Source organism: Pinus tabuliformis, chromosome Q (genome assembly GCF_031772625.1).
Source record: "Pinus tabuliformis cultivar Carrire ecotype Pingquan chromosome Q, CPIR1, whole genome shotgun sequence".
Classification (NCBI taxonomy): domain Eukaryota; kingdom Viridiplantae; phylum Streptophyta; class Pinopsida; order Pinales; family Pinaceae; genus Pinus; species Pinus tabuliformis.
Window position 1 is genome coordinate 15,069,117 of NC_142296.1, and position 72,089 is coordinate 15,141,205.

The window sequence follows — 72,089 nt, forward strand, 5'->3', positions numbered from 1 at the left end:
ATCGTTCCCTTCCTCACTAGGATTCGGGAAGTCCGTGATCAACTTGCAGCTGTTGGGGAGGCACCTCAACCGATAGATCTTGTGTGTTTGGCACTGAAGAATGTCTTAGAGGAGTGGCAAGTCTTTGTCCAAAGTATCTTGGGCCGAGACGCATTACCTAGATGGGACAGGATGTGGTCGAACCTGTAGCAGGAGGAGACGAGGTGAGCTTTGGTAAAGAGCACCATCAATGGAAGTAGCAACAAGGGTGAGAAGGGTGAGAAGGAAGAGGAGAATGTGGCCCTTGCATCACAGGGTCCTAGTTAGGGATAGGGGAAGAAGAAAAAGGACCTATCTAAGGTCAAGTACTTCAGGTGTGACAAGTTTGGCCACTACAGTACCTAGTGTCCTCTCAAGAATAAGGACAAGTAGGAGAAGCAGGACCAGGGAACAATGTCGGCAGAGATAGACAAATTGTCCTCCGGGCTGGAGGAAGATTTTTCCATGTTTGCAGCTATACCTCCAGGAGTGAGGTGGGGCGCATTGACCACTCCGCGTCTAGCAGTATACATTTTCGCAAGAATATTGCATCATGATCGAACAGTGAAATCATCCAGATTTCATCCTTATCTTCAACCATCATTGTTTAAAGTTGTAAACCCATTCTGCATGTCAGTAATGTAAATGATCCTAGTAACCCCATCTATGTATGTAACAACCTAAGTAATCCTATTTTTTTGGTGACAATTTCTATCCTATGAGGTTTTTCGTCTCACCGATTCATGTGTGTTTCTAAATACAGATGATTGGTAGAGTTTTTCCCTCCAACCTCACCCCAAAGCTAGGGTGGATTTTGTCATCAAGATCTTAGGTAAGTCCTAGGTTTTAGTCGAGTCTTCTGTAAAGTGATTTGGGAATAATTTTAGCTAATTGGCTAAATTATTTTAGTACAAATCACTGGGTCTACTAGATCATATTTGAGTCACAGAATTGTGTAAATAATTGAGGGTCTATAACGAATGGGTTTTACCCATTAATGTATTAAAATGTAAAATCTTGATGTAAAAAATATCTTAGTGCATGGTCCCTCATATTTAGACACCAAGACTAAGTTATTTGAGGGTCGGAAAAAATTATTAATCTCCTCATGAGTCAATTAATTAATTTCTGACAAAAAATAAATTAAAATCGTAAGTAAGAAATTTAATTAGTATTAAGTCAGGAAAAATTAATTCTCCAAAAGTAAACTTCGTGCGTTTCAAACAAATTAATTTTTGGAGGTCCCCGACCAAGGGAATTTTGAAAATTTCAAGAGATTTTGGACGCTTGGGCCTTGGTAGTTAAGTCAAAGTCAATTTTTTGAGGAAATCATATAAAAATAATTAATTTTTAGTTGATTAAAATTCAATTAAATGAAAAATTCGAATTTCCTCAAAATAAAATAATTGCGACGGAGGGGATTAAAATATAATTAATATTTTTTCAACAGTTGAGATTACTTTGACGGGGATCAAGCCAACTAGCCATTGGAGAATTAATTTATAAATTAAAGGTCACTTGTCATTTAAATCATCTGATCTTTTAGATCGTTCACTTGCTCTCAAAGCTCTCTTGTAATATTTATGGAATAATATAACGCAAAAGTCTTTTAGGTTTTCATTGATGGTGGTGTTCCTCTCCGGTATTTTATGGTAATATTGTTTTTAATGTTTTGCTAAGTATTATTTATAAATTGTCGATTAATAGCTCTCATTGAATAATCTATTGCACATGCATCTTTCTTAGTTTATTGGATTTAAGGTAGCAATTTTAATTTGATTGAATTAGTACGTATCTCTAATTCTTGAAAATTATATTGTTATTTTATATCTCTATCGATCTGACAATTTGATCTAGTGTTTGCAAAAATCATTCATACATAAAAATTTGGGCGTTTGGGGAAGCTTCAGTTGGACCAACCGACTCCTAAAACATAAGATCTAAAGAGCCCGCTTGAGGATTTATTTAACAAAGCTTCTCTTGCAGGGTTTTCTCGGCTAGTATCTCATTTAAAATTTTATTTATCTTTTATAAGTTGTGCTAAACAGCTAGATCTGCCTAGGAAGAGCCTTAGATCTACAAATTTGGGAGCGAAGTCAGACTCATACTCAGATTTGATAGATTTGTAAATTATTTGTATAGATCAGTAGCTTTGTAATATATTTTTGTTTTCTAACTTGGGGTATGGGTTTCAATTTAATTTTTGTATATATGTGGGATCCTGGGTTTTATTTTTGTTTTGTGCAGGTTCAGATTCGAAGCTTTTCATGGAAAATTTGGGGTTTTGAGGTAGATCTAGCCCGTGGAGGGCAAGACCTAGCCTCAAACTTTTGTGTGCAGGGATTAAAATGACGAAATAATTCATTTGAATTTTCATATATGTGGTTTTCATAGTGCGTTCCAAGAGCACATTTAAAGCATAATTATATCATTTTCGGAAATTCATTTTGGGCAATCCTTTTTTTTTGGATAGCCCTTGGCTTTCTTAGGTTTTTTACTTTTTTCTTTTTCCTCCGTTTTCCTCAGTCAATGCTCCTGTTTGCTCCTTTCTTAGCCCGTGTCCCTTATTCCTTCGTTACCCTACTGTGTTATCTTCCTCTCTGGCAACCTTCTCCCTCACACAGTCATCCATTCCCTATCAACACCTCTGCGTTTTTGCTCTCCCTTACCTGCCTAGCCCACGCCCCTTTCCTTCACGCGTCCCCAACTCCTATCTTTTCTTTGTGTTTTCCTTCGAAACCTTCTCCCTCGCTGCCAGACTCCCGTAGTTCCTCTAGCTTCCCGCTCAGCCCGCGTCCCTTCTTTCTCTGCTCTTGTTTCCTACACCTCTCGCATCCTCTTCTTTCTCTGTCTGCAGACCTCATCTTTTGCATGAGCTCATTTGTGTCTATTCTCTTCTTTTCCCTCAGCTCCACATCCTTCCTTTCCGTTGCTGCTAGCTTGACCTTCGTCTCTCCTCGTTGTTCGCTGCATTTTCGACTTGCATATTCCTCATTCGCTCATGCTATCTTTAAAAAATATTTCGATCTAATTTTTTTTAAAGTGGTCTTCGGCCCTTTAAAAAAAATTAAACTCTTATAGTTCCACATTAAAAAATCGTTCATCACATTGACCCCTTTAAAAATTAAATTACAATTTTCTTTTCCTAACATTTACCACATTAAAATCTTTTTTTGATTTATTGCCCCTTTGGGAAAATTAAATTTTTACTATCACATTAATCTTTTTTTTTTTTTAATGTGTGACACAAATTCTAATCTAAAGTTCCTTTTTGAGTTTTTGTGATAAAGGTTTTGGGGCCTTAAATCTTTAAAATCTTTCTGGGGTAAAATTTTTAATTTTTCTATATTCAAGGCAACATATAAATTTTTAAAAATTTCTCTAAGTTTGACTATAGAAGAAAAAATAATTTTCTGGATTTAAGACATTAGAAAAATTAATAATTTATAGAATTATTTGAAGAGGTGTTTGTTTTGTAAATTGGCATTAATTAGCATCTAAATTTCATTGTTATCTTGAATATTAAATCCATGAATTTTAAGTGCTTAAGCTTTCATTACTTGCATGCTTCAACTAAGTTTTGTGATCATTGGGTTTAATGCTTGATATCTATTAAGATCACTCATTGTCTAAGAAGGAAATTAACTCTAAGCTTGGATTTATTTATTTGAATTGTTGATATCTCTTAAATTAGTTTTGAGAATTTTTCAAGTAATTGTGATCAACATTTCTATTGAATACTCCATCGTGGACTTAGGGAAAATTCTATATCTCTCGGCCCTTAAAATTGAATATTTTGCGCATCTGCATAATTGTTATTGAGAAATCATTAGCATTATCTTAGAAAACTCCTAAGGAGATTGTTGATCTTGAAGAATTTTCATTGAACATAGATTGGGTAAATGATTTAATTCTCTAATTCTCTTGACATTAATATCATTGGTTTATGGTCATCTTGGCATATCAGTAATCTTCTTTAAGAGGTGTTATTTACTTGAACGATTATGTCTTTGGCATCTTGGTATCCTATTTGCATTAGTCTTGTGTAAGATTGTCTTCATTAAGTGCTCTTGTCCTAAGACTAATCAATACTAAGTATTTGAGCCATAAACGATCTTATGTCAGAGACTATTCACTCTTCCCTTTGCTAATCGCATCTTGCGTCTCATCTCATAATAACATTTTCCTTAGCAGCAACTATCCATCTTGTACTTGGTCCTAAATTTCTTAGCAAGGAAGTTGACTCCACAAGGTACTGGTATCAATCGTCTAGATCTAATCTAATCTCTTAAAATCTTGCTTAATCTAAAACGAGTATTTGGTCGCTTAATTGTGTCTCTCAGATTGGTTGGTTCCCAACTAGTCCTTCTTCCATCTATTTCCATAGTGTCTACCCTCCTTAGTCTGCTGTTAGGAGACAACTTAAACGAAGAGATTGGGGATCGGGGTGACAACCCCAATCTGAGCTGTTGTCGTGGTGCCTAAACATTTTGTGCAACAACATTTTTTGGCGTCATTGCCAGGGACCGAATTTATTGGACCTTGGCTTTACAACATTCATCTTTCCTTTTCATCTTTCATCTTTCTATCTTTCATTTTAGCTGGTACCACCAACATTTTTTGGCGCCATTGCTGGGGATGGAGTTTTTCTGTCCTTGGTCCTCACGACATTTTTCTAATCATTTAATCTTTTCTGCGATTCGTTAGCTCGTCAGCGACACAATATTTTATGCTGCCATTTCATCTCTTCATCTTTTCATTGCCTTATATTTTTCATCTCCCTAATCCTTTCATTTTCTTTATCCGCACCATCAGCACTTGGACATTCCAAGTAGTTTCTTGTTTGGGTGGCGACTTCACTTATTCATCCATTATTTCTCAAACAAGAAACCCTCCCTGATATCCATCTGCTTCTCCCCAACTAACATTTTGGTTCTTTATTCATGTTCAAGTGGCGACTCCACTTCTTTCATTTCTTACAATAATTTATGCTAGAAGCTCACTTGTGGATTTCTTGATTTTTCTTAAGCAGAGATCTCTCTCTCTAGTATCTGTTTGGCACCTCCTTTTCCCTTTAAGCAAGTCATCATGAAAGACTTGTTCACCCCTGGTGATTTCACTAACATTGATGGTTCTCTGCATGATATTTTGGATGAAACCATTGAAGCCATCGATGAGTTGCCTCTTTTTCAAGGTAACAATGCCCTTAGAGCCGAGACTCACCTCGGTGATTTTAACATTAGTGTGAGCAACTTGGACCCATCTACTAACCATGAAGATGTAAAAATGAGGCTCTTTGTTTTCATCTTAGGCAGGGATGCTCTGGAATGGTTCACAAAAGATTTACTTGCTAACAACTTCAAGTCTTTACAATCAATCGTTGATGCCTTTGAAAATAAATATGGAGATAAGAAAAAGGTAAAAGCGAAGGCTAAAGTAAAGGGAACTAAAGAAGCTGAAAATGATCTTATCAAGGAATTAACTCAAATGGTTAAGGATATGCGACTGAATCAAGTGCAGTTAATCAAGAATATGGAAGTCAACTAGGCTCAACTCATTAAGAACATGGAACTTAACCAAGCTAGATTAACCGAAGAACACGCCAGGGAAATGGTTTCTATGCAAAGCAAGTTGTTGGCTATAGAAGTAAAACACATTAAGGAAATGGAGATCATGGAAGTTAATCACTCTAATCAGATAGCCACCATGCAAAATCATTTGACTACCATGGAAGAAAATCAAGAGAAAGAATTGAGTGCTTGTTAAAAATTGGCAACTATATTCAAATTCCACTTTGGACAGCTCCTTTGGGAAATATAATTATGGCATTAAATTCCTCTTTTCGAGAGGACCAAAATCGACCTAAAGATCATCGAATTTGGTTAAGGAGAAGTGTGATTTTGAATTTATGCTTCTCTCATGTAAAATTAGCGAGGGCAACCTTATCTATATGTCAGTTCAATAAGCCCAAAAGTCACGTCTCCTCAACCCCATCACTTAGAATATATGGAGGTGCTTCCAACCTCATTAGAGACATCATAAAGGTGGAATTTATTCTGAAATAGGGTGCAAAGTTGAGACTAGGACATCCAAAAGCAGGAGCTAGATTTGTAAAGAGATTGTCTCTGTTTGGGTATCATTTCCTTTTGGGAGGAAGGCCGAAGTTGTTTGTGGTTGCAGTAGCTAGAAAGAAGGTTCAAAAAACTATTTTAATGTGGTTTTAGCGCTGTACATTTCTTACCATCACAGACTGCAATTCAGAAGTGTGATAATAAGGGTTTCTATGCTTGGTTTGTGCATTCCGTATCTCTATTATAGTCGTTAGAAAGTATCAGCGACAACTGCATATTAAGACACCTGTTTGAGGGATTGTAAGGCCTTGGAAGGCTCTTCCCTTCAGGCTACAGTCACATGAAGATTCAATTTTGTTGTTTAAGGGCTTCTCCCTTAGTATTGGTCAACTGTTGGTACAAGTTGTTGTAGGGTGCATTGAACCCTAGATCTGCGTATAGATGTCTTGAAGTGAACTTCAAGGGGGCCGCTCAGTGAAAGGAGGATACACCATGTTTAGCATGTTTGATTAGGGTTGTTGGTATGCCCTAACCAGTTTTGTTGATGAAGAAATTTCAACCCCTACTCCAGTTATCAGTTTTTCTTATCACTCCATGCATTTAGTTTTAAATCCAAGCATGATAAAAATTCTAAAATTTGGAAATGATAATATTTTTCTGAAAACACAAATTTAGAGATTTCACAACTGCTGAAATTGTAGAAATAAAACACAACAAAATTATGACAGCCACACAGAAAATAACACAGTGATTTTTGGTCAATGTGACCCTGGAAAAACCCCCTACAACTCTTGGGGAAATCCAGTTTGAGACCTCTTATTTATTTCTGAAAATGATTTTACAGAGAAACTGAAATACACAGTAAAAATTCCAGCAACCACAAATTACAACTTATCTCGATTTCCGTGCTTGAACTCCACCTCGAAAATCATGCCAATCAGTAAACAGCCAAAACATAAATTTTTACAGCAATAAAACAACATTAAATGCTATACAACCAGCCTCGAAAAATGTGCCCAGAACTTGTTGTCCCTCTTCCTCGATTTCTGTGCCTTTCTCCTGCTGTACGGTTTTTCCTTGGGATGCATGCCAATAAATGTTGCTGCCCAGATTTGCTGAAATGTCTTCTTGCTACTCTCCTTCACTTCCTCACTGCTCAAAAATTTTCTCCTTGCTCTCTCTTCTCTTTCTCTCAAATGCTCATGAAAGAATGAATTGATCTTTTCCTCTTCTCTTCTCCTTTTATTCTCTAAATGACCTTTTGGGTTACTCTAAGATCTAATGGCTGAGATTCATTTAGATGGAGGGATGAGAATAAATGTGCATTTAATTTTCACTTTCTATTTTTTAACTCACCCACTTAAATAAAGATCCACTTAGCCTTTTATTTCCATAGTCACTTTTTCACTTTCTAATTCTTCATTCACTTGAATAAAGTCACCTTTAAATTAGAATGCAACTTTACCACTTATAAAGTCACTTTTAAATTAGAATGTAACTTTACCACTTATAAAGTCATTTTTAAATTAAATTGACTTTACCACTTATAAAGTCACTTTAGGAGAAAAGTAAAAAATAAATTTGGACACTTTTCCCTAGGCCAAAGATCAAAGCCTTAGGGAACCACTTGTCCTTTGGTACCCAAATTTTAACACTCCCTCTTAGCGAGGAAAGTGTTCCTCACCACTCCCATCTTGTCTCTGAAGTATACTTGCTTGCCCCGTGGTAAGGCTTCGGTGAAAATGTCCGCTACCTGCTCATTTGTGGAAATGTACTCAAGCTTGACAACTCCCTTTTGGACATAGTCTCTAATGAAGTGATACTTGATCTCAATATGCTTTGACCTGTCATGAAAAACGGGATTCTCCGTGAGTTTTATGCAACTTTGATTATCACAGTAAATTACTGAAGGTCTCAATGCCTGACCAAATAGATCAAACAACATCTTGTGAAGCCATATGGCCTCACAACTAGCCAAACTAGCAGGCATATACTCTACCTTAGCTGAACTCAATGCAACTGACTGTTGTTTTCGGCTGATCCACGACACAACTACCAAACCCAACCCAAAACAACATCCGAAAGTACTCTTCCTATCTGAAGCACAACCTGCCCAATTTGAATCCGTGTACCTTGCCAGTCTCACTCCATCACCCTGTCTATAATCTAGACCAAAATCCACTGTCCCTTGCAAGTAACGAAGAATGTGTTTTGCAGCCACCCAGTGCACTCTCCTGGGCTCACACATGAATTGACTCATAGTGTTAACTGCAAAACATATATATGGTCGAGTGTTGACCAAATACATCAAACAACCAATCAACTGTCTGTATAGAGTAGGATCCACCAACTCAAAATCAGAAGTGTGAAGCTTCTTCCAGTTAGTGATCATAGGTGTAGACATGGGTTTGCAGTCCTCCATGTGAAATCTGCTAAGAATATCCACAATGTACTTCCCTTGTCCTAGGAAGAAATGCCCCTCCTCCTGTCGCACCTCCAATCCCAGAAAATAATGCATCAAGCTAATATCCTTCATCTCAAACTCTGAAGCAAGATCTCTCTTGCAGCCCTCAATGAATCTCTCTGCATCAGTGATGATCAATTCATCAACATACAACACCAGAATGAGAGGCTCCTCACCCACCACAATGAAGTATAGGTTCGGATCAGCCTCACTCTTTGTGAAACCCAACTGCTGCAAATATGTATCAATCCTCAAGTACCAAGCTCTAGGAGCTTGCTTCAGGTCATAGAGTGCCTTTTTCAATCTGCATACATGGGACTCCTTCCCATGCACGTCAAAGCTCTGCGACTGCTCAATATAAACCTCCTCCTGAATGAAGCCATTGAGGAATGTGGTCTTCACATCCATCTGGTGGATCTTCCAACCCATCTCTGCTGCAATCGATATAATGGAGCGAATAGATGTATACTGAGCTACAGGAGCGAAGGTCTTGTCATAGTCAACTCCCTCTACCTGTGAAAACACTCTCGCCACAAATCGAGCCTTGAAATTCTTGATGCCGCCATATGCAGCATGCTTTATCTTGTAGAGCCATCTGGAAGTAACAACTGATTTACCTTCAGGCCTCGGCACTACCTCCCAAACATTGTTCTTCATAATAGAAGAATACTCCTTCGTCATGGCCTCTCTCCAAACCTGCTGGCTGGCTGCCTCCTCATAACTAGAAGGCTCAGAGTCAACAATGCTTGTTGCCAATGCCATGTAACTACAGAACTGCTCAGGTGGTTTACTCTCTCTAACCTGTCTCTTTGGCCCAACAATTGATGTGGCCTCGCACAAGGTATCTTGAAACCACCTGGGCTTCCTCTTCCCTGAACATACTTCTCCCACTGGAGTGAAAGAATCCTCATCATCATGAGAAGCCTGAACTTGTGCCTGTAGATGCTGAAGTACCGTGCGAACTGTCCATTAGTGGACTACCCTGTGAATTGCTCTGCGGACTGCCCTGCATGCTGCTCGAAGAACCACCCACCTGACTCTGAGAGCCACTGCTCACTGATGGACCTAACACTGTAATCGACGTACCTCCTGATCCCTGACCACTGGATCCCTGTGACTGACTCAGCTGCTCCTAAGGGTCTGGTGACTCTGGATACTCTAACTCCTGTGACCTCCTGAAAGCTCTCTCCTCCTTGAACTTCACATCATGCTTGAAAACCACTTTCCTCTGCGCAGGAATATAAATCCGATAAGCTTTCGAGGTCTCGCTATAACCCACAAAGATGCCCTTGTCTGCAATGGGCTCTAGCTTGGTCCTATTCTCCTTGGGGACATAGGAATATGTAAGGCACCCAAAGATACGAAAGTGCCCAACATCAGGCTTCTTCCCAGAAAAAGCCTCCTTCGGAGTCACATTCCCCAAGGCACGATGTGGACTCCTGTTCTGCAAGTACACAACAGTGTTGCAGGCTCTGCCCACAATAAAGGTAACCCCTGATCATGAAACATGACTTTGGTAACCCTTGCAATGGATCTGTTCATCCTCTCTGCAACCCCATTCTGCTGGGGGTAGTAAGGCACTGTGAACTCCCTCCTAATGCCTGATGTTGACCCTACAGCCTACACCTACCTACAAGTCAGTGAGAAAAGCCTTCAACCCACAAGGTGTGGTTGGTGGCAGGGAACTCAGAGAAGGGGCTGTCACACTAATCCCGATTCTCTCCGTTTGAGCTATCTCCAAGGTTAGCTAAGGGGGGTGGTCTCTAATGAAAAGTTAAGTTAAAAGATGTGAGTTTTTAGGAGAGTGTTATAGTGAAAACGGATTACTTTTAAGTATTTATGAGCAAATATGAAGTGAGCAACTTGAAATAACAATGTCAATCATTAATATGATTAAAAACCATAAAACCAATGCTTTATAAGGAATTTGCTCAACAATTTAAATATATATTTGCTCAAAGTAAAATGCAATGTTTTCAAAAGAGAAAACAAAGTAACCCTGAAATGTAAAGAAAAATTATTAGCACAAGATATGTAAGATACAAAATGCTTTTGAGATAATCAACTTTATAAATCAAAACATGTGAAACATATCTTGCCAAAACCCAAAAATTAGTAATTAACTTGCAAATGTAAAAGAAAGGAAGTGCTAAACCAAGACATCAATATGCAATTGGACTTGAAACATGGAAAGAAAACACTTGTTTGAAATGATTACATTACTTGCTTTTGGAATAGACTTTGCATATGAAAACTCAAACCATCAAGAGACAAGTAAAGTAAATGTAATGGAAAGTGTTTTTGGTTAATTTTATTAATTAGCTTTACAATAAGATTACAATTTAACTCTTCAATCCTAAGATCTCACCCTCGCCCAATGATATGGATCTCACAGTGAAGAGTCAATAGAGGAGTAGAAGACCCCTAAGATGTTTACTTCAACCAACTTATGTTGGAGGTAAAATTTTAATGAGGTTTGAGGCCTTCCTACATTAAAATGCGTAGATGAGATGCAAATTGCGTTAATTCCCCAAATTAAAATAATGATACATGCAAATGCTTCAAAGAGATTAATTTTTAATGCTTGAAAATGAAATTGTGTTCAACATAAGTTGTAATTAGAACTTCAATTGGAGGAATAAAATTAGCTTACAAGTGTTGCATGTGTTTCATCAATGAATTAAAATGATACAAGTAATTTGCTTGAAAGTAAAATTTGTTTCAAATAGATAATGACAATAAATTGCTCCAATATTCAAGATAACGATGTAGCATAAAATTGAAGCATGTATTCAAGTGCTCATGAAACAATTTACCAGGGTAAATGGAAACGAATCAAAGTTTGTTAAGAATATAAAATGTTTGCATGTAAAGGATGAATTGCCCAAAGTAAAGTGTAAGCTTGTAGCTCCAAGCAACAATGAGAAAGAAAATGTAAAGCTCAAATGAAATTGTAACTGTTGACCACTACGTGTCAACTTCCCATAGCAATCCAGCCCCTTTTTTTTCGCAAAAGGGATAGCGCTTAATCGACATGTCCGTGCCGTTCGATTGTCATCGTCGACTTGATCATATTATGTTGTAAACCCAGTCTGCATGTGTGAATTGTAAATAATCTTAGCAGATCTGAGTCATGTATGTAAATTGCATAGGTGTACCTAATTTTCTAATGATAATCTACATTCCGGAAGGTTTTTTGTCTCACCGATCCATGATCGACAGAGTTTTCCTTCAGCCTAACCCCAAAGCCGGAATGGATTTTGTCATTAAAATCTTAGGAGTATCCTAGTGCGTTGATTTGCTAAGTTATATTTGGTTGCAGAACTGGGTGGTCTATGAGGGTCTATGGCAAATGGGTTTTCCCCCTTGAGATGTAAAATTGTAAAAGTCATGATGTAAAGTGTCTCGAGGGTTAGGAAATGTTTTAATCCCCTCATAAGTCCTAAGTCCTAGGTCCTAGGGAATTTTTTCCAAAGGCTAAGTTCGAGGATCCATTTAAAAAATAAATTAAAAATAAAAAATAAAAAAATTGAAAAGATAAAAAACAATAAAAAAAGAATATATATATATATATATATCAAAGATATAAGAAAAAAAAATAATAAAATAAAAACTCAAAATAATAAAATAATAATATTTTTGAGTAAATAAATGCAGAATTTCAATTTTTTAATGCATTAAAAATTCGACGGATGAGATTAAGAGATATCTTGATCCTCATCAACGGTCGAGATCACTTTAACATGGATCACTCGAACTAGCCGTTGGGAATTTTTCCTTTAAATAGGGTGCTAGGGGTCATTTGAGATCATTGGATCTGTGAGTCTTGTGCTGAAGAAAGCTCTCCTGTAAACTTTTTCTGGTGCTAATAAAGGAAGACTTTGGGGTTGAAATCTTGCTGTTGTTACTCTCCTGAAGTGCTGTGAGCAATTTTATTTTCAGCCATTAGTAATAGCTTGATGTAGAGTATTGTTGAACACAGGTATCTTGTTCACTTATTAGGGTTTGAATGGTATTAGAATTTCTGAAATAATGGCAGGTATCTCCATTGCATCTGGGATCTAGTACTATTTTTTCTCTCTCTATTGATGGTTGAAGTGAGCTGTGCAGGAAACCCTTATTCAGAAAATCAGTGGGCGTTTGGGGACGTTCTCGGCTGAACCAGCCAACTCCCGCAAAGCACTCTCTTGTAGAGCCCAGCCAGTTTTGATTCTGGGTTTATCATTTAGAGTTTATTTTTGAGTTGCATGGGAGTTTTTCTAAAGCATTTCATAGCAAATCTGAAGTTCTGAAAATATTATTGATGATCACTGACAAATCTGGCTGTTGTAGAGCTATAATTCTGTAAATATTGTAATTTTTGACTAGTTTGCAGGGTTTTAGTTTTAATATTTGCATATATTCTCCGGGTGCTTGTCTTCCATTATAGGTTGTAGGGTTTTTTAAAGATTTTCGAGGGTTTTGACCAGCTCCTTGCTAATGCTCAGGGTTTCATTGTGTTATAGGGGCATTTTGAAATTTTTTTAGGCAAATCTACATTCTATTTTTCTGCAGTGACGACCCTCAGCACTTTCTCAATCTCCATTCCGCTGCCTGCCTCAGCTCTTCTCTGCGCAGCCTTGTTATTTTCAACGTATCGTCACCAAAGCTCCATCGTTGCAGTTCTAGCGTCCATTGATCAGTTCCATTTGCAAGAAAATCACTGTAATTTCTGCGTCCCCTCATCATTCGGCAAACCTGCCAATCGTTGCCATTCCACGCACCCTGCCAAACCCAATCTCTCAGATCCGTTCATCTCTGCTGCTAATCAATCTTCTTCCTGCGTACTGCTCTTACTGTTCGATTAAACGTTGACATTGCATCCGCTGCCCCCCGTCCAGCTTTGTCGTGCTGCCTTCATTGCCTACGTTTCTGCATAAACGTGTCCACAACCTTACCTGTTCTCTTTGCTGATCGTGTGTCTTCATCGACGGTGTTTTTTTTTACCTTGTCCGCCATCAAAACCTTCGGGCTTGTGCGTTGGAGCAGACGTGGTTTCAGTTTATGCGTGGAGATAGAGACCAAGCATTTGATTTGTTTATGCATATGATTCCTTTTGGGTTAATATGTTCCCATTTTTTTTTCACATAGTTTAATTTAGATTTTAAAATTTTTATTTTTATCAAGTGAGCGACTTGCTTTATTTTTCTTAGATTTAGATTTGTTCTAGGATTTTTTTTTTTTTAAATCTAGCATATAGTTTAGCTCAAAGTTTCTTTTGATTTTTGATTTAGATTTTCTTTAAAGTTCTTTTTTTTTATTTCATAAAGAAAAAAGGTAATAAATAAAAAGTTTTAAAAGAGTTTTTTTTTAACAGATTTTAATTTTGAATTTTAGTTTTAATAAATCTTTAGTTTTAGATTTAGATTGGGACTTAAGCTATCTTTGTTTAGTTTTTTTTTTTTTTTTTTTTTTTAATAATATCAAAAAAATCATAAAAAACAAAAAGTCCCAGAAAGCAAAAAGGGTTTCTTTCATTTAGTTTAGATTTTTTGATTTAATTTAGTTTAGAATTAATTTTGTTTAAAGTTAGATCTAAAAAAAATAATAATAATAATAAAAATTAAAAAAAATAATAAAAATAAAAAAAAGGCTTAATTTTTCTAGTTTTGTTTTCATTTAGATTTAAACTTTTTTCTTAACTTTAACAAAAAAAAAAAAATTAGAATTTTCTTTAGATTTAAGTTTTAGTTATTTAGATTTCTGTTTTATTTGAAAAAATATAAAAATATTTTTTGAGAAAATTTTTGCTAGTTTGAGTCTTGGCTCAGAAATTTGTTATGTTTTATCTTTCCTGCTGAGGCTAAAATTTTGATGTGGGAATTAATGTTTATCATTTTTTAATATGCTTAAATGTTCGTTCGAAGATTAACTACATGAATGTAATCTCTGGCTAGCATCTTACGTGGTTGTTTAAAGCACTTTAACTTTCGAAATTTTAATTGTTGGAGTATCATTAAGCCTTTATTGATTATCTCGCATGTGGTAAAAGTTAATCTTTGTTGTTTGATGGTAAAACGATTGTTAATGAGTTCATATCTCTGCAGCATTTGACAAGTAATCGTTTAATCATTTATCTCATAAGGCACTGGTCTATTAACCTAATAAAAATCAATTAAGTGCTTGTTTCCCCTCGTGTCTCCCAACCCAACTGTTTCACAGTTGGTCATTCATTTTCCCATAGGGTCTACCCCCCTTAGCCGCGGGAGACAGGCTTAAACGGAGAGATCGGGGATCAGAGTGACAGCCCCCGGTCTGAGCGTTGTCGTGACAATCTGTGCGACAACATTTTTTGGCGCCGTTGCTGGGGATAGAGTTTTTCTGTCCTTGGTCCTTTCCTTTCGAGCTTTTCCGTGTTTCACTTCCTATCCAGGTGGCGACTCCACTTCACATATTATCTACAAGAGTGTATACTAGAAGACATCCAAGCAGTCTGTGCAATCTTGCTCCTGATCCTGAAAGGGCTCTCAGGGTACGATTACACAAACTCTCTTCTCGTACACTTCTTGTTAACCTCGGACAAGAAGCCCTTTCTGATATCCATTTACTTTTTACTAGTCCAGTCGAGCACGACATCATGGACATATTCGCCCCGTGTAACTTTGCTAATATTCAGGGTTATCCTAATGATACTCCAAAGCATGGAATGGATAAATTGCCTATCTTTCAGGGTGATAATGCAATCAGTGCTAATTCACATCTGAAAGCTTTTAGTTCATGGCTGGGGAAGTACGCAAGGGCCGTTGATTTTAATCATGAAGATGTTAAAATGACCCTTTTTTTTTGACCTTGGAGGGTGATGCTTTAGATTGGTTTACTGAAAAGCCTCAAGATTCATTTGATTCTTTACAATCGATTGTTAATGCCTTTAAGGAAAAGTATGGAGATAAGAGAGAAGGAAGACACCTGGTGAAAGCTATCAGCATAATCAAAAAGAGAGAAAATGAAACCGTTGAAGAATTTAATAAAAGGTTTAATGATATTATTAAAGAATTACCTCAAGACTATAAACCTACCGACAAATCTCTTCGAGATTTTTACATTGATGCCTTTAGTCCTGAGCCATCTTATGAATTAAGGCGTGCTAGACTTAATGATTATAGGGAGTGCCAGGTTTTAGCTATCGAGCTTGAAAAGGACAAGGCGGCGTCTGGGAAGTCTGAGATCCCAGGTTTTGTTAGGGCTGCTACGAAACTAAAAGAACCTAAAGGAAAAGCAGTTCAAGAGCTTGAAAGCGAACTTGTTCTCAAATTACTCCAAAAGATTGAAACCATGGAAATTAATGATAACAAGGAGATAGCCACTTTGCAAAATAGGTTGATTCAAATGGAAAGAACACAAACACAAAACTTCCAACCTCGAAATAATAATAACAGAAATAACAATTGGCAAAAGAAGGGTCAGTCTAGTGAGCAGAGACCTCCTAACCCGATAACTAATTTGGTTGATAACGCTCCTCCTTATTGTCGGGTTTGTGATGCTCTTCATGAAGAGGCCACTTGCCCTATCGTTAGAAGAATCTTGGATAATGGAATGTTTGGGACAGGTGATCAAATAAATGTGGTAGGTAGCAAGTTTCCTTTGTCTATGGATGATTGGATAGAGGTCAAGGAAAATAGTCGTGATGTTATGAATCCTTCATCAGCTTTTAGTATAAATAACCTTGAAAATGAAGATGACATTTTGGCTAGGTTATATGGTGAAAAACCCTCTCCCGAGCAAATCTTGGAAATTGCTAGAGATAAAGGTTTGACCTACCAGAGAAGGGATAAAGATCAAAGCGGGAATCAAATTCCCCCTCGAACTTTTAACCCTGGTTTAAACTCTGGATTAGATGTCGATTTGGGAAGTTGGTTTAACAATGCAAAAATCTGGGTTCCTGTCTCTGAGATTGCTAAAATCCCTTCCCAAAGAGATAAGTTACTAAAAGCTATCCAAGGTCCTCAAGTAAATATTTCTCAACAGAAGAATCGGGAAGTTGACTATCATGATGCTCCCATATATTTGCAAAGCTTAGATGCAGATAACAAAGATCACCAGCCTTTCTTTATCACCTTATTAGTTAATGGATATAAATTGAATAATTGCATGTTGGATTTTGGTGCATCAGGTTGTGTAATGACTAAAAGGGTCATGGAACAGCTTAACTTAAGAGTTTCTAGACCCTACTATAACATATGTGCCATGGATTCTAAGAAAATTGAAGTGCATGGTTTGATCAAGGATTTGCAAGTTCATCTATCTGTTTACCCAGACATCATGATTGTCATGGATATTGTTGTTGTAGATGTCCCTGATGCCTGGGGTATTCTTTTATCCAGAAAGTGGGCCTCTGATCTAGGAGGAAGTATTCAAATGAATTGGTCATATGCTATGATTCCTTCTCCTAGGGGTGATGGTTTTGTAAGACTAAATAGAGAACCCGAAAGAAAATTTCATGTCGAAGATCCTAAGAGACCTCACAACGAGATAATCAAAGAGCAATCTGACATTGGGAACTATGCCATCATGTCTAATTTCATAATTCCTCCCGATGATAAGATTAAGGATCTCAAGGATAAAGTTTGGTATATGTACTTCGATGGTGCATCGTCTAGGCATGGTAAAGGTGCTGGAATAGTGCTTAAATCTCCCCTTGATCACATTTTCAAGTTTGCCTATCGATTAGAATTTGAAGCAACCAACAATGTCACTGAATATGAGGCTATATTGTTGGGGCTTGAATTGGCAAAATCTTTGAAGATTAAGTTGCTTAGCATTAAGGGGGATTCTGATTTAGTTATCATGCAGCTTAAAAATAAATTCACATGCAAAAATCAAAGATTAAGGAATTATCGAAATGCTGTGTGGGATACTATGGAGCACTTTGATGCCCTTGACCTCAAAGCTATCCCAAGAGAGCAAAATAGTTTGGCAGATGAACTTGCCGTAGCTGCTACTACTTTCCAGTTATCTGATGAGCTAATTAATGATAAGATCAAAATGGAAGTAATATTTAGACCATCTGTTCCAGATAACTCAGAGCATTGGCAGGTCTTTAATGATGAAAAACAGGTCATTCGTTTTCTTAATAGTCTGGATGAGTTTGAAGATTTCTGGATAGATTCTCAGGAGGATGGATCTTTAAATTATGAGCATATCATAAATCCTACTCCTAGGAATGTGGTTGCCTTAGAGCAACATTTTGATCGGCATGATGCCACGAAGTTGAGAGAAGAAAATAAGATGGACCCAGGCGAATATCTCGAGATAAACATTGGTACTTCTGAAAACCCAAAGATGGTTAAAATTGGTAGAGGTACTAGTATGGAGGAAAGAAAAAAGTTAACTAATTTACTTCGTGAATATCGAGATGTTTTAGCTTTTTCTTATGATGAATTAAAGGGCTATAGGGAAGATGTCATGGAACATACTATCCCCTTAAAAGATGAAAATGCTAAACCCTTTCGCCAGAAACTTAGGCAAATTAATCCTAAATTAGCCCCCTTGGTTCAGAAAGAGCTTGCGAAAATGCTTGCAACAGGAATTATCGCTCAAACAAGGCATTCAACATGGTGTTCAAATCTGGTGATTGTTAGGAAAAAGAATGGTACGATAAGGCTTTGTGTCGATTTTCGAAACCTTAATCTAGCATGCAAGAAAGATAATTACCCTTTGCCAAACATGGAGACTTTGTTGCAAAGACTAACCGGTTCTGGAATGATGTCGTTGCTAGATGGTTTTTCTGGGTACAATCAAGTATGGGTTAAAAAGGAAGATCGTCATAAAACCACATTCACAACGCCATGGGGTACCTTTGAATACATCAGAATGCCGTTTGGATTAACCAACGCTAGGGCTACGTTCCAAAGGGCTATGGATTATGCCTGCAAAGGGTTAATCGGGAAATTTATTGAAATTTACCAAGATGATATTACTGTTTTTTCTAAAGATCATATCAGTCATGTAAATCATCTTAGGTAGGTTTTCGATAGATGTAGAGAATACGGGATTTCTTTGAATCCAGCTAAGTCTGTTTTTGGAGTAACAGAAGGGGAATTACTTGGCCATATCATTTCGAAAGATGGAATCAAGATTGATCCTAAACGAATTGAAGCAATCAAAAAGATTCCTCTTCCTCATAATCTTAAATCCCTTCAGTCTTTCCTTGGAAAGACAAATTTTATTAGAAGGTTTATTCCAAATTACGCAGAAATAGCTAAGCCTATTCAAAGTCTTCTAAAGAAAGATGCAAAATTTGTTTGGCAAGAAGACGGCAAAAAGGCTTTTCAAGAAATCAAATGTGCTATTGCAAGAGCTCCTGTCTTAGTTAGTCCCAATTATTCCAAGGATTTCATGATTTTTTCTTTCGCTTTCGAAGATACCATTGCTGGTGTCCTGCTACAAAAGAATAAAGATGGTCACGAGCAGCCTATTGCTTTCATGAGTAGAGCACTTCAAAATTCCGAATTGAAGTACAATACCATGGAAAAGCAAGCTTATGCCCTAGTCAAGTCTCTTAAGCACTTCAAAACATATGTGGGTTATTCTAAAATCATTGCTTTCGTCCCACATTCTGTTGTTAAAGATATATTAACTCAAACCGATTGCTTAGGGACTCGTGCTAGGTGGGTTACTAAAATACAAGAATATGATTTAGAGATCAAACCCACCAAGCTAGTCAAAGGCCAAGGTTTGGCTCAAATGTTGACTGAAGGTAACGAAAAGACTCTTGGTTTATTTTGTCTTAGCAATCTATCTTCGCCTGAGTTGCAAAGATTAGGAGAGCATGAGTGGTACAAGGACATAGTTTATTACTTGATGAATCTTGCATGTCCTAACCATTTAGTTGCTCATAAGAGAAGGGCTCTTAGACTAAAAGCCACTAAGTATTGCCTTATGAAGGATGGCCTTGGATGGAGAAATCCTGAGGGCATAGTGCTTAGGTGTGTTGATGACATTGAGTCCAGGAAATTAATCTTTGAGTTTCATTCAGGATTTTGTGGTGGTCATTATGCTACTAGAACTACCACCCACAAAATCTTGAGAGCTGATTATTATTGGCCTTCAATTTTTTCTGATGTGCACAAGTTTGTTAGAGCTTGTCAAGCCTGTCAACTATTCACTGGGAAACAGAAGCTTGCTGCCCTGCCCCTACAACCTATCATTGTAGAGGCACCTTTTCAGCATTGGGGTCTGGACTTCATAGGGAAGTTCCATGAAAATTCTAGCAATGGCTACTCATGGATTTTGACTGCTATGGATTATTTCACTAAATGGGTTGAAGCCATTCCTGCTAAGAATGCCACTAAAAAGGTTATTATGGATTTCATTGAAAATAATATCATTACTAGATTTGGTGTCCCTGCTAAGATCACTACTGACAATGCCAAAGCTTTTAGTTCCTCAGAGTTTTCATCTTTTTGTTTCAAGTATGGCATTGTCTTATCTCATTCGTCAAATTACTATCCTCAGGGTAATGGTCTGGCTGAATCAAGTAACAAGAATCTCATAACCATTATCAAGAAGATAGTATGAGATAATAAGAGATCATGGGATAGCAAAATCAAGTATGCTTTATGGCAGATAGAATCACTAAGAAGAAAGCTATTTGTAAATCTCCCTTTGAATTAGTCTATGGCTTGGATGTAACCTTACCTGTGCACCTGAAATTGCCAGCTTATCAGCTCCTTCAGAATTTTTCTACTAATAAAGATATTGTTCAGAATAAAATAGATTAGATTGTGGAGTTAGATGAAGCTCGTAGGACAACTTTTGATGCTATATGTAAAAACCAATCTAACATTAAGAAAAGCTTTGATAAATTCTCTCGATCTAGATTTTTGCAGGTGGGAGATACGGTACTGCTTTGGGACCGCAAGAATGAAAAACCAGGAAAACATAAGAAGTTTGATAGTTTGTGGCTGGGACCGTACATCATTCGAGACGTAGCTGGACCAAACTCATTCCACTTGAGCAGATTGGATGGCGAACCACTTGATCTACCTGCGAATGGCCAAATGCTCAAGCTGTTCTTCAAAGATGATATCTGATGCCATAGGGCATCCTTTGTATTGTATATTTAACCCTACTCCTTGTTATTTTAGCATTTTATTTCTGATCGAGGATTAGATTTACTTTCCTTGTTAATAAATGAAGAGCTTCTATCTCTTATGTGCTTAAATGTTATATGATGATTTTTGAATGGACGCTACTTATTTCTGTTGTGTGTTGCGTGGATGCATATTCTGGATTCTCACATTCCTGTAGTGCAACAAAGTGTCCCCAAGTAGAGCCAGATGTTGACCACTACGTGTCAACTTCCCATAGCAGTACACCCCCTTTTTTTTCGCAAAAGGGATAGCGCTTAATCGATATGTCCGTGCCATTCGACAGTCATCGTCGACTTGATCATATTATGTTGTAAACCCAGTTTGCATGTGTGAATTGTAAATAATCTTAGCAGATCTGAGTCATGTATGTAAATTGCCTAGGTGGACCTAATTTTCTAATGATAATCTACATTCCGGAAGGTTTTTTGTCTCACCAATCCATGATTGGCAGAGTTTTCCTTCAGCCTAACCCCAAAGCCGGAATGGATTTTGTCATTAAAATCTTAGGAGAATCCTAGTGCGTTGATCTGCTAAGTTATATTTGGTCGCAGAACTGGGTGGTCTATGAGGGTCTATGGCAAATGGGTTTTCCCCCTTGAGATGTAAAATTGTAAAAGTCATGATGTAAAGTGTCTCGAGGGTTAGGAAATGTTTTAATCCCCTCATAAGTCCTAAGTCCTAGGTCCTAGGGAATTTTTTCCAAAGGCTAAGTTCGAGGATCCATTTAAAAAATAAATTAAAAATAAAAAATAAAAAAATTGAAAAGATAAAAAACAATAAAAAAAGAATATATATATATAAAAGATATAAGGAAAAAAAAATAATAAAATAAAAACTTAAAAATAATAAAATAATAATATTTTTGAGTAAATAAATGCAGAATTTCAAATTTTTAATGCATTAAAAATTCGACGGATAAGATTAAGAGATATCTTGATCCTCATCAACGATCGAGATCACTTTAACATGGATCACTCGAACTAGCCGTTGGGAATGTTTCCTTTAAATAGGGTGCTAGGGGTCATTTGAGATCATTGGATCTGTGAGTCTTGTGCTGAAGAAAGCTCTCCTGTAAACTTTTTCTGGTGCTAGTAAAGAAAGACTTTGGGGTTGAAATCTTGCTGGTGTTACTCTCTTGAAGTGCTGTGAGCAATTTTATTTTCTGCATAATTTTATTTTCATCCATTAGTAATAGCTTGATGTAGAGTATTGTTGAACACAGGTATCTTCTTCACTTATTAAGGTTTGAATGGTATTAGAATTTCTGAAATAATGGCAGGTATCTCCATTGCATCTGGGATCTAGTACTGTTTTTTCTCTCTCTTTATTGATGGTTGAAGTGAGTTGTGTAGGAAACCCTTATTCAGAAAATCAGTGGGCGTTTGGGGACGTTCTCGGCTGAACCAGCAAACTCCCGCAAAACACTCTCTTGTAGAGCCTAGCCAGTTTTGATTCTGGGTTTATCATTTAGAGTTTATTTCTGAGTTGCATGGGAGTTTTTCTAAAGCATTTCATAGCAAATCTGAAGTTCTAAAAATATTATTGATGATCACTGACAAATCTGGATGTTGTAGAGCTATAATTCTGTAAATATTGTAATTTTTGACCAGTTTGCAGGGTTTTAGTTTTAATATTTGCATATATTCTCCGGGTGCTTGTCTTTCGTTACAAGTTGCAGTGTTTTTTAAAGATTTCTGAGGGTTTTGACCAGCTCCTTGCTAATGCTCAGGGTTTCATTGTGTTACAGGGGCATTTTGAAATTTTTTAGGCAAATCTACATTCTGTTTTTCCGCAGTGACGGCCCTCAGCACTTTCTCAATCTCCTCCATTCCGCTGCCTGCCTCAGCTCTTCTCTGCGCAACCTTGTTATTTTCAACGTATCATCACCAAAGCTCCATCGTTGCAGTTCTAGCGTCCATTGATCAGTTCCATCTGCAAGCAAATCACTGTAATTTCTGCGTCCCCTCATCATTCGGCAAACCCGCCAATCGCTGCCATTCCACGCACCCTGCCAAACCTAATCTCTCAGATCCGTTCATCTCTACTGCTAATCAATCTTCTTCCTGCGTACTGCTCTTACTGTTCGATTAAACGTTGCCATTGCATCCGCTGCCCCCTGTGCAGCTTTGTCGTGCTGCCTTCATTGCCTATGTTTCTGCACAAACGTGTCCACAACCTTACCTGTTCTCTTTGCTGATCGCGTGTCTTCATCCACGACGTTTTTTTTACCCTGTCCGCCATCAAAACCTTCGGGCCTGTGCGTTGGAGCAGACGTGGTTTCAGTTTATGCGTGGAGATAGAGACCAAGCATTTGATTTGTTTTTGCGTATGATTCCTTTTGGGTTAATACGTTCCAGTTTTTTTTTTCACATAGTTTAATTTAGATTTTAAAATTTTTATTTTTATCAAGTGAGAGACTTGCTTTATTTTTCTTAGATTTAGATTTGTTCTAGGATTTTTTTTTTTTAATCTAGCGTATAGTTTAGCTCAAAGTTTCTTTTGATTTTTGATTTAGATTTTCTTTAAAGTTCTTTTTTTTATTTCATAAAGAAAAAAGGTAATAAATAAAAAGTTTTAAAAGAGTTTTTTTTAATAGATTTTAATTTTGAATTTTAGTTTTAATAAATCTTTAGTTTTAGATTTAGATTAGGACTTAAGCTATCTTTGTTTAGGTTTTTTTTTTATATCAAAAAACATCATAAAAAATAAAAAGTCCCAGAAAGCAAAAAGGGTTTCTTTCATTTAGTTTAGATTTTTTGATTTAATTTAGTTTAGAATTAATTTTGTTTAAAGTTAGATCTAAAAAAATAATAATAATAATAATAAAAATAAAAAAAGGCTTAATTTTTCTAGTTTTGTTTTGTTTTTTTTTCATTTAGATTTAAACTTTTTTTTAACTTTAACAAAAAAAAAAATTAGAATTTTCTTTAGATTTAAGTTTTATTTATTTAGATTTCTGTTTTATTTGAAAAAATATAAAAATATTTTTGCCAGTTTGAGTCTTGCCTCAGAAATTTGTTATGTTTTATCTTTCCTGCTGAGGCTAAAATTTTGATGTGGGAATTAATGTTTATCATTTTTTAATATGCTTAAATGTTCATTCGAAGATTAACTACATGAATGTAATCTCTGGCTAGCATCTTACGTGTTTGCTTAAAGCACTTTAACTTTCGAAATTTTAATTGTTGGAGTATTATTAAGCCTTTATTGATTATCTCGCATGTGGTAAAAGTTAATCTTTGTTGTTTGATGGTAAAACGATTGTTAATGAGTTCATATCTCTGCAGCATTTGACAAGCAATCGTTTAATCATTTATCTCATAAGGCACTGGTCTATTAACCTAATAAAAATCAATTAAGTGCTTGTTTCCCCTCGTGTCTCCCAATCCAATTGTTTCACAGTTAGTCATTCATTTTCCCATAGGGTCTACCCCCCTTAGCCGCGGGAGACATGCTTAAACGGAGAGATCGGGGATCAGAGTGACAGCGCCCGCTCTGAGCGTTGTCGTGACAATCTGTGCGACAACAGTAACAAACTTTAACTTAATGAAATGTGATAGTGAGGTTGTGTTAATTCCCAATTAAGGCATGCATGTAAGTGAATGAAGTATGAAAGCTTAAACCATGCAAATGTCAATCCACCCAAGAGAAGCCTTTCCCTAAATGGGGAGATAGGGTACCATGGGAGAAATCCCAAGCTCCCACAAGCAAGTTAGATCTTTTATTAATATTACAATGAGAAGAGGGCCCCTCAAAGTTCTCAACTATACTTTAAGGAGAGTCCTCACAATAATTGCTTGAAACTTGGACACTAGACCTCCTTTCTTGAGAAAGTAGCGACAAGATCTCACAAAACTTATGCAAGGGAAACAAGGTGTGAGTTTCCTTCAAATGCCTACGGCTTAAAGAGGAAAATGGGCAACCCTCTAGTGGACTCGACTTGGCCAAAATAAGCCTCAAAAGGGCTCAAGAATCCTTGGAAATCGAACCCCCAACACTTGCCAAAGGTCCTGCAAACAGTGGTTAGATGTTGCGGGAAGTTGCTCTTCAAAATCTGCCACACAAGAGTTAGCAAACAATCCAAACAATGGCTGCAAAATAAGTCAAGTATTAATGGAAAAATCAACAAGATAAAATGTATATGTACAATTATAATTTACAAAACGCTAAGCTAAAGAGTGAAAGTAAACTCTCGTCTTTGCTTAGCCATCTTCAATATTTTAGATAGCAAATGAAAGAAATGAAATACAATGTTTTTTTTAAAAGAGATTTAAATTTAGAAGTTCTCGGCTTGTGTACAAGCTATGTGCCGAAATCCCTGCAAAACCACTTTGTAAGATAAGACTATGAAGTGTCAAAGAACAAATGAGAGCTCCTTTAAGAATGTATCAAGAGTGGGTTGGTCTCTCCAAAGACTTCCTCTCACGCTTGATTCTGTAATCCCAACAAGATGTTCCCTCTACAAAACTTCAATCAAGAATTAGTTCCATATAGATTTAACAATAAACAATGATAAGAAACTCTAGAGATTTATTTAAAACCAACTAGAGCATTCTATACCTAGAGCATACTTCTAAATCAAATGTCAATGCAAGATAGCTCTACATTAACAAATGTACAAGAGCATATGGAAGCAAATTAGATCAAAGCATGAGTAAAAGGAATTATACCAATGCTCAACAATTCATCACACTCGAAAAGGAGGAATAGCTCATGAATGAAACCCCAAAGTCTTTATTGATATTTTTAAAAGTGTACAAGGCAGCAGCGCTTTCCCAAGCACAATAGCTAGTAACAATATTATTCAATGTGAGAGCCCATGGCTCTATTATATAGAGAGTTGGGAGCAAATTCCAATGAAGAATGACAATGACAAATGGCATTGGGTGACAATCCCAAAGAGAAATTCGAATTTGTTGAATGGAACTCCAATGCCAAGTGTAAAAATCGAATTCTGGCAAGTGGACATCATTTTCTTCTTCCCTTATGTGCCAAATTCGAATTTTATGGTGGAATGAAAAGTGTATATGGGCGGTAACCCATGTGGGGACAATTTCCCACAAAAATCTCCACCAAATATTCTCCCAAATCCTCCCAAGTGTGCATTAACTTTACAAATTCGAATTTCCAAACAGCTTTTTCATTTAATGCCAGAAATTCGATTTTATTTGAGCACATGTCCTTTCCTTGATTTTAGAAGTCCAAATCACCTTGGGATTTCACTTTAACTCCCCCATAATTTTCCACCTCATTTCCACAACATTTAGCATGTGTGGATATTTATTTTTCTCCATTTATTTAATTTTCGGCGTAATTAATTACCAGATTTCCCACTAAACTTAGGAAAGGTGGGTTTTGAGGGTCCAAAACACATTATTAACCCCTCAAAGTGTGTTATATTAGAAAGTTGAGGGTGAGAGGTGTAATTTTGATTACTCATACCGCATACAACTTCTCTAGACTACACTTATTACAATTTAAATACAATTTTATTTACAATTTTTGACTTGCGGGAAATCTAAAAAATTAAAAAATGACTACCTAGACCTAACCAAATTTCACGAAATTTTTTGTGTGATATAGTATAGTAATATACATCGACTCTAGACACTAAGATGTGTCAGGGGTTCAACCTTCAAACCGTCACCCCGGCGTTGGGGTAAAACGTGAATGAAAAAAACCTAGAAAATTATCCGCCTTTGAAAAAGAAGGGATAACTAACCAGATAAAAAAAACACTCCAAGGTGTACTTGTTTGCTGATCGAGTCCCAACATCCTAGGCCTGTTATCAGTGTTCCACGGGGACGCGTCCCCCAGGGTCGGGTGCACGCACCCCTCGCACCCCACGCACCCGGGACGGGGAGTCTCTTGGGGGTGCGTTTCCCCACGCACCCTTTTTGGGGAGTCTCGGGGAGACGCAAGGGGGTGCGTTTCCCCAGTGTGGGAGTCTCGACTCCCCACGACTCCCCGAAAAGGGTGCTTCTGGGCGTCCCCCTCAGTGTGGGAGTCTAGACTCCCCAAAAAGGGTGCGCCTGGGCGTCCCCCCTTCAGATTTGTCTAATATGACTTAAAAATTAAAAATTAAAAATAAAAAATGAAAACCATTAATTTTTTTTTTTAAATTAAAATTAAAACTAAAAGCTAAACCTAAAACTCATGTCATGAAAGGGAAACCGCTCATTTGATTAGTGGCCTTGCATTGCTCCAGCGCCGACTTTGACTGAACATTGAACTGAGGGACAGAGCATGGTGCACAGAGTCATTGCTGTTCAGTGTTGAGAAACTCAGAAAGCGTGCTGCGTCCCTCCGAGCTCCAGTTTGCAGTTGTTTGCATTTGCTTCAGCGGCTTTAAAAGTTCGATTCGACCACAGCTTTCAGGTTTGAGCCGCAGCGCAGCCGTCAACCCTCTGTCCCGACACCCTACGACTCTGCGGCTCCACCTCCAGGTAAACGTCAAGGATAAATATTAAAAAGTTTTAATTTCCGTTTTGCTGTTTTGCTATCAGTCGACGATCCATCTACGAGTGCCAAGTGGTAGCTATCGGGCTATCGGGTTTCAGTTCTTTTAAATTGGACTGTCTTCAAAACCGAAATATCACCAATAAACGACAACCAATAAATGAATTCCTGTGTAAGTCTGAACATAATCATGGAGTGGGAAAACGGAAACCTGAGTGTAATAGGAACTCTGTGGTACCTTTTCGTATCCTTGTGCCGTCTAGTTGGTCTAAAAATAATGTGAATCCTGTAGAATATTTCTATTTCTAAATGTGACATTCTGTGAAATTCAAATAATCTCTGTGGCTTGCGATTTCCTGCGGTTTTAACTTTTATTATGCGAGCTTCAGTACAGAAAGATCCACGATCTATAGACCATACATGTACAGGAGTATATATCAAAAAAACCAGAGGGGCCGGAACGTTTGTAAATTGCAGCGGAATTCTCCAACAGTAACCTGTGGCATGCGACTAACTTAGAATTGACATATTTCTGCCAGCGAGGTTCCCATTATTACTTTCAAACACACTTAAATAAAGGGACTTTTCCTTGATGCGCAGGCAACCATTCTGAATTAAATTAAGATTCGGTTTTTAACTAAATATCGTGTGATGTGAGAGTTTGCGTTTCCTTGCATTCATAGGTTGCATTGCGCAATAAGAAATCCAGTACCTCAGTTTTAAAAAAAATATGCAAATTGGATAGACTACACAAAGCCTTGCCTTGGTGGGTTCCATAGGGGAAATATTACAATGCTTTTTATAGGTTTAGAATAATATTTGAGAATCTGAAGAATAAGAGTGAAGTCAATTTTTTAATTTTGTTTTTTGTTAATCAGATTTTAAAATACAGTGAAATTAATTGTTTAACTTAGGTGTCAAGGTCATCGTTTCAGCTTTTATTATTTTTTGTTTATGTTTCAGTTTTTGTTTTGCATTGTAAATTTTAATTTACATGATGAATTTTTTATTTTTTTAACTCTTTCTGCAGGGCAGAAAAACAAAAAAAATATCTGCAAAATAAAGTAAAACAGTGACACAACAAGCTGCAAGCCTGCAAGTGTAAATACTAAAATCGTTGATTACAACATGAGCAGCCACAGTGACACTGATCGTGATACTGATAGTGATTATGATGTTCAAACAGAAAGTCCTCTTGGATCTGAAATCCCATCAGCAGTGAATGAAACCCATGGCAGCAGTGCAGCGAGTGTTTCTCCCAGTGCAACTGCAACTGCAACCCCGTCAAAGGCATTGGCTGAATATGCAAAAGGGACGTTTAATCCAACCAAACCTCTTTTGTTATATGTTGTCAAAATGGCTGACTCTTCAACTCAACCAAAACCCGGAAAACAAAGAGGTGGGACACGCCATTGGAAATGCAATGTTTGTGGTCATTCTTGGGTTGGGAGTTATAGTCGGATCAAGATGCATCTTTTGGGTGTAGGTGGCAAAGGGGTTCATATATGTTCAAAATTAACCATATTGCAAAAATCAGAGCTCTTGAGGATGCAAATGGCAGCAGATGCAAAGGGCAACTTCTCAAGTAAAAATGCCATGGCCCAAGCTCACCAAAATGAAAATATTGATGAAGCCACAAGCTCCAAAAAAAAAATGAAAAATATGCCTCCACCAGGTTCTCGTTCTTGTGCAGTGGGACCAACTCTTACAGGAATGTATGGTAAGTTGAACCGTAATGATACAGATGATGCCATTGGAAAATTTCTTTTTGCCAATGGCATTCCTTTCCATGTTAGTCGTTCTCCTTACTATAAGGAGATGGTGAAGGCAATTGCAGCAGCAGGATCCTCATATGTGCCCCCAGGTGAACATAAGTTGAGGACAGTGATATTAGAAAGGCAAGTGGCCAATATTAATGTGCAAAAGGAAAATATGAGGCAGACATGGGTGAGGGAAGGTTGTTCTATCGTTATGGATGGGTGGACAGACATTGCCAAACGTCCACTTATCAACATCATAGTTACTTGCTGAGAAGGGCCTTTCTTTCTTAGAGCTATTGATTGTTCTGGAAAGCGCAAAGATGCAACTTTCCAATTTGAGCTTCTTCGTGATGCTATAGAAGAAGTTGGATCTACAAATGTTGTACAGGTTGTGACAGATGCAGCAGCAGTGTGTAGATCAGCAGGATTAATGATTCAAAGTAAATACAAGCATATTTTCTGGACCCCTTGTTGTGTGCATGCGCTCAATAATGCATTGAAAGACATTGGCAAAATTGAGTGGGTATCTAACTTGGTGATGGCTGCAAGAAATGTGCAAATGTTTATTTGCAATCACCATACCTCTTTAGCCATGTACAGGTCTCATGCGAGGAAGGAATTCCTCAAGCCTACTGACACCAGATATGCTAGTTATTTTCTTTTATTAGAGAGGATGTTGGAGGTGCAGTCAGCATTGCAGGCCATGGTTGTAACTCCAGATTGGAACAGATGGGCAGAATCCAAGACAGAGGAAGGAAAGAAAATCAGGATTCAGATATTGGATAATGATTGGTGGACAGATTGTGGTTATTTGGTATCACTTTTACGTCCTGTAGTTGAGGTCATTCGCTACACTGACACAGATTCTCCTACTCTTGGAGAAATATATGAGACTTTTGATACTATGTTGGATCAAGTAAGGGTGGCCATTCGTGAGAAAGATCCTTCCTTAGAGTTCTATACGACCCAAATTCGACCCATTATACAGCGTAGGTGGGATCGAATGAATACACCTTTGCACATGGCAGCATATGCACTCAACCCAAAATGGTATGTGGCAAGGACTGGTAGAATTCTTCCCATTGAAGATCCAGAGGTCAAAAAGGGATTTCGAGCTGCCATTACAAAGATGTATAGTTCAGAAGAAGGGAGAACAATTAGGAGACAGTGGATGCAATTTGCAAGTCTCAGTGGTCCCTTCAACAAGCATGATGCAAGGGAAGATCGCAATGATTTAGGCCAGACTGACCCCATTGGTTGGTGGACCATGCATGGGGATGATGCTCCAGAGATCCAACACCTTGCTATTCGCTTATTGTCTCAGATTGCTAGTTCCTCTGCAGCAGAGAGGAATTGGTCCACATATAGCTTCATCCACTCTATCAAGAGGAATAGACTTTCCTCTAGGAGAGCAGAGAAGCTAGTTGCAGTGCACAGTTCTCTACGTCTTGCACATAGGAAGACACCAGAGTATCGGAAGGGACCGGCAACACGATGGGATGTGGATCCAGAGGATAGTGCACAGATAGATGACGAGGATGGACCAGATGAGCTGCGACATGGTTTGGTTGGAGTTTCATTGGTTACTGAAGAGAGTGACTCTGACTCGGATATTGACATTCCCATTGATGGTCCTGATGACTTCATGCAGCAGATAGATGTAGAGGACCAATCATTGAGATTGAGTCCTTGATGCTGATTTATCATTTTATTTTCAGTGCTGACTATGCATTTTTCATTTTTGAGTTGCAACACTAGATATTGATGACTTGACTCTTCACTCTTAACTATTTACTATTTAGTATTTTTGAGTTTGAACTTTGAAACTTTGAAGTTTGAGTTATATAGAATGATGAAAATATAGAATGATGAATGATGAATTTAGTTTTTAAATGAAAATCAAAGTAGATTACTAGATTGTAGAATGATGAACCATTGAAACTTTGAAAATATAGAATGATGAATGATGAATTTAGTTTTTAAATCAAAGTAGATTACTAGATTGTAGAATGATGAACCATTGAATCAATGAATGATGAATGATATCGATCAATGTATTTCAAATTTTCAGTATTTAAATATTTTATTACTGATTTTCTTTTTCAAATCTCAATGCTTGATGTATCATGTATGTATCAAAATGAATGATGAGGATAGATCAATGATTCAAATTTCAATTGTCTATTTAATATTTTTATGCTTTCATTATTGAACAGTGAACAATGAATATGAACTTGAATTCAGAATTATATATATATATATATATATATATATATATATATATATATATATATTATATAATATATATATATATATATATACCTCGACGACTCCCCGCACCCCCGAAATTTCCCTAAAATTTGAGGGTACTCCCACACGTCCCCCCTGTGCGTCTCCCCGCACCGGAGTCTTGGTGGAACATTGCCTGTTATAGACTCAAAACTCATCATTACTAGTATCACTTATTACAATTCCCCGTAGGGTGTGGAATCTGGGTACAAGAAAGATGTCGAGAAGATAGAAGTAGAGTTTAAAAACTTTGTTGACTGACGATATCTGATGGTACAAGTGTCCTCTGGATCATCCTTGGGCATGGAGTCTTCATATAATCATCAGGTGCCACTCCAATGGTCAACACTTGCCTCAGCACAAAAATCAACAAACTCACCAAGGGTATACTCCCCTCCATTGTCCGACTTGAGAACCTTGATCTTCCTACCTGTCTAGGTCTGCACAAGAGCTTTGAACTCTTGAAACCACTTGAAGACCTCACTTTTGGTCTTTAAGAAATAAATCCAGGTCTTCCTGGAGTGGTCACAATGAATAAAACATAGTACTCATAGCCACTCAATGATACATGAGACATCCGACCACTCACATCGGTATGTATCAAGTCAAGGATCCCGATCGCTCTGTTGTCACTGCTGGGGAAAGGGGATCTGGAAAACTTCCCCATAGCACATCCTATGCATACATCAAGGTGATCAGAACTGAAATCTGGTACACCAGTGGTGATCTCCCGCAATGTATTCAAGGCCCCATGATACATGTGTCCCATCTTGCGGTGCCAAATCTCACACAACTCTGAACTGCTAGATCTGTTGTCGGTCTTGTCTTGGGTGCTGCTACTCAATTCCATCAAGGGTTGGAATGAGACCTTGTAAACCTTGGCATGGCGCACACCAATCTCTCTAGCTGAAGAAGCTGGAGTTCCCCTAGGATATATAAGCACCTGCTCTCTCCTGAACAATACATCATACCCTCTATCCTCAAGTGCTGAGACGGATATCAAGTTCTTCTTCATTTTAGGCACATATAGAACATCTTACACTTTCAAGGGAGGTTTGGGTCCCCTATCAAATGTCAATGTCCCCACATCGACTGCTCTAACAATGCTGTCATCACCAAGTACTACCTCCATATCAGTATCACCCTCTGAAAGCTCTGAGAAGTACTCTCTGACTCTTGTCATGTGGCGGGAAGCGCCACTGTCAACATACCAAATGCTAGAAGATGCTCTGCTAGTAGCAGGGAATGCACACTGCCTCTGAACCTGTATGGCAAGTGATCCTGCACTAGTGGCCTCACAAGCTATGAACCCAAACTTTCGATCAAATCTATCTGAGAAGCTCTCTATCTTTGCAGAAGCTGCCATGGGTTTGTCTTTCCCTTTCTTGTTCTTCTCCGAACACACAACAACATAGTGTCCCAACTTTTGACAATTCCAACATTTGACTTTGGAATAGTCCTTCTCCTTGTTCTGCTGCTTGCCTTTACCTTTGCTTTTGCCTCCATTGTTGGAAGCTTGTTTCTTTGCTCTGCCCTTCTTGCCTCTTGCTAACAATGCCACATTGTTATCCTCCTCCATCTGTTTGGCTGCCCCAAGATGGTTCTTTTTGATCTCATTCTGAATGCAATCATCCCACAACCTCTCTCAATCGGGAAGGTTTTCCCATGCAACAATGCCATCCACAAAATTCTCCCAAGTCTTGGGAAGACCATTTAGAGAAATTCTCACCAACTTAGTGGGTGCAATGATCTCACCTACGGCTGCCAACTCATCTCTCACTGAAGTGATCTTTGTGAGGTATGTTGTAGCACTGTCAGTCTTATTAGCCATTTTAATGGCCTTCAGTTTCTCCTTTAGGACCATTTTTCTATTTTCATTCGAGCTCTGGTAAAGACTGGTCAAGGCTGTTCACATCTCATGTGCATAAGTTTTTCCTCTCACATGAGGGATGACATGGTCTTTGATTCCTTCTAGAATTAATATTTTTGCCTTAGCATTCTTTTTGTTAAACTTTGCCAACTGTACAGGGTCAGCAGGTACTACTACTGGGTTCTGTGTGGTATTTAGTATTTACCATAATGCCCCAGACTTCTGCTTCCTCAAAGATGCTCTGGATTCTCTGCTTCCATGCACTGTAGTTATTCTGCCCATCCAACCTGTCTTCAACTCTCAAACCCAAAGACATGTTTCACTGTCCTACCAAATTGAAATTTTCAAATATGTGGTAAAGGTTTCTGTTCTCTGTGTAAAAATCAGCTTGCTGTAATTTTCATTTTGCTGTCCCAAACTGCACTTTTCAGCCAACCAAGCTCTGATACCATGAAGAAATTTCAACCCCCACTCCGGTTATCAGTTTTCCTTGTCACTCCATGCATTTAGTTTAAATCCAAGCATGATAAAAATTCTAAAATCTGGAAATGATAATATTTTTCTGAAAACACAAATTTAGAGATTTCACAACTGCTGAAATTGTAGAAATAAAACACACCAAAATTATGATAGCCACACACAGAAAATAACAAAGTGATTTTTGGTCAATGTGACCCTGGAAAAACCCTGTACAACTCTTGGGGAAATTAGTTTGAGACCTCTTCTTTATTTTTGAAAATGATTTTACAGAGAAACTAAAATACACAATGAAAATTCTAGCAACCACAAATTACAACTTATCTCGATATCCGTGCTTGAACTCCACCTCGAAAAATCTTGCCAATTAGCAAATAGCCAAAACATAAATTTTTACAGCAATAAAACAACATTAAACGCTGTACAGCCAGCCTCGAAAAATGTGCCCAAAACTTGTTGTCCCTCTTCCTCGATTTCTGTGCCTTTCTCCTACTGTACGGTTTTTCCTTGGGATGCGTGCCAATAAATGCTGCTGCCCAGATTTGCTGAAATGTTTTCTTGCTGCTCTCCTTCACTTCCTCACTGCTCAGAAATTCTCTCCTTGCTCTCTCTTCTCTTTCTCTCAAATGCTCATGAAAGAATGAATTGATCTTTTCCTCTTCTCTTCTCCTTTTATTCTCTAAATGACCTTTTGGGTTACCCTAAGATCTAATGGCTGAGATTCATTTAGATCTAAGGATGAGAATAAATATGCATTTAATTCTCACTTTCTATTTTTTAACTCACCCACTTAAATAAAGATCCACTTAGCCTTTTATTTCCATAGTCACTTTTTCACTTTCTAATTCTTCATTCACTTTAATAAAGTCACCTTTAAATTAGATTGTAACTTTACCACTTATAAAATCATTTTAAAATTAGAATGTAACTTTACCACTTATAAAGTCACTTTTAAATTAAATTGACTTTACCACTTATAAAGTACTTTAGGAGAAAAGTAAAAAATAAATTTGGACACTTTTCCCTAGGCCAAAGATCAAAGCCTTAGGGAACCACTTGTCCTCTGGTATCCAAATTTTAACAGTTGATGCTCAAGGTTCTAGATCTCCATTGTACTCTTTCTCTTTCTCTACTGAACAGTTGATTATAATAATAAGAAGAATTGATCAAGGGTTTTCCCCATCTTGGGGTTTCTCCCTGGCTTGCGCCATACCAATGTGTTCTCTTGTCTTGGACTGTCTTCTGCATATTCATTTAATGTTCTTTCATAAAGTTACTGTCATATGGAAATGGTTAAAGTAATTTCTTATGGTTAAATGGAATTGATAATGGGCTAATGAAGTAATTAACCTAAGCAAAGGATATGTTAATTCAAAATTAACATGGTATCAGAGCTCAAGTGAGGACAAGCCCAAGCAAGAAAGTGGAAGAAAGCAATCATCTTATGAAGTTATCTTCTGAGGCCAGGAACAAGATGACTGCTCTTATGTAATATCCCTAACCCAGAATATTCCTCAAACCCCAGCAAAAACTCCAACCAAATATGTGCAAATGATATAATAACCCAGAAGTGATAAAATAACAGTGGAACAGCATATAATAATGTAAACTGGAAATATAAGCAGATACACAAGAAATGCAGCGAGAAATGCTAAGCCATTTTATTATACTGAGCAATAAAATGAGTACAAGAGGTGATTAGACAGATGGCACCTCGACTTGCACAAGGCAAGTGAAGAAATACTCTCAGAATGACAAGAATGGCCTCCCTGCGTGCATGCTGCTACTGTGCTGCTGCTGTTGCTAGAAAACAAATGATGATTTGGGGTTGCTCCCCTCCTCGGAAAAAGCTGAAACTTTGGATTCGGGCTCTACTCAAGAAACCCAGAAAAACCCAGAAAGCTTTCCTAGAATGGCCGACCCCCAAAAAACACCCTCTTGGGGTTCTGTGCAGTTCCTCAATGCCCTGCGCTGCCACTGAAGAAAACCCCTCTAAACTCTGCTTGAAACACTGCCTAAAACCCTGCCAAAAATCCTCCAATGAGACAAGAGCTGGACCCCTGCTCAATCTCCTAGCATAACTCCACTTGCAAAACCCCAATCCAGCACTATAACCAAAAAGAACTGTGTCCCTCTCCAAGTGCTGCGCAGTCCTCCAAAATGTTGATGAAACTGCTGTTGAAATGATGATAAAACTACTGCTGAAATATTGATGGAAATACCTTGCCCGAGCAGGGACACGAAGTCCCCCGGGGCTAAGGGTGAGATCTCCGAACGGAGACACTCAATGCACTAAACAGTGCTGCAGACCAGTTAAACAGCCAGCGTGCTCAGAAGTCAAAATGACTAGCTCAAAATGCACATAATTGAATGATCCAAAATGAGGGGGCTCCTCTCTATTTTATAGCCTCTACCTCTCACAATCCCTAGGCTCACCTCCTCTTGCATGCTTCTCCTCTTGCCACGTGTTCTTCCCTCCTGCGCAGTCTCTCCATGTGTCTGCATGGGCTCCATTTCTGCATCCCCCTTTGGCCCCCTTGGCTCCCCTTTAAGTCACAACGCTGTGTTACCTAGGAAGTGACTTTTTATTTTAAAGTGAGTTATGTCCCCCTTCCTCACTTTTTATTTACAAATAACTATAGAAGGCAAAAATTGAACAAAATTGAATATTCCAATTAGCCATAGCTAATTAGGAATATTACAATCTCCCTCGGCAAAATGTTGCTTGTCCTCAAGCAACTGAAGTGATGGATGCTGCAAGATCCTCTCACTCTGCCAAGTGGCATCCTCATCCGACAAATTCTTCCACCTCACCAAGAATTCTCGGGCCGTCCTGCTCCGCAGTTGCCTCTCCCTGGTATCAATGATGGCCTCCGGCTGCAATACCAAATGCCCCTCATCATCCATGGGTGGTAGCTCATCTGTCACTGTCACTTGCTGCCCCAATGCCTTTTTCAGGCATGATACATGAAAAACGTTATGAATCTTGTTGCCTTGGGGCAGCTCCAGCTCATATGCAACCTGTCCAACCCTGCGTATCACCCTGTACGGCCCATAAAAGCGGGGCTTGAGCTTCTGAGCCCCCTTTTGCTTTAGTGACGATTGTCGGTATGGCTATAATCGTAGGTAGACCATGTCCCCTACCTCGAACTGTCTCTCCACTAGACCCCTATCGGCATACAGCTTCTGCTGATTCTGTGCTGTAACCATGTTATCCTTGAGAGCTCGGAGAATATTCTGACTCTCTTGGATCCAAATCTTGGCTCTGGGAGCCTTGCTATCACCAAACATCATGTCAGCAAAAGATAAAGGATGATACCCATATAAGGCATAGAATAGTGACATATCAATGGACATGTGATGTGAAGTATTGTAGCAGTACTCCCCTAGATTTAGCCACCTCAACCATGCTCGCTGTTGCCCACTGACATAGTTACGCAAGTAGCCCTCTAGCCACTTGTTAACTATCTCTGTCTGCCCATCCGTTTATGGGTGATAACTGGTACTCGGTGTCAACTCCGTCCCCACTAATCGGAAAAGCTCCTGCCAAAACCCGCCCATAAAACGACTATCCCTATCACTGATGATGGTCTTAGGAAGACCATGTAGCTTGAAGATCTCCCTGAAGAATAGCTCGGCCACCTGTGCTGTTGTGTAGTGTGCAGATATGGCAAAGAAATGCGCGTACTTTGTCAGTCGGTCAACGACGACAAAGATACAATCCTTGCCCTGTACCGTGGGCAATCCTGTGATGAAGTCCATCAAAATGCTCTCCCATTTCCCCTCCGGAATGGGTAGCGGTTGCAATAAACCCGCGGGATGGCTCATCTCTCCCTTGTTCCGCTGGCAAACATCGCACTCCCTGATATGCCAAAGTACGTCCTCCTTGAGGCCCTTCCAGGAGAACCTCTCTCTAATGGCCCTGTAGGTTTTGGTAAACCCCTGATGGCCTGCCAATGGTGAATCACGTGATGCCTGGAGTATCTTCTTCTTGAGCTGAGACCCCTCAGTCAAGAGGATCCGATCCCTGTAATAGATGATCTCATCGATCACCCTGAACCTGTCATCTACCACCTGTCCGTCTAGAATCTCACATGCAAACCTATCTTTGGAGTACTCTACTAAGAGTCGAGTCCTCCAGTCTGTATCCAAGCTCATAAGAGACAATGTCGCTGGTCTACGTGAAAGGGCAACTGCTACCACGTTGTTCTTACCCTTGACATACTTAATGTCAAAGTCATATGCTTGGATCTTACTGATCCACTTTTGCTGTCTCTCCTGCAACTGCTTCTGCTCCAAAAAGAACTTGAGGCTGTTGTGATCAGTCCTCACCCTGAAACTGTTTCCCACCAAATACTGCCGGTACTTAGCCAATGCATGCATCATGGCCAACATCTCCTTGTCGTATATAGAATACAACCTCTCGTGCGGAAGGAGCTTCCGGATCTCAAAGGCTATAGGGTGACTTCCCTGCATCAATACTGTGCCGATCCCCTCTCCCGACACATCACACTCCAAAACAAATGGCTGCGTAAAATCTGGCAATGCAAGCACTGGGTAGTTGCTCATAACCTCCTTGAGCCTGTCAAAGGCTCGCTGCGCTGTATCCGACCAAATGAATGCCCCCTTCCTCGTCAAATCTGTCAGGGGTGCAACAAGCTGTGAGAAACCTTTCACGAACTTCCGGTAGTAAGTACAAATGCCAATGAATCCTCGAAGTTTCATCACGTTTCTTGGCTCCGGCCAATCTCTGATGGCCCTAATCTTCTCCTCGTGGACCCTCACTCCGTCCACTCCAATGATGTGTCCCAAGTATAACATCTCCGTCAACTCACATTTGGAGAGCTTGGCATAGAACTGCTTCTCCTCCAAGATGCGTAATACTGTCTCAATATGCTGGAGATGCTCCTCCCACGTCCTACTGTAAATGAGTATATCATCAAAGAACACCAACACAAACTTCGTCAAGTGACTACGAAAGATGTGATTCATGCAAGACTGGAATGTAGCTGGGGCGTTGGTTAGCCCGAAGGGCATCACCAAAAACTCAAAGTGCCCATAATGACATTTGAAGGCGGTCTTGGGAATGTCTGACTCCCTCATGCGAATCTGATGGTACCCTGATCTCAAATCAATCTTTGAGAAGAACCGTGCTCCTCTCAACTCATCCATCAACTCATTGATCCTGGGTATGGGGTACCTATTCTTCAGTGTCCTCTTCTTCAGGGCCCTGTAGTCAATGCACATCCTCAATGTACCGTACTTCTTCTTCACCAACACCACAGAAGAAGCAAAAGGACTCGTGTTCAGTCAGATGTGCCCAAGGGCCAGCGACTCCTGAATGGCCCGCTCTATCTCGTCCCGATAGGCCTTGGGATGCCTATAGGGGGTGGTGATCACTGCCTAGATGCCCTGTTCAAGCTCGATAGTGTGCTCAAACCCCCGATCCGGTGGCTATCCTGGTGGAATCTCTCCAAACACTATGGCATATCGATCAAGGATGGATTGTATCTCTGGATGTACCGTCCGCCTTGTAGTCTCTGCCTCTGATGCACGCAGTTCCACTGCCCACTCTATGTCTCCCTTCCAGAAGACTGCCTCCATTCGATGAGCCGAAACAGTCTGAGGCGGATATGTGTGCTGTTCCTGTATCTTCTCATGCCTCTCTGTGTTCTCATCATCCCACTCCATCTCTAGGGTCTTCCAATCTGTCGTGACCTTCCCTAGAGTGATAAGCCACTGAACACCTAGTATCATGTTGGTGTCCGGAATATCGACCACGAAAAAGTGGTCAGTCAATGTGTAGGTGCCCATCGTCACTGAAAGCTCTGGGACATAACGAGCACACGACATGGTCTGATCTCCTGGGATCAATACTGAAAACCCATCAAAGATCTCTGTCTGAATACCTCTCCGCTCAACCATCTGTGCATCGATGAAGTTGTGGGTTGCCCCACTGTCAACCAAAACTGATACGCGTTGGCCACGTACTGTCCCTCGTTCGTGTAGCATCAGATACTTGGGAACTCCTCGCAACGCTGCAAGGGCCCCTTCGGTGGGTGCAAAAGATGCACCACCTACTGGTGGTGGTGGTGGTGGTAAAGGTCCCTGTATGGCATGGCTATCTCTTGCCTCCACATCCTCCTTGTCATCCTCTTCTCCACTGCTCTAGGAGAAGACCTCAATGAAATGTGCCTTGCCAGTAGCACATCTCTGCCTTGGTGCCCATGGCTCCTGACATGTGAAGCACAACCGCTTCTTCTTCAACTCCCTCTTGACATCATCGTCAATCTGCACTCGTCCTGGATTCCCCTTTGGAGGTGGAATCCTCACATCCTTCCCCTTAGACTGGAAAGTCTGTCTCTGGGGGTAAGGTGTCTGGGTCCTGGGTAAGACATCCTGTAGGTCCCGGGTCCTGCTGATAGCATCCTAGAGGGTGGTCGGTCTAGCGGATCTGACTAGACCCCGAAGTGGCTCTGCTAACCCCTCAACATACATATAGATCCTCCGTGCCGTGGATAGGTCTGGCACCATCACGGAGACCCTCAAGAAATCTACAATGTAGGTCTCTGGGCTCCCTGTCTGTTTGAGCCTCGTCAGCGCAACGAAATGCTGCTCTGGATCCCTCCGATCAAATCGCTCCATCAGTCTCCTGGTAAACTCGGCATACGTCGTCACTGTGGAGTGCCCCAGTGTAACCATCCCATGAAACCACCAATCCTGGGCCTCGCCATCCAAATGCAATGTTGCCACCTTGATGGCCTTTGCCTCCGATATTTGGTTAAGCTGGAAATAAATATCCAGCTTCTCCACCCAAGACTTTGCCGAACTGTTTGATGAGCCATCAAACGTAGGCAAGTGGAATCTACTCGCTGCACGGTGGGTGTCGCCATCATGGTAATGCCGGTACCCTCTATGATGGTCGCAGGGTTTGCTATCCCGTTGGAGCTAAACAAAATTTCTAAATGAGAGGGCTTCTCCTGAACTCCTTCCTATAGGCTTGGTACTCTGCAAAATAATCGCCCATATGTCTGGGCTCTACCTCTTGCTGGGCTACGGCCCCCGTGTTTGCTCCTAAGAAAGTGGGCATGGTAGAGTGTGTAGGGGCATGTGAGGCCACCTGTTGCACAGTATCATGCTGCTCTGGCAAGTGATGGGATGCACTTGATCCCTCACCAATATGAAAAACTCGTGGGCTCTCACGCTGTCTGGCCTCTACTACCGTGAATCTCTGCCCCATCAGCTCAATCTGTCTCGACAGATCCTTCACTAATTTGAGGAGCATATCCGCAAATCTCTTCCCATCCTCGTCGGCCATCTGTTCTGTGTCCACTACTGGCTCTCTTTGTTCTGCGTCTACCACAGGCTCCACCTGTTCTGCGTCCACCATAGGGACACAGTCTCCCTCCCCGTAGGTATTCTCTAACCTATGTCCAGTGTCTCTGTACCTCCTACTTCTGTAACAAATGTAGGGTTTTTCCCCTGGTGTTATAGATTGCTAGCTCCACAGGCTGAGCCAGATCTATGCTCTGATACCACTGTAATATCCCTAACCCAGAATATTCCTCAAACCCCAGTAAAAACTCCAACCAAATATGTGCAAATGATATAATAACCCAGAAGTGATAAAATAACAGTGGAACAACATATAATAATGTAAACCGGAAATATAAGCAGATACACAAGAAATGCAGCGAGAAATGCTAAGCCATTTTATTATACTGAGCAATAAAATGAGTACAAGAGGTGATTAGACAGATGGCACCTCGACTTGCACAAGGCAAGTGAAGAAATACTCTCAGAATGACAAGAATGGCCTCTTTGTGTGGATGCTGTTGTTGTGCTGCTAGAAAAAAATGATGATTTGGGGCTGCTCCCCTCCTCGGAAAAAGCTGAAACTCTGGATTTGGGCTCTACTCAAGAAACCTAGAAAACCCAGAAAGCTTTCCTGGAATGGCCGACCCCTGAAAGACACCCTCTTGGGGTTCTGCACAGTTCCTCAATGCCCTGTGCTGCCACTGAAGAAAACCCCTCTAAACTCTGCCTAAAACACTCCCTGAAACCCTGCCAAAAATCCTCCAATGAGACAAGAGCTGGACCGCTGCTCAATCTCCCAGCATAACTCCACCTGCAAAACCCCAATGCAGTGCTATAACCAAAAAGAACTGCATCCCTCTCCAAGTGCTGCGCAGTCCTCCAAAATGCTGATGAAACTGCTGCTGAAATGTTGATAAAACTACTGCTAAAATACAGATGAAAATACCTTGCCTGAGTAGGCACTCGAAGTCCCCCAGGGCTAAGGGTGAGATTTCCGAACGGAGACACTCAATGCACTAAATAGTGCTGCAGACCAGCTAAACAGCCAGTGTGCTCAGAAGTCGAAATGACTAGCTCAAAATGCACATAATTGAATGATCCAAAATGAGGGGGCTCCTCTCTATTTTATAGCCTTTGCCTCTCACAATCCCTAGGCTCACCTCGTCCTGCGTGCTTCTCCTCTTGCCATGTGTTCTTCCCTCCTATGTAGTCTCTCCATGTGTCTGCGTGGGCTCCATTTCTGCGTCCCACTTTGGCCCCCTTGGCTCCCCTTTAAATCACAACGTTGTGCTACCTAGGAAGTGACTTTTTATTCTAAAGTGAGTTATGTCCCCCTCCCTCACTTTTTATTTACAAGTAACTATAGAAGGCAAAAATTGAACAAAATCGAATATTCCAATTAGCCATAGCTAATTAGGAATATTACGAACATGTTAAATCAAAATTAACATGGTATCAGAGCTCAGGTGAGGACAAGCCCAAGCAAGAAAGTGGAAGAAAGCAATCATCTTATGAAGTTATCTTCTGAGGCCAGGAACAAGATGACTGCTCTTATGATGCTGAGTTTGTATCTTTGAATGAGGCTAATTGAAGGTGCCTGTGGTTCAATTTACTCTTTGGAGGGGCAGCTCGAATACCCAGTCAAGGCTATGAGCATAGCGAGTTTTCCTTTCTTCATGAGTTGCGTATCAGTTGATGGCTTGTGCGTGTGGATTGTGGGGGTGAAGCATTGCTACAGGCAGAACGTATTACATATGTTGGGCATGAAACTAATTCCCTAGAGGTCGTGTTCTATTCCTGTACATGACCACAAGTTCTGGAAGTCATACTAAGATGGATGAAGATCATTCCTGTACACTCCAATGTTGCTGTAGCTTCTCTGTTGGGACTGTGTGCTATCTCAGGAACAAATTTTATGTGGTTTGCTGGTGATACAAGCACCGTTATGAAGTGTTGTGTTTGTATATCAATTTCTGGGCTTTATATTTCATAACCAGACTTTAGACGTTACTTCCAGTGGACTATAAAACAATCAAGTTCCAACTTTCTAATTCCCCTCACTATGTGTTCAATTTTTGAATGAGAAACGACTTTTTGTGGGTGTTAACCATTGGAGTGGCACCTGATAATTACATGAAGACTCCATGCCCAAGGGTGATCCAGAGGACACTTGTACCATCAGATATCGTCAGTGAACAGAGTTTTTTAACTCTACTTTTATCTTCTCATCATCTTTCTTGTAGCCAGATTCCACACTTTAGGGGGAATTGTAATAAGTGATACTAGTAATGATGAGTCTTGAGTCTGTAACAAACCTAGGATGTTGGGACTCGATCAGCAAATGAGTATCCCTTATTTTTCATAGGCAGATAATTTTCTGGGTTTTTTCACTCACGTTTTACCCCAAAGCCGGGGTGACGGTTTGAAGGTTGAGTTCCTGACATATCTTAGTGTCTAGAGTCGATGTATATTACCATACTAGATCACACAAAATTTTTTGTGGAATTTGGTTAGGTCTAGGTAGTCATTTTTTAATTTTTTAGATTTCTCGCAGGTTAAAAATTGCAAATAAAATTGTATTTAAATTGTAATAAGTGTAGTCTAGAGAAGTTGTATGGGGTATGAGTAATCAAAATTACACCTCTCACCCTCAACTTTCTAATATAACACACTTTGAGGGGTTAATAATGTGTGTTGGACCTTCAAAACCCATTTTTCTTAAGTTTAGTGGGAAATCTGGCAATTAATAATTCAGAAATTAAATAAATGAAGAAAAATAAATATCTACACATGCTAAATGTTGTGGAAATGAGGTGGAAAATTATGGGGGAGTTAAAGTGAAGTCCCAAGGTGATGTGGACTCTTAAAATCATGGTAAGGACATGGGCTCAAATAAAATCGAATTTCTGGCATTAAATGAAAAAACTGCTTGGAAATTCGAATATGTGAAGTTAATGCACATTTGGGAGGATTTGGAAGAATATTTGGTGGAGAGTTTTGTGGGAAATTGTCCCCACATGGGTTACCACCCATATACACTTGCTATTCCACCATAAAATTCGAATTGGCACATAAGAGAAGAAGAAAATGATGTCCACTTGCCAGAATTCGTTTTTTACACTTGGCATTGGAGCTCCATTCAACAAATTCGAATTTCTCTTTGGGATTGTCACCTCATGCCACTTGTTTAATCACTTCTACATTGGGATTGGCTCCAATGCCATTTGTCATTGTCATTCTTCATTGCGATTTGCTCCCAACTCTCTATATAATAGAGCCATGGGCTCTCACATTGTATCATATTGTTACTAGCTATTGTGTTTGCGGAAGCGCTGTTGCCTTGTACACTTTCAGAAATATCAATAAAGACTTTGGGGTTTCATTCATGAGGTGTTCCTCTTTTTAGAGTGTGATGAATTGTTGAGCATTGGTATAATTCCTTTTACTCATGCTTTGATCTAATTTTCTTCCGTATGCTCTTGTATACTTGTTAACGTAGAGCTATCTTGCATTGACATTTGATTTAGAAGTATGCTCTAGGTATAGAATGTTTTAGTTGGTTTTAAATAAATCTCTAGAGTTTCTTATCATTGTTTATTGCTAAATCTATATGGAACTAATTCTTGATTGAAGTTTCGTAGAGGGAACATCTTGTTGGGATTACAGAATCAAGCGTGAGGGGAAGTCTTTGGAGAGACCAACCCACTCTTGATACATTTTTAAAGGAGCTCTCATTTGTTCTTTGAACCTTCATAGTCCTATCTTACAAAGTGATTTTGCAGGGACTTCGGCACATAGCTTGTACACAAGCCGAGAACTTCTAAATTTAAATCTCTTTAAAAAACATTGTACTTCATTTCTTTCATTTGCTATTTAAGAGCTTGAAGATGGCTCAGCAAAGATGAGAGTTTACTCTCACTCTTTAGCTTAGCGTTTTGTAAATTATAATTGTACAAATACATTTTATCTTGCTGATTTTCCATTAATACTTCACTTATTTTGCAGTCATTGTTTGGATTGTTTGCTAACTCTTGTGTGGCAGATTTTGAAGAGCAACTTCCCACAACATCTAACAAGTGTTTGCAGGATCTTTGGCAAGTGTTGGAGGTTCGATTTCCAAAGATGTTGTGAGCCCTTTTGAGGTTTATTTTGGCCAAGTCGAGTTCACTAGAGGGCTGCACATTTTCCTCTTTAAGCCGTAGGCATTTGGAGCAAACTCACACCTTGTTTCACTTGCATACGTTTTGTGAGATCTTGTCACTACTTTCTCAAGAAAGGTGGTTTAGTGTCCAAGTTTTAAGCAATTATTGTGAGGACTCTCCTTGAAGTTTAGTTGAGGACTTTCAAGGACCCTCTTCTCTTTGTAATATTAATAAAATATCTAATTTTCTTGTGGGAGCTTGGGATTTCTCCCATGGTATCCTATCTCCCTATTTAGAGGGAGGCTTCTTTTGGGTGGATTGACATTTGCATGGTTTAAGCTTTCATACTTCATTCACTTACATGCATGCTTTAATTGGGTATTAACACAACCTCACTATCACATTTCATTAAGTTAAATTTTGTTACAATTTCATTTGAACTTTGCATTCTCTATCTCATTGTTGCTTGAAGCTACAAGCGTACACTTTGGGCAATTCATCTTTTACATGCAAGCATTTTATATTCTAAACAAACTTTGATTCGTTTCCATTTACCTTCGTAAATTGTTTCATGAGCACTTGAATACATGCTTCAATTTTATGCTACATTGTTATCTTGAATATTAGAGCAATTTATTGTCATTGTCTATTTGAAACAAATTTTACTTTCAAGCAAATTACTTATATCATTTTAATTCATTGATGAAACACATGCAACACTTGTAAGCTAATTCTATTCCTCCACTTGAAGTTATAATTGCAACTTATGTTGAACAGTATTTCATTTTCAAGCATTGCAAATCAATCTCTTTAAAGCATTTGCATGTATCATTATTTTAATTTGGGGAATTAACACAATTTGCATTTCATCTAGGCATTTTAGTGTAGGAAGGCTTCAAGCCTCATTAAAATGTTACCTCCAACATAAGTTGGTTGAAGTAGACATCTTAGGGATCTTCTACTCCTTTATTGACTCCTCGTTGTGAAATCCATATCATTGGGCGAGGGTGAAGTCTGAGGATTGAAGAGTTAAATTGTAATCTTGTTGTAGAGCTAATTAATAAAATTAACCAAGAGCACTTTCCATTACATTTACTTGTCTCTTGATGGTTTGAGTTTTCATATGCAAAGTCTATTCCAAAAGCAAGTATTGTAATCATTTCAAACAAGTGTTTTCTTTTCATGTTTCAAGTCTAATTGCATATTGATGTCTTGGTTTGGCACTTCCTTTCTTTTACATTTCCAAGTTAATTACTAATTTTTTGGTTTTGGCAAGATATGTTTCACATGTTTTGATTTATAAAGTTGATTATCTCAAAAGCATTTTGTATCTTACATATCTTGTGCTAACAATTCTTATTTACATTTCAGGGTTACATTGTTTTCTCTTTTGAGAGCATTGCATTTTACTTTGAGTAAATATATCTTTAAATTGTTGAGAAAATTCCTTATAAGACACTGGTTTTATGGTTTTTAATCATATTAATGGTTGGCATTGTTATTTCAAGTTGCTCACTTCGTATTTTCCCATAAATCTTTAAACGTAAGCCATTTTCACTATAACGCTCTCTTAGAAACTCACATCTTTTAACTTAACTTTTCATTAGGGACTACCCCCCTTAGCTAACCTAGGAGATAGCTCAAACGGAGAGAGTCGGGATTAGTGTGACAACCCCTTCTCTGAGTTCCCTGCCACCAACCACACCTTGTGGGGTTGAAGGCTTTTCTCACTGACTTGTAGGTAGTTGTAGGCGACAGGGTCAATAGTGGGTATTATTGGTCTTCTGGATCAACAAAAATCGTATTGGGTATTCTATTGAGTTTGAAGAGATTCGTTGGGCTCATTCTCATTGTAGATGGTAGATCAATCTCTATGGACATTACTGCCATCTACTACTTATTTTGCCTAACCTGAGGATCTATAATTGCAATGCCTCTCTACTATGCATTTTGGGTATTCTCTACTTTACAGTAGTGATTTCGATACTATGTTTTGTTATCCCTGCACTTGACATTATCCCTTAGATCTGATGTATGGCTTCTCCATATCCACTGTCTGGTTTCTTAAGAATATCTATATATATATATATATATATATATATATATATATATATATATATATTTTTCATCGTATATGTTGGTGTGGCTTTCTATTTAGGACAATGACATCATTATAATCTCGAACTATAGTATTGATATTTGTATCACAATACTTCAGCACATTGGCATCTCAGTGAAGTAGTTATTGTTGATTTCTAGTAGCATCGGATGTGCTCTAAGTGTCAAATTTTGCAGGGAGGCTTGGACACATATATTCCAAAGAACTCAAAAAGCATTTTGGGAAATTCCACCGAGAAACATTTTTATTAAAATAATTAATTATTTTTAATGGGACCCTACGTCTAAACTTAGGAAAATAAAATAATTAATGGGTATTAATCTAACTGTGGGTGTAACTTCTAGAAGAAGACAAGGATCAAGCATAAATGATCTTAGCCATTGATTAGCTTCTAATACGGGCTGTTGAATGTCAACAAGGAAATTATTTAAGGAGGCTTGAGGGTCATTTGGAACAAAACACAAAGAGTTCAAAAGTTCGATTTTTTGAAGCAGAGCAGTTGCCCGGTGAATTTCGATAGTGAGCTGTTGTAGTGGGGCAGGGATAGTTTGGTTGGAGAATCTTCTCCTGAGACAGGATACACAACAGAGAGGCAGAGAGACACCAGAAGGAGGCAGCGCAGTACCCAAGAGGGGTTGACGCTGAGCCAGAAGGGCTCACGCAGAGGCAGCGCAATCCTCCAAGCAGAAGTCCGAAAATTTGTTGGGGTTTGACGTTTTGAGCTGGGAGGGTTGACGTCAGAGCTTTGGGAGAGAAAATCGATCTAGCGCTGGGGTGATGCAATGCCTTAGAGGCTAATGCAGGGGCTAAGGCCCACGCAGGGGTAGCGCAGAAATAGCCAGGGACAAGTTGGTTCAGCTCCTGGATAAGCCGGGACTTTCCAGGTAGAGTGAGGTAATCTCACAAATTTCTTTTGCCAGTCATATTTCTCTGTAACTGGATTGTCGGAAGGGCATCCAGAAGTTGTATTCAGAAAACTACTGCATAATAATAAAACCCTCAGATCTGCTGCACTGGTTTTCCCGCACTAGGTTTTTTCTGGAGACATTTGTCCAAAAACAACTGTGTCATTTGTGTGTATCTTTCTCTATTGTTCAGTTTCTTGTTTCGGCATATTATTTAAATGGTGTAGGCTGCAGCGTATGTATTTTGATGTTTGTTGTAGGAAACTGCAAATAACCAGTTCATGTAAATCTAACAAGTAGAAAAAATATCATCAGTGCTGCAGTAGGAATTCCCAGGTTTAAGGAATTTTCACAGTTATCACGATGGTATGGCAACATAGAGACTTTGTTGAATGTGTCATCATTGTTAGGTTTGGTCTTTGTTGCATATAGTCTCACCGCACTTGGATTTAGTCTATCCTATGTAATTATGTGTAGATCAATTTGGATACTTGTCAAATATATATAGTTACAATGTTGAACTAGTGATGATGGCTATGTTACAGCTTGTATGACCATGATAGTGTTATGCAGTAGTCTTGTTCCCAAACGAAGTTGTGAACGAGACTAATTCAGATCTTGGATAGCTTGATTCATGAGATTTTGTACTTTGTATCATTCTAATGAACTTTCGATGACAACTAATTGAAGAAGAGAAAAGATTGGTTGCAAGAAGGATCATTTGAAGTCAAGCCCTGTTCTTTGTGGATCCTTCTATCAGTTCAATTTTGCTTAGCATATATATCTTCTGTAGGCCGACCAATATTGACATTAATAGTCAGCACCAAAAGAAGAATTCACTGTTCTCTTTGAAATCAAGTATGGCCTAAAGGAACTTTAAAAGATTTTGTGGGCAGACAAACTTTGAAAGGGCTTATGGGCTTGTGGTTTATTTTTATTTTTTAAGGGTTTTGTTGAGCTCATTTGCAGGTGGTTCTGAGGTAATCCATATGTCGTAAATGTATTAATATTTTCCATAAGTCTGGGCTCTGAAGTAGTCAAGGGTTATGCTCTTTTTGTAACTTTTCGACCCTCTAGGACAGTGCGAAATTCCTTGTAATGCATCAAGATTGAAAGAGAAGGCTCAACCCCACTCACTGTGATTTAACTATGTTTTTGACACTACACTTGTTAAGTTTTGTTTTGGTCTCATTCATATACTATGATTCAGCTTTAGTTTCAAGCTTCTATTCACTGTATCACAAACGTTCTTAATTTCTGTTCAACCTTGGCCCTCAAGATTGTCAACATCATAGCATCTTATCTGAGCAGTAGAGTTATTTGGTCTGCCCTGAGCTAAAGTAAATCTTGCAAGGATCTTTACAGCTCCCATTATCAACAGGCAACAGTTAAGGGTTCTTGCATCATCTGAAGACAAAGATCAATGGTAAATCAAAGACCTTCATGACAATGATTCTGTGAACAAATGTGACAGTGACAATTTTTGTAATAAAGGAAATGGCCTAGTAAAATTCTGATCCTACATTGATTCACCTGACATTAATCTTATAACACGGGGCATGATTGACATGACATCCTGGTGAAGACTGCAAATCATTAATTACTATGATCTTGAAGCTGCAAGTGGAAACAAGAAGCATCAAAGAACAATAATTCTAGGCCAAATTCAACATCTCAAGGATCAGTCAGTAAAGGAAATTGCAGCACCTTTGATAATAAGTACACCTCACCTAAAGCCTTCAATCCTGAAGATCATCTAGATGAAGGAGTACATATCACTCTAAGCAGTTCTCTATCAATCCTTATGGAAATCAGAAGGAAGTATACAAGCACAATAAGAAAAAGACCTTGATATCTTGATTGAATTAAATCAGGATTTTGTGAAGAGTGGTTCTATAGATATGAATGCCTGATGAGAAAGTCTTCTTCCCATCATGAATTGGGTAATTTGATGCAAGGAAGGATGAGACAACTAGGACTATGACGATTCAGACCTTTTATGAAATTGTTGCCTCATCTGACTTAAAGAAAGGCTTAAGAGGGAGCCATAAAATCTTTGATGGCTGTTCTTGTCCGATGATTCCTGATGAAAGGCATGTCTTGATAACTGAGTTTGATATAAGTTGTATGATTAGGATTGGATAATTCCAGCACATGGACCATAGGATTAAAAGCAGGTTGCATATAGCTCAATGCTTATGTTTTAAGTAAGCTTACCTTTCAAACATTTAGAGGGAGATGTGATGTTATAATATGATGTCTGATGACTCTAAAGATGATATCCTTGTTACTTAAGAAGCAACATAATTGGCTAACTTTGGTGCATAGATGAATAATAGGGTGCAGATATCTTGATGGATATGCTCCGAACAAGTGTACTTTTCCGATGTTAAAAGGGAGATATGATCTGACAGATAATGATCCTCTCATATAAGAGGAAGTTGATATATTCCTTTAAACATAGGGTGGAAGTCATGAAAAGATCTATTTTTTATTTAGTACATTAGAAAGCCACCAAGCTTTGTCATTATTGATTGAGTGAGCAGATCTCTATTATCTTGGTAAGATCAAGATTATCTTTCTTCAGAAAGAGGCTGGGAGTCATGGATAGACCCTACTATGAGGGTCCCGACTGTACATTGAGCTCTGGAAGACTTGGGGTACTTATTGAGATATGAGCGACCATAGGGTGAGTGGTTTACCTTCCCCTATTTGTGTGTTGTGTACAGGGTGAGCGGTTCACCTTCCCTTGTGATATTCCTTGGTGGTTGACATGTGTGTAAGGTGAGTGGTTCACCTTCCCCTATGATTATGGACACATGTGTAGGGTGAGTGGTTCACCTTCCCCTACTGTTGATGGCATATGCATAGGATGAGTGGTTCACCTTCTCTTATGGCATATGAGTAGGATGAGTGGTTCACCTTCTCTTGTGGATACCCCAGTGAGAGATGCATATAGGCATTTGTTGACATATTGGTGGGACGTGGTTCGTCCTTTCCCCACATGTAAGATGCTTATTCCCTATGATTTGTGGTTGACATGTTGGCTGGATGTGGTTCATCCTTTCCCATTGTGTAGGATCCTTCCTACTATTGTTGGTTTGCATGCATGTAGGACGTGGTTCATCCTTTCCCTACTCTCGGTGTTTTGCATGCGTGTAGGATGTGGTTTATCATTTCCCTACAATGATTGTGATATGTGACTGTAGGAGGTGGTTCATCGTTTCCCTACATGTGGTTATGACATGTGTTTGTAGGATGTGGTTCGTCCTTTCCCTACGTGTGATTATGACATGTGTTTCTAGGATGTGGTTTCCCCTTTCTGTACGAGTGATTGTGAGCAGGATGTGATATATTATTTCCCTACTGATGTTCTTGCATCATCCTACCTATGTAGTCCGGGACACATGAGAAGTACCTCTCATCTGGTCGATGAGTTGGGAAAAGTGGTTTGGGGCCATAACACTACCAATGGATCCATCGTGTACTGCCATACTCCCTATGTCTAAGATGAATGATGTTTCTTCAACTTGATCACTTGGGATCAAGTCCGATTGGAGTTCACCTTTTGATTTTGTGGACTGAATTTTTTTAGTGGAGAGTGGCAAGGTCTTGTGACTCACTCTCGATCGATTCTTCTTTATTATTCATATCAGTGTTCAACAGAGCAGAGTAGAGATAAGATACTGAGATGGTTCATGACGACAGAATGGCATGATGATTGATGATGGATGGATTGGCAGGTGGAATTCTCCCTAGTTGAGAGGGAATGTTAAAAATTGGCAACTAGGGTCAAATTCCACTTTGGACAACTCCTTTGGGAAAGATAATTATGGAATTAAATTCGTCTTTCGAGAGGACCAAAATCAACCTAAAGATCATCGAATTTGGTTAAGGAGAAGTGTGATTTTGAATTTATGTTTCTCTCATGTAAAATTAGCAAGGTCTGCCTCATCTATATGTTGGCTCAATAAGCCCAAAAGTCACGTCTACTCAACCCCATCAACTAGTATATATGGAGGTGCTTCCAACCTCATGAGAGACATGATAAAGGTGGAATTTCTTTTGAAATAGGGTGCGAAGTTGAGACTAGGATGTCCAAAAGCAGGAGCCATATTTGTGAAGAGATTGTCTCTGTTTGGGTACAGTTTCCTTTTGGGAGGATGGTCGAAGTTGTTTGTGGTTGCAATAGCCAAAAAGAAGGTTCGGAAAACTATTTTAATATGGTTTTAGGGCTGCGGGTTTCTTACTATCACAGGCCACAATTCAAAAGTGTGATAATAAAGGTTTCTATGCTTGGTTTGTGCATTCCATATCTTTGTTCCAGCCGCTAGAAAGTATCAGCTACAACTGCATGTTAAGACACTTGTTTGAGGGATCGCGAGGCCTTGGAAGGCTCTTCCCTTTAGGCCGCAGTCACATGAAGATTCAGTTCTGTTGTTTAAGGGCTTCTCCCTTAGTATTGGTCAACTGTTGGTACAGGTTGTTGTAGGGTGCATTGAACCCTAGATCTACATATAGATGTCTTGAAGTGAACTTCAAGGGAGCTGCTCAGTGAAGGGAAGATACACCATGTTTAGCACGTTTGATTAGGGTTGTTGGTATGCGGTAACCAGTCTGGTTGCTCAAGGTTCTAGATCTCCATTGTACTCTTTCTCTATCTTTGTTGAACATTTGATTATAATAATAAGAAGAATTGATCTAGGGTTTTTCCCTGGCTTGCGCCATATCAATGTGTTCTCTTGTCTTGGCCTGTCTTTTGTATTTTCATTTAATGTTATTTCATAAAGTTACTGTCATATGGAGATGGTTAAATTAATTGCTTATGGTCAAATGGAATTGATAATGGGCTAATGAAGTAACTAACCTAAGCAAAGAACATGTTAACTCAAAATTAATAGTGCTATTCAAGTAAATCATAACGCAATGACAAAGGACATGGAACCTGGTCAGATATATTTTCAAAGCAAGTTGTTGGGTATAGAAGAAAAACATGCTAATGAAATGGAAACCATGATGACTAGCATGCAAAATTGTTTGATGGCCATAAAAGTAGATAATGATAAAGCGATAAAGACTATGGAATCAAGTCATGCAAAGGAAATCAGTGCCATAGAAGTCAAGCATTCTTTTCAAATGATTGTTATTCAGAATAAGTTGGAAAAAATGGAAAGATCACATATACAGAAGTTCCAACTCAAGTCAGAAAACAAAGAGCTATCAACAGATCATAGGCTTCCCAGTTCGCCGAAGCAATTCCCATCTCATCGTAAGGTCACTTTTCCCATTAAGGACAAATTGATTGAGGTTACAGAGGAAGTTAAGAAAGACCAAGCTTATGTGTCCCCATTGATAGAGTACATGCAGAATAAGATTGGGTATACTTAAGTTTTTTCGTCCGAACATCTTCAAGATCAAGACAAAAAATCTATAGTGGTCTCAGTATTGACATCTCAACCCGCCCAGAAGAAGAACAAAAAGACAAAGTCCTATGATATGCATGATCGGGCATGGCACATCTGAAAAACAACCCACCGATTTGCCAGAGAACAGGCAAATGCTCAAGAAGGATTTCATTGAACACATCTGATGCCATGGGGCATCCTGTGTATTATATTTCTAACCCTACACCTTGTCATTTCAACATTCCATTTCTGTCTTTAGATTAGATTTATATTTCATATTAGAGCTTCTATTTCATGCGCTTAATGATTATATGATGATTTTTCGATTTTATTTGAATGGACGCTACTTATGTGATTTTGTGTGTTTCTTAGGTGTAGATCATGGATTCTCACATTACTTCAATGAAGCAATGTGTCCTCAAGTAGAGCCAGATGTTGACCGCTCTGCGTCAACTACCCTATAGCAGTATACATTTTCGCAAGAATACTCCATCATGATCGAATAGTGAGATCATCCAGATTTCATCATCATCTTCAGCCATCATTGGTTAAAGTTGTAAACCCATTCTGCATTTATGTAATGTAAATGATCCTAGTAAGACCATCTATGTATGTAACAACCTAGGTAATCCTACTTTTTTGGTGACGATTTCTATCCTAGAAGGTTTTTCGTCTCACTAATTCATGTGTGTTACTAAACACGGATGATTGACATAGTTTTTCCCTCCAACCTCACCCAAAGCTAGGGTAGATTTTGTCGTCAAGATCTTAGGTAAGTTCTAGTGTTCTAGTTGAGTCTTTTGTAAAGTGATTTGGGAATAATTTTAGCTTGTCAGCTAAATTATTTTATTACAAATCATTGGGTCTACTAGATCATGTTTGAATTGCAGAATTGGGTAAATAATTGAGGGTCTATAACGAATGGGTTTTCCCCATTCATGTATTAAAATGTAATATCTTGATGTAAAAAATATCTTAGTGCATGGTCTCTCATACTTAGACACCATGGCTAAATTATTTGAGGGTTGGAAAAAATTATTAATCCCCTCATGGGTCAATTAATTAATTTTTCTAGCAAAAATAAATTAAAATCCTAGGCCAAAAATTTAATTATTTTTAAGTTCTAGGAAAAATTAATTCTCCAAAAGGTAAAATTCATGGGTCTCAAAGAAATTAATTTTTTGAAGTTCCCGACCAGGGGAATATTGATAAATTTCAATAGATTTTGGACCCTTGGGCCTTAGTAGTTAAGTCAAAGTCAATTTTTGAGGAAATCAACTCAAAATAATTAATTTTGAGTTGATTAAAATTCAGTTAAATGAAAAATTCGAATTTCCTTAAAAATAAAATAATTTCAATGGAGGAGATTAAAAGATAATTAAATCTTTTTCAACTATCGAGATTAGTTTGATGGGGATCAAGCCAACTAGCCGTTGGAGAATTAATCTATAAATTAAAGGTCACTTGTCATTTAAATCATCTGATATTTTAAATCGTGTACTAGCTCTCGAAGCTCTCTTGTAATATTTCTGGAATAATATAACGCAAAAGTCTTTGGGGTTTTCATTGATGGTGGTGTTCCTCTCTAGTATTTTATGTTAATATTGTTTTTATTGTTCTACTGAATATTATTTATAAATTGTCGATTAATAGCTCTTGTGGAATAATCTATTGCACATGAATCTTCCTTAGTTTATTGGATCTAAGCTAGCAATTTTAATTTGATTGAATTAGCAAGTATCTCTAATTCTTGAAAATTATATTGTTATTTTATATCTCTATCGATCTGATAATTTGATCTAGTGTTTGCAAAAACCATTCGTACTTAAAAATTTGGGCGTTTGGGGAAGTCCTCGGTTGGACCAGCCGACTCCTAAAGCATAAGATCTGAAGAGACCGCTTGATTGAAACCCCAGGATTTATCTAACGAAGCTTCTCTTGTAGGGTTTTCTGGGCTAGTACCTCATTTAAAAATTTATCTATCTTTTATAACTTGTGCTAAACAACTAGATCTAGCTAGGAAGTGCCTTAGATCTACAGATCTGAGAACAGAGTTGAACTCATACTCCTTAGATCTGATAGATCTGTAAATTGTTTGTGTAAATCTGTAGTTTTGTAACATAATTTTCTTTTATTTTCTAACTTGGGTTTCAATTTACTTTTTGTATATATGTGGGATCAGGGTTTTATTTTTGTTTTGTGCAGGTTCAGATCTGAAAATTTTCAACGAAAATTTTGGGTTTTGAGGCAGATCTAGGCCCTGGAGGGCAAGATCTAGCCTCAAACTTTTGTGTGCAGTGATTAAAATGATGAAATCATTCATTTGAAGATTTAGACATGTGGTTTTCATAGTGAATTCTGAGCACAAATTTAAAGCAACATTATATCAGTTTCGGAAATTGATTTTGGGCAATTTTTTTTTGGATAGCCCTTGGCTTCCTCAAGTTTTTTTTTTTTTTCTTTCCTACGTTTTCCTCAACCGCTGCTCCTGTCTACTCCTCTCCTAGCCGTGTCCCTTATTCCTCCATTGTAATGTTGCATTATCTTCCTCTCTGGTAGCCTTCTCCCTCACGTGGTCATCCATTCCCTATTAACTCCTCTGCGTTTTTGCTCTCCCTTCCCTGCCTAACCCACATCCCTTTCCTTCATGCATCCCCAGCTCCCATCTCTTCTTTGCATTTTCCTTCGAAACCCTCTCCCTCGCTACCAGACTCCCATTATTCCTCTAGGCTCCTGCTCAGCCCACATCCCTTCTCTCTCTACCCTCGTTTCCTACTCCTCTCGCAGCCTCTTCTTTCTCTGTCCGCGACTCTCATCTTTTGCTTGAGATCATCTCTATCTGCTCCTTTCTCTTCCCTTAGCTCCGCATCCTTCCTTTCCCTTGCTGCTAGCTCGGCCTTCGTCCCTCCTCATTGTACCCTGCCTTTTCGACCTACATACGCCTCATTCCCTCACACTATCTTTAAAATATATTTCGATTTATTTTTTTATAAAGTGGCCTTTGGCCCTTTAAAAAAAATTAAACTCTTATAGTTTCACATTAAAAAATCGTTCATCACATTGGCCCCTTTAAAAATTAAATTAAAAATTTCTTTTCCTAACATTTACCATGTTAAAATCTTTTTTGGATTTATTGCCCCTTCGAGAAAATTATTTTTTTATTATCACATTAATCTTAAATTTTGTTTAAATTTGACACAAATTCTAATCTAAAGTTCCTTTTTGAGTTTTTCTGATAAAGGTTTTGGGGCCTTAAATCTTTAAAATCTTTGTGGGTAAAAATTTAAATTTTTCTATAGTCAAGGCAACATATAATTTTTTTTAAATTTCTCTAAGTTTGACTATAGAAGAAAAAATATTTTTCTGGATTTAAGACATTAGGAAAATTAATAATTTCCAGAATTCTTTGAGCAGGTGTTTGTTCAGTAAATTGGCATTAATTAGCATCTAAATTTCATTGCTATCTTGAATATTAAATCATTGAAATTTAAGTGCTTAGGCTTTCATTACTTGCATGCTTCAGCTAAGTTTTGTGATCATTGAGTTTAATCCCTGATATCTATTAAGATTGTTCATTGTCTAAGAAGGAAATTAACTCTAAGCTTGGATTTATTTACTTGAATTGTTGATATCTCTTAAATTAGTTTTGAGAATTTTTCAAGTAATTGTGATCAACATTTCTATTGAATACTCTATCGTGGACTTGTGGAAGATTCTATATCTCTCGGTTCTTAAAATCAAGTATTTTGAGCATTTGCATAATTGGTATTGAGAAATCATTAGCATTATCTTAGAAAAATCCTAAGGAGATTGTTGATCTTGAAGAATTGTCATTGAATAAAGATTATGTAAATGATTTAATTCTCTATTTCTCTTGACATTAATATCACTGGTATCCTATTTTCATTAGTCTTGTGTAAGATTGTCTTCATTAAGTGCTCTTATCCTAAGGTTAATCAATACTAAGTATTTGAACCATAAACGATCTTACATCAAAGACTATTCACTCTTCCCTTTGCTAATCGCATCTTGCATCTCATCTCATAATAACATTTTCCTTAGCAGCAATTATCCATCTTGTACTTGGTCATAAATTTATTAGCAGGATAGTTGAATCCACAAGGCATTGGTATCAATCGTCTAAATCTAATCTAATCCTTTAATATCTTGCTTAATCTAAAATGAGTATTTGGTCGCTTAACTGTTTCTCCGAGATTGGTTGGTTCCCAACTAGTCCTTCTTTCATCCATTTCTGTAGGGTCTACCCCCCTTAGTCTATTGTTGGGAGACAACTTAAACGAAGAGATTGGGGATCAGGGTAACAACCCCCAATCCGAGCTGTTGTCGCGGTACCTAGACATTTTGTGCGACAACAGGGCGATATGGAGTTATAGTTTGAGAGTTGCGCAGAGTTTGGGCAGGGTCCATTGAGGTGTCCTCCTCATGGATCATTACCTTGCTATGGGGGCCCACAGGATTCAGTAGCAAGATGGATTAGTGTCAGTTGATGCAGTCAGATTTCCGAGTGATAGTTGTAGTCAGGTGCTGAGGAGTGTAGATGCAATGTTGACAACAGAGCAGGTCACTCAGTGTAGATTCAACAGCAACGCAGATTCTTCAGTGGACGACACAGAGCCTAGTAGTAGTCAGATACTCGGGAGACAGATACAACACAAAGACAGTTGATTCAGTATTTCAGATGCTTCTCAGTTGCAGTAGTTGCAATAGCAACAACAATAGTTGAGAGGGAGTTGCAGTGGAGATGCAGAGTTGGAAACAGTATAGTAGGGTCGCGGCAGCGCAGATGCAATATCAGAGTTGCGTAGTGGTAGTTAGTCACAGAGGGCAGCCATCAACAACGTACAAAGAGTGATACAGAGACAGGGTGTTGTAGTAGTTGTGCAACATTAAAACACCTTCCTCGCTAAGAGGTAGTGTTAGCTTTTGTAGCATTAGAGGTGTTATAGTCTCAAAACTTTGTGGAGAGGCTAAAATGCAAGAGTTCTCCATAACCCATAATTGTTTTTGGAAAGTCCACCTAAAAGTGTCTCAATTATATTATTAGCCTATTTTTAAATATTTCCTAAGTCTAAACCTAGGAAAAGTGGTTAATTAATCAGTATTAATTGAGAAAGGTGAGAATTCTCTAGAAACTCACAAAGATCGATCAAGAAATAATCTCAACGGTCAATTATGTTTTAATCTTGGTCGTTGGAGTCCTAACTGGAGATGATAAGAGGAGGTTGATGGGGAGATGGAGAACACACACTTGAGATCGATTTCCTTAGGTAGTTTGATTTTCTAGAAAGCAACAACAGTCGCTGGAAGAGTTCGAGCCAAAGAAGGGAAGCAGAGGCAGAGAGGGGCAGGGACAGTGAACATGAAGAAGTTTTTTTCTGGATCCAGAGAGGCAACAAGAAGTGGCATAAGTATTCCACGCAAAGTTGCACAGAAGCTTCAACAGAGCAGTTCGATTAAGTTGGAGAGGAAGTCGATTTAGCTTCCAGAGGTCGGGAAAGTCTTCTAGAGGCCTGGAGAGTCACCTCCAACAGCAGAGATAGGCAGGACAACTTGATCAGAGGTTGAACAGAGCCACACGTGCCAGAGGCAATGCAAGGATTGTGTAGAGGGTCTGCGCAAGGGTTTGGACGACCAAATTGTCTAAAGGAGCCAATGTCAGGATTGCTTGTGGAGTGAGAGAATTATTTCTCTAATTACTTTTGTCAAATACTTTCTTATTGGATAGCCATCTAGGAATCCATAAATTGTACTAAGATTATTTCACTACTGCTTAATAATAAAAACCCTCAGCTGCTGCACTGATTTTCCCAAGTTGGGCTTTTTCCGGGACATTTGTCCAAAAGTAACCGTGTCCAATTTATTTTGTGCTAGTATTTCTCAGTTTCTAGCACTTTTATTTCCCGTAGTATTGTTTTGTGAAGATTGCAGTGTGATTATTTCGTTGTAGTCATAGCAATAAACTGCATAATTAATTTATTAGTTAGAAGAAATAATTCTAGTTGCTGCAATAGGATTTCAATTATGAAATTTTCACACTTCCTTGTTCACTATGCTAGAGGGGTCAAACTTTGACTTCTAGACCATGGAGGACCTTCAAAAAATAGAATTTTCATTACTTGTGCAAAATAATTATCTGCTTGGCCCAAAAATTCGATTTGCTAGAGAAAATAGTCTTCTGGGTCCAACGAATTTCTGGATTGGGTCCTTCTGCCTTGGAAATGAGACATTTTATTTTTGACTTGAATTATTTTCCTTTGAAAATAGCCTCAAATAATTTTTGATGAATTTTCCACTTGGAGGGTAATTAATTTTCCCTTCATTTTATTTTTTGGATAATTTCTGGCTAATTTAATTTTTATTTTTGCCAGAAATTAAAATTAAAAAGACTCAAGAGGGGATTAATTATTTTTCCACCCTCTAAGTGTATCTATAAATATTTTCGTAATCATGTTCTAATTATGAGGAACCATTCACCAAAAATATTTCTAAACACACTTTTACGTCAAATATTACAAATTCAACCCCTAGAAGGGGAAATACACAGACATAAGCCACTTGAGACTTAACCAAATTTTGTGACAAGACAGATGATCTAGTATTGAAACTACATACAATTGATTAACACTAGGACTCACCTAAGACCTTGTCAATGAGCTCCACCCTAACTTTGGGGTATATCTGAGAAAAACTTTGCCAATTATCTATGTTTACAAACACAAATAATTTGGGGAAGTTAAAAAAACTCCCTAGAGTGAAACCCTTTGAGAAGAATCATAGGCTTACCTAGGTGTTGTTACATGTCATACTAGAATCATTTTTACAATACAAAGACAAAATTTGGGATTACAATGATGAAATTAACTAAAAAAAATTGTTTGCTGCTTTATACCCCGCTTCTTGGATTGTTGACATGTACATGGTCAACAAAGTGCAAAATCTGAGATGAGTGAAATTTCTTCAGGTGTAAACTAATTTAGAGTGAAAGACTTGAGAAAAGGTTTGCATCTTAGGAGACTTGGTCCCTCTCCACACTTGATAGATCCATGATTAAGATGTACCTATATTGGTTACATACATACATACATATCGATATAATTTTTCACTGTTTAAATTGCACTTTTGGATGCATAAATGGATTTCACACCTTGAAAATCCTTTGGGCACTTGAATTGTGTAGACTACACAACATAAACTTGCAATTATAACAAATCCTTGCTCATTCTTAGACAAAATTGGCCAAAAAATATACATCAAAAACGACCAAAGCGTAGAATAGTGAAACCACTTCAAATATTTTAACCATAAGATTTTTTTTTTTTTTTTCAATTGCTTTATATAGTATATACATAATCCTTTTAACCTTGTTAAATATATATGCAAATGACATTGAAATATTTTACTTAAATTGAGCATTGGAATATTTTATATATGGACTACATATCCACATTAAATTGTTTTTTTTGTTATATATTTTTAAATACATGTCAATATTTCTTAACTTGCATATTGACCCACATTGAATTTTTTAATTATTATGAATATTTTTTAAATGCTACGTATTACTTTGTATTAAGAATTGAATGAATTACACATCTGCCTTTTATTATTCTTATTAGAAAGTAATTGAATTTCTTTATTTTTAATTATTTTTTGTCTTTGGAGATTGAAGTATTTTATTATACTCAACATTAAAATTGTTTACTTTCTTTGTTTATGATAATGATGATGATGATGATGGTGGTGGTGGTTAACGTCCACTGAGACCAAATTGGTCTATCGGACCTATAATTTTCTTAGTTTTTAATTATCTGGCTCCTCGTCTTTCTTGGCGAGATTGCTGTTGTAGCTTTCTTTTTTTCTCTATGGTCTTCCAACTTCCTTTATCTTGCATCTCCTTCATCTCTTCTGGTTCTTGGGACATTGGTGTGTTCGTCCTTTTGAAGATAGTCGGAGAAGAAGTTTGGTCTAGGAGATCTGCTTTGCTGTTAAATGAGGATTTATTTTGTGCGGTATTCGAATCCTCATAACTGTTGATTTGTTGGGCGGGCTTTCTCCCTGCTTGTCTTGAGAGTTGTTTCTTTCTTGCCCGATTTCTTGTGATTCAGAGTTTTCTCTAGAGTATTCTTCTTTGATGACAGTGTAGTGTTCTTTTTGTGCTCCTTCCCACCATGTAGATCTATGGTGGCTTTTTCTAGCAGAATTTTTCTGGGAGGCTTTTGGGCAATTTTTGGCTAGATGGCCTGTCTCAAAGCAGGATCGACATCTGAAGAGGACACTTTCATAATTGAGTTTCTGGTTCCACACATAGTCTTTACTTGTTAGGTTTATTTCAGCTGGGAATCCGCGCTGAAGTCCATTTCCACACAGATGCGTGCATAGGTGGTTCTGGCATATTCCTCTGTTTCTGGGCACCTGCCGTAAAATTTCCCAATTGCATTTCCAATAGCTTTTAGCGAGGAGAGATTTGAGAGATGCAAGGGTAGGCTTGGCAATCTCACCCAAATGGTGCAGAGGTTGACTGTTGTAGAGGGATCGAGAATGGAATTTGGATGGCTTCCATAGGCTTGATTTTTCCCCCTGATTTTTCCCAATAGAATACATTGTGATTTCAGAATTTTCAATGATTCAGAATTTTCAAAATCTACTATAAAGAAGCAAGGGGTAGATATTAATTTCATCAGAATGACAAGCTTCATATCTCCGAGAATTGTGGAGAGCTATCAGCCGCAGCCAAAAACCATTGAACCAGCAGATTAGGGCACTTTCAGAAAACTTCAAAGCCTCATCGAGTGAGGCCTGGACCACCTGGACAGTGGGAGATGGGGCTTCACTGACAATATGGGCAGGAGTTTGCCCTCCAGAAGCAAGAGTTTGCATACATATATGTGATGTTAATATTGAAATAAATTAGTTAATATAAATACTCAAATCTTTTATTTAAAATTTGTATTGAATTTTTTTGAAGTATAAGAATCATACATATTCGTCACACTTAAAAGTAAAAGTATAATATTTTTTTACTTTTAATTACTTTATTTATCTTTAAAGTTGTTATAGATTTATCTTACTTCACATGGACATGAAAATATTTTATTTATGGCTAAAGCCTAAGAGTGAGAGTGAAATATTATTTCTACATCTCCTTCATACTAGGTTGTAATATCAACAACAAAGTAAGAAATCACCCCTAGATGTTGAAACATCGAGCCAAGAAGCCAAAACATTGACTTGTTTCATGATGTACCAAGATTGACCTAGGACGCCCCCATTGTGAAAAGTCCTACACTGAAGGAAACCCTACTGCGGAAAATCTGAATCTACTTCACCTACTTGATTTTTAAATTACATTCATCAAGTTATTCTTTTGAATATTGAAGCAAATTACTTCTATAGTCTACACTAATTAAATTTTTGATCTCATGAAACAGAGCAAAGAACAAGATACATAGGACACACTTATTTTTGGACACAATAGTCCTGGAAAAGCCCAATGTAGGAAAACCGGTGCAACAGTTCTGAGGGTTTATTATTATGCAAGAGAAACATCTGAATACAAATCTAGGACAATCATCTAGCAATCCTTTATAGAGAAAATAATGGTGGAAAATCTGAGTGAGTTTTACCCCACTTCCCCCGGCAAATTCCAGTTGATCCGGCAACAAGACTGGCTAACCTCAGATACTTCTGCATTGGCCCTGCATGGGTTAGCCTTTCAAGCTCTGTGTCAGCTCTTCTATCGTCTGCATCAGCTATCCCGATTGTTCTGATAGTTCCTGACAGTTACGACATCTGCATGATAGGCACTTTCTCCTCTACGTTGGCCCTTCTAGCTCTGCGTCAAGTCTGCGTTGGCCCAGACTGGCCCAACATCATCTCTCCCGGCTACTGCGATGCCTCCACAAGCTCTTTGCGCCTCTCTGTCATTATTCTCCGGAAAGTCCTTCTCCCAAATTTCTCTGCCCCTCTGCTGCTGAATGATCACCTAGTTCTAATTTCTCAGCTTCCTACCCCCAGAAATCAAACTTTATATCAATTCGTTCTCTCCGTGTATGTTTTCAAATGAATCCCAAGCCTCCATCTTCTACTTTTCCAGTTGAGTCTTCAACGACCGAGATTAAGTCTCTAATCAATGGCTAAGATTAAAACATGACTTGATCCGCCTTCTAGATCATTCTCCCCCATATTTTGAGTAATACCCATTAATATTTTAATTTCCCTAAGTTTAGACTTAGGAACTCCATTAAAAATATTAATTATTTTAATAAAATACAATCCGGGTGGAATTTCACCAAACATTTTCTGGGTTATTTAGAACTCGTGTGTCTTAGCCTCTCCACCAATTGTCAAGGCTAGATCACTTCTGATGCTACCAAAAACTAACACTCCCTCTTAGCGAGGAAAGTGCTCTAGCAACAATGTCCACCTGCATGCTGCTCTGTTTTTGAAGCATCTCCTTTCTGCACTATTGTTGCCACCAACATTGTGCTGCTATTGCTACTGTACTTGCTGCCCATGACATTGCCACTGCCACTGTTGCATTTGTACTACAACTCCCTCTCAAATGCTGCATCTGCTATGTTGCTAGCACTGCCACTGCTAACACTGCATCCGTACTACAACTCAGTTGCTGAGAGAAGCAACTGAAAAACATCCAAACTTAGCTGAACTTAACTGTGTTCAGAATAATACAATGAATGTTGGAATCTAATTGCTACTAGTCTCTGACCCTCTGAATCTTTTGCGCTGCTACTGACTTCTGCACTGTTCCAACTGCACTACTGCCAACCTTGCTCTACGTTGATCAATCTCTGGTCCTAAGCTATTGCATCTGTCCTCCAAACAATCCACTGCATCATCTGACACTAAGTCCATCTTGCTACTACTGAATCTTGGGTTCCCGTAGCAAGAAATTGATCCAAGAGGTGGACTCCTCTAGGATACTTCCCACATGTTGTCTTCCTGACTACAACTCAATATCGCCCCATCTCCCTCCTGGAGATGTGTGGGCACTCATGGCATACTCTTCATCATCTATCTTCGTGGCTGCAACCTTTGGGTCATGCTTCTCATCCTTATCCTCTTGCTTCAAAGACACTGAGATGCAAAGTGACCCATCTCGCCACATTTGAAACATTTCTCCTTCGAAATGTCCTTCTTCCACTTCTGCTTTTGCTGTCCCTTCGATGCTAAAGTTGTGTTTTCCTCCTCCTCCTCCTTCGTCTTTGTGCCACTCCCACTGCTACCATTGAGGTTGACCTTCACTAGGTCCCTCCTTAACTCTTCCTGTTGAAGAGTTGCCCACATCTCCTCCCATGAAGGTAGTCTTTCCCTGCCCAATATACTTTGGACGAAGACTTGCCATTCATCCGAGACTCCATTTAGGGCTATCCTCAACATCGCAATTGACTAAGGAGTGGACCCCACTGCATCAAGCTGGTCTCTAGTGTCTTGAAGACGTTGAAGATAGTGGTTCACCCCTTCTCCTTTCTGCATCAAAGTCCACTGCAACTTCTTCTCTAAGTACATCTTCCGTTGTTTGGAAGAACCTTCATACAGAGATGATAAGGCTTCCCACATCTCTCAGGCTGTATCCTTGCCCTGCAAGTGTGAGACCACATGGTCTCGAACTCCATCGAGGATGAGCCTCTTCGCCTTCCCCTGTTTGGCCTTGTACTTCTTCCTTTGATCGTTATCAGTAGGAAAAACCACATTACTCTTGATGTAGGCTTCGAGATCATACTCCTCCAAAACAACTAAGATTTTGGTCTTCCATATGACATAGTTGGAGGCTCCATCCAACTTGTCCTGATCTCTAAGCCCATGCGATGCCATCTCACCCAACTATTGAATGAACTCCTCTAGGCACCGCTTAGCACTGCTCATCTGCTCAGCAAGTGAGAAAATTGTACTTTCTGCCGAAAAGTTCTCTGAGGAGAAAATTCCCCTTTTACGTGTCTTTGTTCTTTTCCAGGGGATTTCTTCCCCGGAAGAAACTGCGCCCTTCAAGCATTGCATTGAGGCTCTGTGTCACTCCCTCTGCCTTTGCAAACTCACGAGCTGGAAATCGTACCTCTCAGTCATCTCACTCAGAGAGAGGTTTCGTCGGATCTGCTTCCTGACAGGGACTGCACAATCCCTTCAAGGGGATTCAAATAGCTGCCAAATGCAGCTATTGGCCTCACTGCTCAGCACTAGATCTGCTCTTTTTGTTTCAAAATCAATGCTTTGATACCATGTGAAAATTCCTACACTGAAGGAATCCGTACTACAGCAAATATGAATCTACTTCACCTACTTGATTTTTAAATTACATTCATCAAGTTATTCTTCTGAATACTGAAGCAAATTACTTCCGCAGCCTACACTAATTAAATATTTGATCTCATGAAACAGAAAACAGAGCAAAGAATAAGATATATAGGACACACTTATTTTTGGATACAATAATCTCCGAAAAAACCCAATGCGAGAAAATTGGTGCAACAATTCTGAGGGTTTATTATTATGCAAGAGAAATATCTGAATACAAATCTAGGATAGTCATCTAGCAATCCTTTATAGAGGAAAAACTGGTGAAAAATCTGAGTGAGTTTTACCTCATTTCATCCAGCAAAATTATGGCTGATCTAGCAACAAGATTGTCTAACCCCGACTACTTCTGTGTTGGCCTTGCGTGGGTCCTGCTTTAACCTTTCAGGCTCTGCGTCAACTCTTCTGCCCTCTGCGTCACCTATCCCGGTTGTTGCGGCAGTTCTCGGCAGTTTCGACTTCTGCGTGACAGGCAACTTTCTCCTCTACACTAGCCCTTTGGCTCTACGTCAAGGTTGCGTGGGCCCAGACTGGCCCAACGTCAGCTCTCCCAGCTACTGTGCTGCCTCCATAAGCTCTCTTCGCCTCTCTTTTAGTATTCTCCAAAAAGTCCTCTCGGATTCTCTCTGCCCCTCTACTGCTGAATGATCACCTAGTTTGAATTTCTTAGCTTCCTAGCCCCAGAAATTGAATTCCAAATCAATTCGTTCTTTCCGTGTGTGTTTCCAAATGAACCCCAAACCTCCATCTTATACTTTTCTATTGAGTCTTCAACGACCGAGATTAAGTCTCTAATCAACGACTAAGATTAAAACATGACTTGATCCACCTTCTAGATCATTCTCACCCATATTTTGATTAATACCCATTAATATTTTAATTTCCCTAAGTTTAGACTTAGGAACTCCATTAAAAATATTAATTATTTTAATAAAATACAATTCGGGTGGAATTTAACCAAACAGTTTCTGGGTTCTTTAGAACTCATGTGCCTTAGCCTCTCCACCAATTTTCAAGGCTAGAGCACTTCTGATGCTAACAAAAACTAACACCCATGCTATCCTTGACACTGTTTGATGGATGTTGCTTTGTTCCAAAGGCCAGATAATGATGGAGATCACTGAGTTACTTGGGAGGGCTAACACATCATGCCTAGATTCCAATACTTTCCTTAGACGTTTCCATATCATTCCTACATGCCCTAGAAGGGTGACATGAGCCTCCTTCGAGATAACAATGTTGTGGAGGAGATGTTTCTTGGAGATGTATCCAGGCATTTTTATGATTTCCTTGGAGTGAAGAGCACTCATGGACCCCTTTCTCGCTTTCTTGATGGAGATTGTCTATTCTAGGAGGATGACATCATGTTGGAGAGAATTTATTCCCACATGTGTGGGAGATGTTGATGTATTTATTATGTTTTAAAGGTACCTTAAGTTCGACTTAGTTGAACGCTCAAGCAAACTTTTAGTGTTATTTCTTGTAAATTTATAAAAGCTGACTTGGTTTCCCTCATAATAATAATAATAGTAATCTAATTTTAAGGTCACGACCAAGCTAGACACCAAATTGGTGTATGAGACTGCCTTTGTTTATGGGACAAGGGACCTGCCTCTGCAAAGTGATTTGACTACTAAAGTTTACAGTTGTGTACATACTTGAGCCACTCTAGATTTGAACTTGTAACCTCTTATGAGGAAGCATATGCTCTTAACTATTAGGCCCACTCAAGCTTTTAAATAGAGGGGAGTCACTTTCATTTTGTATCATCACATGTTCACTCATTTCTCTTCTTCTCAAAAAGTGCACACTAGCTCTCTTGTACTTTCATCTTGGATATAATGGATATTTAGTGGAGTGTGTTGTCGCGCAAAGTGTCTAAGTACCGCGACAACGCTCAGGCCGGGGGCTGTCACCTTGATCCCCGATCTCTCCGTTTAAGCTGCCTCCCTAGGCTAAGAGGGGTAGACCCTATGGGATAAAGGAAGACCAACTGGGAATCAGTTGGCTTGGGAGACACAGCGGAGGAAACAAGCAATTGATCGATATTTAAAATTTGAGTAGATCTTTAAACGTTTAAGACTAGTGCCTTTGCTAGATGAAGTGAAAACTGAGTAATTGGTTTGTTGCTGCTGCTTTGGAAATAGAAATATGAACAAACCTTTTAACAATTGCTTGAAAATATTTACTAAAATGTCTAGCATACGATGAGCATTAAAACAATCAAGCAATAACGATCAATTTCAATGACTTAGCAAAGCTCCAGCAATTAAATTTTCCAAAAAAGATCGAATACTTTGAATAACCACGAAATTTTAAAAGCTAAGCACCTAGGATTTAAAATGATTATGCTTGAAATTCCAAACCTAGGAAAATTTATCGTTTTCCAAATAGTTAAACACCAGATAAAAATTTTAAGCACCTTTAACTATAGTAAAGTGATAAAATACTGATACCATAAAAATCTTTTCTTTCAAAGCTCACAATCTTAGAAAATCCTTTTGGAAGATTTTTTAATTTTTTAAATAACCATACACATCCAAATGGCTAAAAATTTATATGATTTTGTAATTTTTTTTTGTTTTTGTTTTTTTTTAATATAATTGAAATCATAAAATGTATATATAAAGAAAAAGGAATGGAACAAAAATTAAATCCAAACGAAACCTAACCTAAGTCTAACGTAAGTTGAAATTTAATGAAATAAATAAAAAGATATGCACCCTAACTATCAAATGCATCCAATTTAAAGGAAATCGAATAGTTCTGAATGTGTGTTTATGCTTGCAGGTTCGAAGAAAGCTTGACGGCAGCGTGTGGAGGGTGCGATGAGAAGAGCCGGACAGCGACAACGAAGGAGGATTCGAGGGTAGATCGAAGTAGCGAGGAGGTTTTGGAGAAGGCAGCGTAGGAGAAAGGAGCTAGCCGAAAATGCGTTTGGAGGCAGTAAATGAGGAGTGGACGGAAAGAAAAGGACACAGGGGGAGGTAGCAGCTTGACAGAGGTAGAGGAGACCGCAGCGAGGGAGGGGAGACTACGCGGAAGGAGTTGTGGTAACGTAGGAGAGATAGCACGGAGAGGGACGTGAGCAATGCGAGAGAAATTGATGGGGAGCCGTAGGGATGACTGTGTGAAAGGAGCAGCGTGGGCAGTTTGACGTAGAATGAGGGTTTGCAGTGGATATAGATAAGGATGGAGGCACAACAATAAAACAAAGAAATTTACGTGAGGAAGGAGCCACGGGAGAGTCGACGGCTGGAGAAGAATAAGCAGATCGATGGAAACTTAATGCGTTTTCCTTTGGCAGATTCGTTTGCAGGTGATGAGGATGGTAGAAGAGTGTGCGTGGGCAGCGCATTAGGGATGGATAACAGCGGATTTGGAGCAATGGTAATGGCGGTGAAGGGTCTTAATCAGTTTCCTAAAAATTTTTGAGATTTTCCTATAAAAGGAAACCCCAGGCAGCAAATAGGTGGCCTGGAAAAACCTCCAACTTCTTCAGAAACCTTAAAAAATTTTAAATCCTTTTGCTCCTGACGAAAACCCTGCAAGAAATTTCCAGATCTGGGGTAAATACCCCTACAAGAGTTGATTCTGAGGCCAGATCTTACCCTCCAGGGCCTAGATCTGGCTTCAAACAAAAACTTTCCCTCAGATCTGCAACTTGCAATGACAAAAACAAAACACCCAGAAATAATATATGCAAGGATGAAACAAAAAACCCAAAAACCAGCTAAATAATTACAGTATTCACAAGTTAAAAGCTCTAAGCAGCCAGATTTGTCATTATGCCACATATATATTTTTAAGATTTTAAATTTAAGATGAGGTGCTTCAGAAAACCCTTCATGCATCCACAACAGAAGTTCTAATGATAAGCCCGGGATCAAAACTAGCTAGGCTCTTCGGAAAATGTTATCCGAGAGTTGGCTGGTCCAACTGAAGACTTCCCCGAACGCCCAGTGATCTCAAAATCAAGGATTGCCTGCACAACTTAATTCAACCATTAACATAGAGGGAGAAAACGACAGTGAAATTCGGATCTAATGGAGATACCTACCATTATATTCAAAAATTAAACTATCATTCAAACCCTAGTGATTAAACAAGATACCTGTGTTTAAATCAATCTTCAATAAGCTAACATCAATGGCTGAAAGTAAATCTATGCAAGAAAATAAAACATCTTACACCATTTCCCGAAGAGTAACACCAGCAGAGATTAACCCCAAAGTCTTTCTTTATTTGCACATGAAAAATTATTACAAGAGAGCTTTCACTTAGTACACGACTCTGAGATCGAATGATTTCAACTGACCACTGACCTCCTATTTAAAGAAAAATTTCTCAACGGCTAGTTCAAGTGATCCTTGTCAAAGCGATCTCGACCATTGATGAGGATCAAAAAAATCTTTTAATCTCATCTGTCGAAATTAAAAATAATGAGGAAATTCGAAATTATCATTTAAATACATTTTAATTAATTCAAAAAATTAATTTTTGAATTAATTTCCTCAAAATTTTGACTTTGACTTAACCCTAGGGACCAAGGGCATAAAATTTAGCAAAATAATCATTTAACCTTAGTCCCTGGACCTCTTAAAATTTAATTTTTTAAAGGACCCTCGAACTTAGCCTTTGGAAAATTTAAAATTACCTAGGACCTAGGACTTAGGACTTAGGACTTATGAGGATAAAATATTTTTCTAACCCTCAAGACACTTTACATCATGATTTTTACATTTTTACATCTCAAGGGGAAAACCCATTTGATATAGACCCTCACAGACTACCCAGTCTTGCAACACAAATATAATCCAGCAGATCAAGCAATTTGTAATAAAATAACCTAACCAAATAGTTAGGATTATTCCCAAATCACTTTTACATAGACTCGATCTAGCACACTAGGACTCCCCTAAGATTCTAATGACAAAATCCATTTCGGCTTTGGGGTTAGGCTGAAGGAAAACTCTGCCGATCATGGATCGGTGAGACAAAAAAACTTCCAGAATGTAGATCATCATTAGTTAATTAGGCTTACCTAGGCAATTACATACATGCCACAGATCTGCTAAGATTATTTACAATTTACACATGTAGACTGGGCTTACAATATAACATGATTACGCTGATGATGATAATCGAATGGCACATACACGACGATCAAGCACTACCTTTTTGCAAAAAAAGGGAGTGTACTACTATGGGTCGTTGACACGTAGTGGTCAACAAAGTGAATAGTCTTGAGAGGAAGATATTTGCATGGATAGACTTGTTTGAGATTGATGAAGTTATTCTTGCGGAAATTGTGTAATTTTATTGCTATTATCTTCCATTTTAAATGCCATATCTCTAAAATTAGAGTCTCTGTGTGCCATATTAAAAAGTGCAATATCTTTCTTGAAATCTCGATTCTTTATAGTATGTAAAATTTGTTTTGCAAGAATCCATCAAAGAAACTTTTCTTTTGCATCCATTGAACTTAAATCTTCGATGTAGAGAGGTAGCTAGGTTTTTTAATAGAAGAAATTTAATCTCCCATCCTCTTTACCCAAGGTCCTCTATCACAAACCTTTCCCTAATTGGTTCCATTGCCCAATTGAGAGAAGGCACTGGTTTAGTTGTGGTGATCATCCTAAATTTTTTACTTCATTCCTTAATTCTTGGTAGCTAGTGTTATGGTTTGGTTTAACTTTGCAAGTTATGGTAAATTTTCATCTATATGTCTTTATTCTATTGATAAAATTGCATTAAACAAGTTAAAAAGACAAGATGTAGCATTTATTGCATCTTTATCTCCAAAGTAGGATTGATGTCTAGGCTTAGCTTGTTGTTTTATGCATCCTAAACCACTAAAAACTCCAAAAATTTCCTTTCCTATGGCTTACCCCTTGATATCCTTGATACTTTATTGAATCTATCTCTTGATGCTATTTCTTGGCTGCTATATGCTATTGCATGCTCTAAGCTTGCATAAAACCTTAGTTTGTAGCAGCACTCTTCTTGTCCATTGGAATTGGTGGAAAGTGTGGTTGATTGCTTGTATCTCTTATCACAGCCATCAAGGGCTTGCTAATACCTTTCTCCATATCCGTTAGACCTTATATCACCGTAGAGCCCTTGTTTGTTGAATATTTTGTTTGGTGATTTCTTTGGGGAACCCTCCATTGTGGGGATAACATCCACCACCAAATAGTTGGAGAGAGGTCACTGAAGTGACAGTGGTGACTAATCTCTTTGTGCCATAAGCCCTAGATTGCCTAGTGCGGCATCACACTAGGCCTACTAGATTTTGCGGTAACAAGGACTATTGTACAATGGATGTATAA

General features: G+C 38.6%; 1 protein-coding gene across 1 annotated transcript; it reads left to right on the plus strand.

The window, feature by feature from the left end:
- The first annotated feature begins 28,271 nt into the window (after nt 1-28,271).
- On the plus strand, nt 28,272-30,596 carry LOC149218024 (uncharacterized). Its single transcript, XM_089386460.1, has 4 exons — nt 28,272-28,728; nt 28,837-29,007; nt 29,179-30,259; nt 30,362-30,596. Exons 1-4 carry the CDS (start codon nt 28,272-28,274, stop codon nt 30,594-30,596), a joined length of 1,944 nt encoding a protein of 647 aa, XP_089242586.1.
- Nucleotides 30,597-72,089: the final 41,493 nt, after the last annotated feature.

Coding starts and splice junctions, on each gene's coding strand:
- LOC149218024 (XM_089386460.1), top strand. CDS start 28,272: ATGAGCAGCCACAGTGACACTGATCGTGATACTGATAGTGATTATGAT. Junction 29,008..29,178: donor ATCCTCATATGTGCCCCCAG/GTGAACATAAGT, acceptor CTTGCTGAGAAG/GGCCTTTCTTTCTTAGAGCT. Junction 30,260..30,361: donor TCTGCAGCAGAGAGGAATTG/GTCCACATATAG, acceptor TCTTGCACATAG/GAAGACACCAGAGTATCGGA.